The sequence below is a fragment of the Scardinius erythrophthalmus genome, assembly GCF_964197995.2.
Source record: "Scardinius erythrophthalmus genome assembly, chromosome: 7".
NCBI lineage: Eukaryota > Metazoa > Chordata > Actinopteri > Cypriniformes > Leuciscidae > Scardinius > Scardinius erythrophthalmus.
Genome location: NC_138227.1, coordinates 28,256,149 through 28,328,237, shown reverse-complemented (window position 1 = coordinate 28,328,237; position 72,089 = coordinate 28,256,149). Strand labels below are relative to the sequence as shown.

Below are 72,089 nucleotides of genomic sequence, written 5' to 3'. Positions count from 1 at the left end.
TGAAATGCTGGTCAAGATTTTAATGAATGGTTAAAACATTAACCATTCATTAAAAACACTTTAATGAATGGATAAAACAACTGATCTGTCCAACACTGAGCTCACAAGACGTATGGATCGGTGTATAAAAAAATCGGTAACACTTTACAGTAATGTTCCATTTATTAAACTCTAGTTAACTACATTAGTTATGTAGCCTACATTATTGAAATAAAAAGTCGTATTTGTTACACTGTAACATATGCACTGTGAAGTAACATGAACAAACAATGAACAGAAGAGTAAGAGCAGAAGAGAGAAGAGGAACATGAGAGGAAGAGCAGAGGAGAGGAAGAGAAAGGGAAACAACAACACATAGCTGTTCATACCACTCAAACAGGAAGTTTATTTTAAACTAGTGTACCCATACTTTGGACCTCGTACTGTCATATGGCTTAGATGTTGCCATTAGTGAAATATGTGATACTTGTATATCGGATCATCTGTCCGTTGTATTTACTATAGTTGTCCCCTGCTCGGACACTTCCACTGTTGCTCCCGCACGCAGTGTGCGTGCAAATAACCCTCTAACTGCCTCACAGTTTTCTGCTGCCTTTAAAGACTATCAGTAATCAGTAATCAGTAATCTTAATGTGGAGGAACTCACCAACCTCTTTGACTCTACTTGTACTGAGATACTCGACTCTGTTGCTAATAACACCCAGAGGCCTCAGGTTCATTTTAAAGTGTTTAACTCTCTTGTTAAAGGGATAGTTCGCCCAAAAATGATATGAAACCCATGATTTACTCACCCTCAAGCCGTTTGAGATGCATATGTCAATCATTTTTCAGACGAACACATTTTCAGTTATTTTAGAAAATGTGTTAGATCTTTCAGTGGTTATAATGTGAAGTTATGGGGTCCACTGCTTCAAGTTCAAAAAATGTCCATGTATCCTTCACAAAAGTAATCCATCCGGCTCCAGGGCGATAAATGAGGGCCTTCTGAGGGTAATCCGTGCGGTTTTGTCGTAAAAATATACATATTTAAAACTTTATAAACGAAAATAACTGGCTTCCGGTAGCGGTCGACGCGCGTTCACGGAGATGGATGGAGATAGGAAGCATCGTGACGTAGAGTGAACGTAGAGTTTTGTTTTGCTCTGCTCTCTGGCTGCGCTGTCACGTTCGTTCTACGTCACAACGGTTCCTATGCTACGTCCTACGTCATACGCCAGCATCCATCTCCGTGAACGCGCATCGACCGCTACCGGAAGCCAGTTATTTTCGTTTATAAAGTTTTAAATATGTATATTTTTACGACAAAACTGCACGGATTACCCTCAGAAGGCCTTCGTTTATCCCCCTGGAGCCGGATGGATTACTTTTGTGAAGGATGCATGCACATTTTTGGAACTTGAAGGAGTGGACCCCGTAACTTCACATTATAACCACTGAAAGATCTAAGACATTTTCTAAAATAACTGAAAATGTGTTCGTCTGAAAAATGATTGACATATGCATCTCGAACGGCTTGAGGGTGAGTAAATCATGGGTTTAATATCATTTTTGGGCGAACTATCCCTTTAACCCTTGTGAAACTGACTGTGCTGTGCCATCCACATTGTTGTGTGAAAACTTCTTGAAACACTTCATAAATAAAATTGCTGGCCTGAGCTTTTCATCCCCTGCTTTTACCAGTGACCCCTCTGTTCCTCCTTTATGCCCAGCTGTCTTCCAGCAGTTTGAGCCAGTTACATTGCACATTCTCTCTGACATAGTTAAGCAGCTTCGTCCTGCAAACTGCCTGCTGGACAGTATCCCTGCATGCCCGCTTACTCAAAGATGTCTTTAAAACGGTTGGGTCCAGTATTTTATCCTTGGTTAACGCATATCTCAGCTCAGGGTGTGTTCCAGCTGCTTTTAAACATGCTGTTGTGCAACCACTCTTAAAAAATAAAAAGCTGGATCCTTCAGTTTTTTCTAATTTTAGACCTATTTCTAAACTTCCTTTTCATCTAAAAAGTCTTGGATAAGGTAGTTTTGAATCAACTTCAATCATTTTTAGATGATTTTAGTATTTATGAGAAGTTCCAGTCTGGTTTTAAACCCCGCCACAGTACTGAAACTGGCCTTCTAAGAGTCTATAACGACCTTCTCTTAGCAGTTGACTCAGGAAAATCTGCTGTTTTAGTGCTCTTAGATTTGACTTCTGCCTTTGACACTGTCAACCACTCTATCCTCTTATCCAGACTCAAACAAAGTGTTGGTATTACAGGCGTTGCCCTAAAATGGTTTGAATCTTATTTGTCAGATAGGAGTTTTGCTGTCCACCTTGGGAATTGCTCTTCATCTGCTGCCCCTCTTTCTTGTGGGGTCCCACAAGGCTCCATTTTGGGACCCATGCTCTTTTCTCTGTACATGCTGCCCTTAGAGTCCATTTTTAAAAAACATAAGATTTCTTTCCACTGTTTTGCAGACGATGTACAAATCTATTTGCCTGTAAAAAACAATGAGAAGGACACTGTCCAGCCTTTGTTGAACTGCTTGAGTGATCTCAAAATTTGGTTGGATCAGAATTTTTTCTGTCTCAATGATAATAGGACTGAAATTGTTGTGTTTGGTTGTGCGGTACATTTTAGTGCCTGTGTAGATGCTCTTGGTACTTTAGGTTCCCATATTCGACCTTTTACCTAATTTGGGTGTGATTTTTGACAGTGCTTTTAAATCTGATAAACAGATTAGTTCTGTTGTTAAAACCAGTTTCTTCCAGCTGAGACTTGTGGCTAAGGTCAAGCCCTACCTGCTTCGCAAAGACTTTGAAAGAGTCATACATGCATTTATCATGTCCCATTTAGACTACTGTAACTCTTTGTATGTTGGATTGGATCAGTCATCCCTTTGTCGGTTACAGTTAGTCCAGAACACAGCAGCTCGACTTTTAACCGGGACCAAAAAGCGTGACCATAATACACTGGTTTTGGCCATGCTTCACTGGCTTCCTGTTTGTTTCAGGATTGAAATTAAAATTGTATTAATTGTTTTCAAAATCTTAAATGGGTTTGTCGCCTTCTTATTTATCGGAGCTATTACATGTCCACACATGTGTCAACGCACTGAGGTCTTCCAATCAGATGCTCCTCGATGTCCCCAGATCCAGGTTAAAAAACAAAGGTGACCGAGCCTTTGCAGTGGCTGCTCCAAAACTCTGGAATAGTCTACCTATTAATGTAAGAAAAGCTTGGACCATTGAAACATTCACGTTCTTGCTTAAGACCCATTACTATGCAGTGGCTTTCAATTCAAGTTGAGCTTTGATATCTTGACCTTTTTCTACTGTTGGTTATTTTGTTTTGTATATTGTGTATTGTGTATTGTTTGTGTATATTATCTCTTTGATTTTGGACCTTGTTAAGCACTTTGGTCAACTGTATGGTTGTTTTTAAACATGCTATTCACAACTTTCCCGAACTCTGACCTTTCCCATGATCGCTATGGCAACGTAGAACAAGCTGGTAACGAACTTCCGGTTAACGTTAGCCTGAAGATACTGCTATCAGAGAGCCCCAACAAGCCCAAACAACTTGCTTGGGTAATGACGAGTAGAGCTTAGATCGGGCTCAAAAAATCAAGCCCGACCCTACCTGAGCCCGTTGTGTCCGAGCTCGGCCCGGCCCGACACATTAACTGTAATTATGAGCCCGATTTAGACCCAACCATTTTTAATACGTGGGCCGTTATAACGAGGGGTGGCGCCAGATAATTTTTTAACATGTGCTGAGGGGGTGCTAGATATATTATATATAAATACTTTTAATAAATTAGCAAAAATTGTCCACTCAATATTTAATATTCAATTAATGATCACAATTAAAGTATTAATTGTATTAAATTGAACAAGCACAACATCCGGCATTCAATCAAATATTATTAAAGATTTATTATTATTATTAATAATGTTATTTCGACACAATATCTCGTTATTTCTACATAATATGTGTGCCGAGTGTGCGTGCAACAAGCAAGCTGTGCATTTGTAAATCCGGTGACACGCGTGCATTGATTTTTATTAATAAACTAGTGTTTTCTGTCAGTGTCTGCTGCAAAGATGAAGTTGACGATCGCCATCTCCGTAGTGAACGCGCCTATAGCCTAGAGAGAAATGCACATCTTGGATTACATAATCAGAGAGTAGCCTATTTCTTTTCATTTTGAATTGTTTGATTTAAAGACATTTAAAGCTTTCTTTAGATAGGCTATATTTCTCATGTCTTGAGTTTCGGTTAATTCGGCATCACGTGCAATGCAAGTGACCGTGGCGCCGGCGCCTCCATGTCATGATTTATATTGTTTGCTATATTTGCTTATTTATTAAATCCAGGCAATTGGTTGATAAAAAATGTATTAAAAATAAGACACAATTTATATAAAACGAAATTCACTTTAAATAAAGGCTTTCTGCAAAACAAAACTTACTGAAGAAAGTTAAGTTTAATCATGTCTGACCCATTAACAAAATCATGTCTGACATGATGCATCCTATCATGGTGTTCACTTTTCATAATCAACATAGATGGAAAAAATAACATTATAATATTTGAACAAATATGAAACTAAATGCTCTTATTTAATGGCTACAGCAAATATAATAGGCCTACATACTCTCTATTTGTACAAATTGCTGCACATTCAAGTTAATTCTCGAATTAATTTTCAAATTATTGAAAACAACAAACATAGGCTACCACTTAAAAAATATATATATAAAGTTGTACTGCAGTTTTTTCTAAGTACAAGAAACACTCTTTCTGCGTAGAGGGCCCGTTTATGTTGGAAACAGGTCCCATTCATAAAATCCTTCAGTTTTCGCGTGTTGTTTGTGCACCCGACAACGGTACACGATGAGCCACAAGGAGCCATTGCTTAATCTGTCAGCATTACTACTTGTCAGTAATCAGTTTCACCCGTTTGTACCGTGACGCGAGTATCCCTTGTGTGCTACCTTCATTAAGCTTTAGGCTAAACCGGAACTGAGATACCGTCAACAGGAAGTATTGAGTGTCATGGCGACGCCCATTAAGACTCGCAGGAAAGTTGTGAATATAAATAGACTGTGTAGTCAAGATGAATGATTTATGCATGTACAGGTTTTATAATTACTGTGAAGGAAAACATCTGTTTTGATACACCAAAAAAAAAAAAAGATGAATAATTTAAGTCAAAATTTAAGTAAAAAAAGCATAATAAGTAGTGGAAGCTTATAAATGGCGACTGTAAAGAGAAGAAGCTAGACTGCATGTCAAGTTTGAAGCCGAAAATGCTGCTAGATGAAAGGCATTGGAAAAGAATTGCAGAGAGCTAGAGGGCTTGGAGAAACTAAAGAAGTTAAATGCAGCAAAGGCACGGATGCAAGTCTATGAGAAGAAAGAAGACCCAAAAGATGAAACCCGAGAGTTACTTCATGACTGTGCACCTGTGCAGAAGAGGCACATGCCTATATTAAGCAGCTCTTTGTTCCAACACACACCTCCACAGAAAAATGTGACGAAATCACATCAAGAAGATAACACTTCAGACCTTGTTAGGATGTTAGCAAAATCCATCAGTTCAAAACAACTTCCTACACCAAAACCTGCAACATTCTATGGAGATCCACTCAGATTTAGTGACTGGAAAATCTCCTTTCCAACTGTGGTTGACAGGAAAAACATGATAGGTCCTAAGGATACGTTGTAGAGACCAGTGGACCACGCGTCTACAACATTCTCCATGGGATAAATTAGCGACGTCTTTTGAAGACGTGCCTACAACGTTCCTGTAACGTTAGCCAATATTCTAAAAAATGGAACTTTACCACAACGTCCTCACAGCGTTGTCATAAAGTAATGTCACGCTGACCAAATGACGACTAACTGACGACGTTGTCACAACGTTTTAGGTTAGCTGGGATCCTACTATCTAAGCTAACTAAAAAAACACTAACAACGAGAAATTTTCATTTTCACAAAATTTTCACAAATTTTGTTATAACGTAGTTCAAACGACTTCTATAATAAAGTGATTTTGTATGATTTGTAACCAGGCACTAAAGCGATTACCCATAAAACGTGCTTTGAACCAATCGGATTGCTTGGGTCCTAAGCTGGGACCCATCTCTTCAGTGGGACCAAGGGGGTAATCCATCAGCCGGAAACTGAAGCTTCCCCGGAGGCCGCCATTGATTAGCAGACCATCACCTGCTGTTAGCATTCCATTGACTCCCATTCATTTTGGCGCCACTTTGACAGCGAATAACTTTACATCTGAGGCGTTTAAAGACTCCATTTGTCCATTATTTATTTCTAAAGAAACACGAAAATGTATAAAAGGCTCCATTACCTTGTATCTTATGTTATGGCCCCGTAGAAGCAGTTTTTGTAAAAATAGGCTAACAATTGCGTCATAGAGAGACATTAGGAGACATTATTGCTCGCAGGCAATCGGGGGGATGTGGAGGCAAAATGACATGATAATTAATCAGAATACTTAGCAAAAGTTGCTCCTGCTCCTAGCTCATGGACACCTCCTACTCACACTCTCCGTCTCTGCAAGTTTCAGAAGAGAATGATTCAGATTTCTCTTGGCACAGCTACTAGAAGACAGACAGGTTGCTCACATCACATCTACGGCTCAGCCATCAGGAGGTGAGTGCTTCTAATTGACTTCACTTTTCTCCGTTGAAGTCTATGGGGTCGCTGTGTCCATTTCTTATACTGTCTATGAGAGGGACTCATTTGTTCACCACACCATAGAGTGTTAGTGGGTGAATGAGTGCGGAGTTGAGTAAAAGTCCGGCACGCTCATGACAGTATGTTTAACGAACACGCCCCCTCAATCAAAATGAATGGGTGCTCCCTAATGAAATGAATGTGTACAGCTTATGTGTGTGAAGCTGATTATTTAAGGATTTTTTGAGTATTACTCAAGGACATGCTGGGGAAGTTTTTGTGCTCTGGGAGCTCTCACTTCTAAACGGCCGCTCGGGACAATTAGTGTCTCCGGCAGTGAAGATAGTCAGTTAGTGGGGGGTAAAATTTCAGAGCTCCTTATTGGCACAAATAGAAGTGACAAGCAACTCTGAGACCCCAGGAACTGAGCAGAGAGATTATGCTGAACCTGATGGACTAACTCTTCCTACTGAGTGACTTAGTGGACAAATATTGTTACGTCACCCAGTTTCATTAGGTCACTCACTTCGTGTTGTTGCTGCTGCGTGGTTTGAGTTTGGAGCTCCAACAATTTGATTCTTAATCCTCGATTTCTTCTTTATACCAGTTTTATAAAGTAATATTTTTCTGCTTTTACAGCGGGTGAACATATCCCTGATAATATTCTATAATGAAAACAATCGGATTGCTTTTATATCGCTACTTGAATCCAACTCTCTGAACATCCGCTTCTAGCTTTAGCTCGCTAGTATCGGTTGGGTGTCTACCTTTGAGTGCAGGTGAGGAAACGGTCGAGCTGCACATGGTGCAGTTGGAGCTGGAGGCCATGGAGAAGCAGATCCACGACCTACTAGAGAAGCAGGCTGAGCTTCGGGAACGGTAATCAGAGCTTGAAACATCGCGGGCTGACGCTCACAAGTCCGTGTTAAGTTATGTTATCACACCTACTTCCTCTACTCCGTGTGTTTCTCTGTACAGAAACCACGCACCAAGAATGCGATTATCTCAGCCATCGTTCACACCGGCTCCGACACACCACAGGCCTTGGATGATCCAGCAGCGGAAGACTCGAGCCAGACCGCGGGCCAGAACCTCTCCGCCTCCGCCGGCCCCAGTCTTCGAGATCTCCACTCGGAACCGCTTCTCCCCTCTTCACAAGACGGAACGCGGCGCTGTGATCATCGGCGATTCCATCGTCCGGCACGTCCACACTACCTCAGCTAAAGGAAAGGTCACTGTTTTCCTGGTGCTTGTGTTCTCGATGTCGCTGCTCAGATGCCCGAGATTCTGAATGATGATGAGAGCATCGGAGCTGTCGTACTGCACGCGGGGGTGAACGACATCAGGCTGCTGCAGACAGAGGTTCTGAAGAGGGACTTCAGGAGCCTGATCGAGAGGGTATGCAGCACATCACCCGCGACGAGGATCATTGTGTCCTGGCTGCTCCCCTCGTGCAAACAAGGACATGAAAGGTTCAGTAGATTATTTGCTCTAAATGAATGGTTAATGTCATGGTGTAATGAACAGAAACTGCTCTTTGTAAATAATTGGAATCTTTTCTGGGAGTGACCTCTGTGCTGATGGCCTAAACCCCAGCAGAATCGGAGCGGATCTTCTGTCAGATAGCATCTCCAAGACGCTACGCACGGTATGACTAGAAAATCAAAACTCAAATCACAGTCTTTATTTTACCCATTTATTTGATAGAAGTGTGAGTATAGTACAGTATATAGAAACTGTGTATATTCCTCGATTAGTGAGGTCAAACAATAAATCTACTGTAGGATCTAGAAAAAATCTAATCGTGATTAAACCAGAAAATCTCAAAATTAGTGAACAAAAACAATTTCTAAAGCTAGGTCTCATTAACATTAGATCGCTCGCACCTAAGGCAGTTATTGTAAATGAAATGATCATAGATAATAGTTTTGATGTACTCTGCCTCACCGAAACCTGGCTTAAACCAAATGATTGTTTCGGTCACAACGAGTCTATTTTGCGGATTTTCTCTCAGATCAACGTCAACGTTGATAAAGCATTGATTGTTGGAGATTTTAACATTCACGTAGATAATTCAAATGATGCATTAGGGGCTGCGTTTACATATTTACTAAATTCATTTGGGGTCAAGCAAAATGTCACTGGACCCACCCATCGTTTTAATCATACATTAGATTTAATTATGTCGCATGGAACCAATCCTATTGATATAGATATTCAACCGCAAAGTGATGATAACACTGATCACTACCTTGTAACTTGGAGATTGCATACTGCTGAAATTTGCCATGTCGTGCCTGAGCGGCAACCTTCCAGTCTCTCTGTTGAAGCCAGTACTGAAGTGACTTACGCTACGCTAGAGACAGGCTCCAAAAATGGAGTCAATTCCATACATTCCCCATGTTAAAATTCCCATTTTTACAGCAGAAAAAAAAATATGTTTACAGCCTGGTACAAAAATTTGTTTTGGTCTATATAGCTAATTTTGCCCTTACAAATAAACGTGAATTGAATTGAATTGAACAAATGGAATTACAGTGTGTCTTACCTGCTGACGTGAGCCCGTCTATGTGTGATTCTACAAGCTGATAAAGGGGGGAAACTTGTTTTATGAGGTTGTGTTTTAGGGCCCTATTTTAGCGATCTAAGCGCTTTGTCTAAAGCAGCATGGCGCAAGCGCACTTAGAGCCCCTTTTGCTAGTTTAACGACGGGAAAATGGTAGGCGCACCCGGCGCATGGTCTAAAAGAGTTGTCCCTATTCTCTTAAGGTGTAATGGGTGTGTTTTGGGCGTAACGTGCAATAAACCAGAGTCTTATCTCCCATTCCCTTTAACCCTCCTATTACCTTTGGGGTCAATTTGACCCCATTCAGTGTTTAACGTCTCAAAATACATACTTTAATTTTTTTTTTTTGCTTCATATTTAAAGACTTTTCCTAATTTAATGGGGACAACTGGGTAAACATAAAATTAACATGATGATAGGTTTTCAATTGTCTGTACGTACTTTTGTAGCATCGGTGTTCTTTGGGGTCAATTTGACCCCAGGCTCATTTTGCTGTATAAAACATATAAGAAATATCTTTTTTTTTTTTGTTCACACATTGGTGATTAGGCACAAATCCCACATTTATTCTGGATGATATTGAGGTCATTATAAGTTGAGATTTTATGATCTTCAAAAACCTTCCCTCTGCTTTAGGGCCCTAACCTTACATTACCATATAGGCCTACTTGAAGTATTGAGAGAACCACTGATAGTTCACACGATATAGTGGAGGGGGGAATCATAATTCTCACAGGAAATTAGATATTTCCAGTGCCAATTATATATTTCCAGGGAAGGGAAAATATAATTCTTGCAAGAACTTTGATATTTTGTGCCGTGTGGGAGGGGAAAACATAATATAGGGGAGGAGCAAATGTATGAAAGCTTCCACAGAAGCCTTATAAACCATTTCTCTTTGTGCTTTGTGAGCTCTCTCTTTATGCTCTTTCTCAATTGAAAATTACCTCTTAGCAAAGTTTTTGGGGGGGTTTTTTGGGTTCTATACGGACCTGTTCGCCAGCAAGACACCAGTCGACCCGCCCGAAATGCAGGACGACGCCATACCAGCCATCCCGTCAGTGTTGACCAGTGAGGTCAGGCATGCGATCCAGAACATCCAGAAAGACCGGCGCCAGGGCTGGACGGAATCGAGGCCGAGCTGCTCAAAGAGGGTGGACCGATGCTCTGGGCAGCATTGGCCAGCCGTTTCAGCCACTACATGGCGCAGAGAAGAGCACCAGATCAATGGAAGATGGCCAAGACAGTGCTGTTGTACAAGAAGGGTGACCGCGAACAGCTGAGGAATTATCGGCCAATCTGGCTCCTGCCGACCGTGTACAAGGTCTTCACCAAGGTGCTGTACAACCGACTAGCCAGGCAGTTGGACGAACAACAGCCACCCGAACAGGCCGGCTTCCGGTCTAGCTAAAGCACAATGGACCACATCCACGTGCTGAACCAACTGCTCGAACGCTGCCGGAAGTACAAGATGCCCTTGGTACTGGTCTTCATAGACTACGAGAAAGCCTACGACAGCATAGAGATCAATGCCGTACTGCTCGCCCTACAACAACTGGGCATCTCCTACGAGTACGTGGACCTTGTGCGGGAGCTGAACAGCGGATGCGCCACCAACATCACCTTGTTAGACCGGACACTTGCCACTTGAATAACAGGGTGCAGCTGTGGCCAAATTTGAAATTTTTGCTGCTTCAGTTGCTATAATGTTGATTCACATTTTTCTAGATTATTGTGCAGAGTGATCAGTGGCATTTTACATAATTTCAAAAAGCTTTTTCACAAAACCCCAAATTTCAGTGTTTTTGTCCTTGGCACCAAATTACCAGCTAACATCATTTTACTAATCGTATCATCAGCACATGATTGCTATAAGGAAGGAAGAAGTGCTTCCAATCATTGTGTTCTTCTGTTAGCAATGGTTTCCTCCAAAGAAAGATGGAGGATCATCTTTGCATCAAAATGGCCTCCATTTACCAGATCATCGAGAGCTTCAAGAATAGAGGTTCGGCTGCTGTGAAGAAGGCTTTATGATGTCCCAGAGTGTCCAGCAAGTACCAGGAACTTCTCATCCTGAGGAATCAGCTAGGGAATCGTGTCACCACCAGTGCAGAACTGCTCAATATTGGCAGCAGGTGGGTGTGAGAGCATCTGCACACACAGCGAGGCCAAGACTTTTGGACAACGACCTGGTGTCAAGAAGGGCAGCAAAGAAGCCACTTCTCTCCAATAAAAACATCAAATATTGGCTGAAATTCTGCAGGAAGTACAAGAATTGGACAGCAGAAGACTGGTGCAAAGTTAATGTATCTGATTAGAACATCTGGAAAATCGATTTTCCAGAGAAGAAAAGGTGAACGCTACCATGAGTCCTGTGTCGTGCCAACAGTGAGGCATCCTGAGACTATCAATGGGAGTGTCATATTGACCCCAAACCTATCCTTGATAAAATATATTGTATAATATAATAAATAAATAGCTATTAAAACAACAAAAATATATATAATTTTTAAATTTTAGATAAATCAGTGACATTTTATAATGATTTGCTAATTTGTCCATAGTCGTGCAATAGGTATTCTGGATGTATAAGGGGTGGGGCTGGGGCTGGGGCTGGGGGTGGGGGGTTGGTGGTTTTTTATTTAAAGGGCTATTTAAGTAGTCAACAAAGAAACATAAAGTACCTGACTTAAACCTTTGGGGAAAAAATCAAATTGTGGGGGTTTAAATTGGTGGGGTCAAATTGACCCCAGTGGGTAAAAGATGTTGGTAGATTTGAGGGTAACAGGAGGGTTAAAAGCCAGTTGCGCTCGCGCCATTTGCGGATTTGCTATTTACATGGCGGAATTTGCAAGCGGAAAAACTGAATGCTTCTCTAGCGAGGAAATGGATCTGCTCGTGCGCGAGGTTAAAGCAGACCATCTACGGGACAAGTGAATGGGCTTTGTGGACCCGCATATAGGCGCATATTACTAATCCGCACTTTAAATAACAAAAAAAAAATATTGCACTATTGACTTTAGACCAGGTTTAAATTGGTCAATGGCGTAGTCTATTTCAGTTTGTCGCAAAATAGCAACGCGCCAACAATGCACCTGAACACACCTCTTTTTCAGACCAGCAAGCCCATGGGCGGACAAATGGGCGCAAATGCATTTGCTATTTTAACAAAGTGCCGCAGGACGTGAAAATGATAACTGTGTCGGGCTGAAGCTAGCAAAAGACACTTGCGTCGGGTGTATTATAGGGCCCTTAATCATTCATAAAGAATTGTGTGTTAACTGTCATTCTGGTGTACTGTTCTCTGCCCCCTCATTCCGTGTGGTTGTTACGTTTGTATTTTGTGTTTATTTTATGTCTTTTCTTCTCACGGCATGTTGAGTTGGATCGTTATCCTGATGGTGAACTTTTCAATAAATTGCCATCAGATAATCTTTGTGCTTGTGAAATTACTGGGGGGAGCTACAGTACCACCAATGCCTGATTGGAGTGGTTTGTTATTGTGGACTTCAGAAGATCTGGAAGGACAGTACATGATCCACTGCTTATACAGAAGGTGGAAGTGGAGAGTGTGGATAATATCAAGTTTCTGGGTATCCACAGCAGACCTGACCTGGGCTCTTAACACCTTCCACCTGGTGAGGAAAGCTAAACGAAGACTTTTCTTCCTCAGGAATTTAAGCAGGTCAGACTCTCCTCTCGGCTGTTGATACATTTCTACAGGAGTACCATAGAGACTATCCTTTGTCATTGTGTGACTGTGTGGTATGCCAGCTGCACAGCACATGACAGAAAGGACTTGGCCCTGTGTGGTTAAAACAGCGCAGAGGATTGTGGGGAATCCAGATCTGGACTCTGTGTATGCAGAACCTCTCCAGAAGAAGGCCAGAAACATTGGCATAGATCCCACCCATCCGGGTCATACACTGTTTGTCCCACTGCCCTCAGGGTGGAGATACAGGACTATAAGAACACACACAAACAGAATAAATAGACTGAGAAACAGCTTCTTTTTAGCTTCGAGAGCTGTGATCTCTATTAGGCTACACCCCCTACACATATACCTTCCAGCTAGGGACATAATTGCACTTTAGATAATGGCACTTTATTTTAAAGTAATTGCTGCTGTTTGATGCTGCCTATTGTTGTTGTTTGTTGTGTCAAACAAGTGTTTTTTTTATTTGTATTTATTTATTTAACTGAGATTCATTCACCAGACAGAATTTCATTGTACTATGTATAATGGCAAAGTTCAAGTTTGGTTTTGTCAACTCCACTTATCCTGTAACCCTGTGAGTTTGGGCCCCTGGAGTCTTCCGTGTTTTCTGTTCTGACAACAAGCATTTGAATGCGACAAGCTCGTATAATCACAACCTCAGAAGTAGGAAATGTATGTATCACATGAAGGCAGCATAATAATAGTCATTTTCAAAATTCAGCAAGTTATTTTCCACTAAAAATCTTTAAATCATTACTGAGTAGGCTAGTTCCTTTTTGTCCATACAATTTAACTTCCCCTTTTTCATCGTCAGTGTTGTAAGCCATGAATTTTGATGAACTGCATTTCTGCAAACCATGTCTGTCACAAGGCCAAAGCAACATTTTATGCATCTGTTGTATCTGAAGAATAAATCCATTGCGTTGAACAATCCCCTGTTTTGAATAAAATATGATCTTAAAATGATGCAGTAACCATCTTTAAAAAAAAAATTACTTGTTTGAGACCAAAATTCTGACATTTTCAGTGTTACCAATACTTTTTTGTGGCAAAATTTAATAAGTAAATGTTAAATGTACAGCAAAAAATAAATATTGAAAGATTTTGTAAACTAATGGAGATTGTGATAAATACAACTGAACCTTACAAAGTTCATATTCACGATGTAAGGCTAAAAGTAGCTCCTAAGTCAAGACAAAATTACAAACAATCTTAACGGTTGTTCCGCCCAAAGACACTGTAGCGTATAGAGGCAATAGCTATAGAGCCTTGGACCTTTTCATCATAAATGCAATATTTTGATTTATAGATTTTAATCTTTGATAAAAAGTAAAAAATAAAACTTTATTAAATAAACAAATAAAGAAATAAATAATGTAAAGACTGCCTGTGTCAGTTGTTTTCACGAATTCACACTTACAAATGATCCAATAAAGTAAAAAAAAATAATAAGCATATTTGGCGTGCTGTCCAAGGGGATCGAGGGCTACGAGCTTGGAATTTAGCCCAAACCAGTTGCATAGGCCTGCTCCCCCGTAGCCTATCCCCAGCTGAGTAGTGATGCAGAAAACTGTTGACAAACAGGTGAGTCGGCTGTGTATATACCTGCTCTCTCGACCTGATTAGATAGAAAGTTTGAACGTGCTCCTCCCGAACTTTGTTTATTAAACATCATTTGTCATTTGAATTCTGCAATCTCTTGAGATGCAGACATGTTAGAGGCTGACAATTAGCTGAACATATACTAGTTTAATTAGTGACACTTACCTACATTTGAATATGGCAACATTTGTATTTTAAAATCTTTATTTGAATATGGCAACATTTTTATTTTAAAATATTTATTTGAATTTGGAAACATGATACCTCATTCTACAATACTTATATCACTGACAGAGACCGAGAAGACAGAGTAACTTCTCTCTCTTAGTAAAAGTTGGTATCAGCAGCTTTGTAAATAGGTTTAAGAGAAAACTCTTAACTAAGACCTTTTACTGCCATTTAAGAGACCTCTTAGTGTAGTGGTAAGATAAAATGTGTTGTGAATACAGCCCCAGATGTTTAGTAATTAACCGACAATGATAGTGAAGTGTCACTTTGTCCAAGTGAGAGGTCTCACATCACTGCAGCGAGTTTTCCGCAGGAAAACCCCATCTCACATCTCTTGTACTAGTATCTTTTACCCAATGAATGTCAAAGGTTAACAGCACTATTATAGACATCAGCTTAATGAAACTTAATCTGTTTGAAAAGTTGCTGTTCTGTGTCCGCCACATTTCTGAATGCATCTGATAATGTGTATAATGCAAAGAAAGAAAGAAAGAAAGAAAGAAGTTATATGGTTGGTGTTATGGTGGTGGTGATAGTGTATCATGCACAAATTTGTTCTCTTTCACAAAGCATTGGGCAATAGCAGAAACCTTTCTTAGTACATAAACAAACTTTTCTTAGTGCTTGAGCCCCTAAGATCACGAAAGCGAAAGTGCCCTTTTCTGTTGAATCGCAGTGCTCGGTGGAACGAGATTTCCCCCGCCCCCCGAAACTTCCTGTGTGATGTCTAAACACAGGATATTGTTGTGGCTGTGCAAATTATATTTAAATGATTAGTTAAAAATATGCTTTCATTCAAATTCTTTAAAGAAATTACACACACAATTGACATACTGCATTGCAAGATGCACGCCAGTAATTATTTTTTTTTTTCTAAGGCACATTTATGAAAGCTACTTAGATATCCTAATTAAACTAAAGTCTAATCCTGGCTCAATCTAAACCCTGTCTGTGAAACCAGGCCATTATCTATCATAATTATCTATCTATTAACTTGGGAGTTGGCTCCTTTGATTTGGGCCTGGCTAAAAAAGCAAAACATTTTAGCAACCACCCAAAACACCCATACCACATGCAGCCTAACAACCCCATAGCAATGCAGTAAAGAAAACATTAAGAACAGGCAAAACCCTGGCAATCACCTACAATGCCCCGCATCATCATGGTGACAATTTATACGGACAGGTCCACATTTTCTTATTAAAAAAATAAATAAATAAAGATATTAAATTGAGGACAGAATGTGAGGATAGAGAGCATTTTTTTGCACTATCCAGCCGAACGGCTACAGCTGCTAAATTGTGCTGTTCTTCTCCTTTATCCTTCAAGTCTTTCCATTGCGGTGCTGCAAATCAGCATCGGTTCATTTGATTGCGGAAAGCTGCATGAAGTTTGATTTTTTTTTAAAAAGACTAGGCCATTTGTTTGTAAATGTAATTCATTCATGTATGTCTATTTTTTTGTTTGTTCAAGCAGACCTATTCATCTACATTTAGCAAATGAAGCAAACTGTAGCAATAAAAGTTTATTGTATTAAGCATTATTCTTATGTGGAGCCTTGTACGTGTATTCACCTACACTGTAAAAACTAAAGGAGCCTCAAGTATCCTGTTGGATACTCAAGGAACTTCAAAATGTAATTTTGGTGCCTCAAAGCTCTTTTTCCTATAGTAGGGTTACTGGAGGAGCATTGACAATCTTTGAGGTTCTTGCTGGAACTTATGGGATCCTTTAAGCACTTTGTATTTACTTCAGAGGTTCTGGAGTCACCTTTTCATTACCATGAGACCTCGAAGTGCTTTGGGGGAAAATAGAGGAACTTAAATGCGATAAAAGGGTTATTGGAAGATCTTTTAACATTTAAGTGGTTCCTGGAAGATCTCTTATGTTAAAGCCAGCATCTGGAGGAACCCAATGGTTCAGTGAGGCCCGAATTAGATTATTATTCTATTATTATTATTATCCTATTATTATTATTATTATTATAGGCTACTTAATTTTGATTCAGTATACATACCCAGGTGAAAAAGACGTACTATTAAATGTATTAAAAATGTACTTGAGTGTGTTTTTAGTAGACCTACAATACAAATATACTTTAATGCATTTTTAATACATTTAACAGTAACTATAGTCTTTTTCACTTGGGTAGCTTACATATATTTAGTATAGGCCTATTTTATTAAGTCATTTAAACCTTAAACAACAACACTAAATAATAATAATATTATATGAAGAAGAAGAACCAGGAGGATAAAGAGTTTATTCTGTCACGAAACTGCTGCTATTCCTCCGCTGTCGTCGCTTCAGTGATCCTCGCGCTGCTCGCGCGCAACAAAGCTCAGCTGATCGTCATCAGGAAAGTAACGGCTCCTCTCATCAAAGCTTCCGCCGTTTATTCGGCTCTCCATTACAAGGTTTGTAAACTCGCCAAATAAATATAAATACAGAGTCTACTCACTATATATTTAAACACACATATATATAAACTAAATTTATTATACATTACTACGTTTTTACAGTGTTTACCACTCGTTTATTGCACAGTATCTGGTATGAAGGTTTTAGCCGCGATGCTAACTACGTTGATCTAATGAACAAATGGAAATGATTGACTTATTGTCTTAGATTGATTTAGTCATTCAATTCAACATATTTTGTACAACTGTGTATTCAAATTGCTGATATTGCCTAACTAATTTAGAAAATTCTCTGATTCTTGGCGTTTGTTATGAATAACAAAAACAGGTTATAGTTTGGTCTGTTTTTGTTTAGCCTAACTTTACTACAGGTGCCCTCATTCTCTCAAATACCATTTTAAAGCCATTTACTGGTCAATAAATATTATGTTGTGAATAATCAGCTTTGTTCTTTTGTTTCCCCAGAACAACCATTACATTTCTAAAATAATCTGAACATTTCAGTGGCAACATTGAATTACAGTAAGTTACCTGCACCACATGCAAGTACTTTATTACTATGAACTTTCTCTGTGTGAAATTGTATTGTTTGACTGTGTACTTGTGTTTTTTAATCAGATACTCTCTGAAAATCTTTTCTCATGATCTCAAATCTCATTCATGTTACTCAGAAAAATAATATCACAGGTTTGATTCACAAAAAATGCTATAGACATTTTAACTGAATTATAACTTCAAGTTTAGTCTTTTTCGACAAAAAAAATAAATAAATAGGAAAAAGCAATTAGGCTTCAGAAGACTTGCAACACAACCCATAACACATGAGTTGTGAACTCATTGATTATTTTTAGGATCTTTTCTGGGAAATTTTTGGAGCTTAACCATTTTTACATAAATTGTTGCATTGAATTGAACTAGACAAGTGTGCATAAGAATGGTTTCATGAATGATTTACACAATTGTTTTCTGCTTGTGTTTCATGCAGTGAAAGTGAATGGTGACTGGGGTTGCATTATGCCTGAGATCTGCTTTTGGGTTCCACAGATAGACAGTCAAACAGGTTTGGAACGTCACAAGGCTGAGGAAATTATTTAAATTTCACAACTATCAGTTTAATAACCTTACTAACAGTAAATTTTGTACTTTGCAGGGATCTCGGTAAGCTGAAATACAAGTTTGATCAAGAATAAAAATCCTCCTGTAGACCTGAAAATCATCGAAGTGCCTGGACCATCCACCAGAAAAGAGGAAAAACAAACGTAAAACGATGCTGTACCTTTTCACTTTTCTAACTCTTTAAGTACCTCACACCAACTTGGTCCCATAGTGACATTTTTGACCACAAACGAAATTGCTGATGTGAATTCATATTGAAATGACTGAATTCACCAGTGAACATTCACAGAACAACAGATAATTTTACTGCACCTTAACTCTGTTTCGGGTCGAAGCCTCTACTTCTACTTCCTCTATCTTGTTTCATGAGAATACTCAACAACCATTTATGAACACTGTTGATTCAAGTCACACATTTAAGCTTTTCAAAAGCCATAGTGTACATTACAGTCTCCAGTCTAACGGCATCCCAGACTTAAACATTTTATGATTCAAAATAGCTGAATAACTAACCATCAGAGATTTCAGTATAGAGATAAAGGTTACAGCACAATTAGTGTATATAAGCACTGTTGTTTGTTTTTGGCATCTGATAGAGCTTTTGGACTTGGAAACAGTGATGTCAGACTAACCATCGGACTGAAACACAAATGTTTTAAAGTTAAGTATGTGGACATTTTTAATTAGTTCAAATGTAATTTTTTTACATTGATTTATTTAGTGGAACATATGTGTTTCCATGCATTTTGTTGAGATGTCTTTTCTTGTTTATCTATTGTATATACATGGTTGATTATTCATGTTGCTTATTATACTATTTTTTTGTGTAGTCATTGATATTAATCTGTAGTTAGCTTTTTTCCCCATGTGCATGGAAGTGTATGTATAAAAATGAATATCAAATATGTAATAAACAATTATTATTTTGTATTTGGTTCAATTTGTTTATTATAATAGAAGTCAAAGGTAACCATAGTAACAACATGAAATTAAATATAAAAAAAAAAAAATGAAATTTGGTTCCTGGAGGCACCCAAAGTGGTTCCACACAGTGCCTAATATAAGAGTTCCTCAGGAAACCTGTGTGGTTCCTCAGAGAACTGCCCCTTTTTAAAGGGTGCCTAGAGGATCTACAGACGGTTCCGCCGGTGTGGCGAAGTGAAGAACCCCAAAAGGTTCCTCCAGGCACCTTTTATTTTTACAGTGTAGAGCAGGGGTTCTCAGTAGCCTGGATATCAGCTGAACTTAGCCTCGCCCACAACATTTTTACATAAATATTCATGAGTTTCCCGGGCATGTGCGCGGATCTGATTATTTTAGTTCACGCTCCTCCTTTCTCAGCAGGTTTAATGGATTATTTCAAAAAAGGTAAATATAGTTTCAGCGCGAACTTAAACTACAATTGTGTATCGTTTCTTAAAGTTTATAATGTTTTTATTAATTTGCATGTTTTGTGCATTCATCAATGACTGAATGATTGCAGGCATTCACTTCGTGTAGGCCTATAGCACAGCAAACTTCAACTCGTCGTATAAATTGCACCTTGCGAAGCTTAAAAACTGTGTATTTTACTAATTGTTATAATTTGCTGATTGCAATAAATTAAATAAAACCCCATAAATGTATCTGTGGGCTAACACCTGACAGTTTAACAGTCCTTAACAGTTGATTTGCACCAAAAATACATTCATAGTGAACCGCGATCAAGGCATTTGTCGATTGGAAAGATGAATGAAGATCGGAAAAGTTGAATGAAGGACATATGTCCCTTACTTTGTTGCTCTGATTAGTTGTCGGTATATCCAATTGAGTGCAGAGGCATTTTCCTTCCTGGTTCGGTTAAAACACGCCCCATAATCACAGCCCAATGGAGAAGTATCAGACTCATATTCTGACTAGAATCTGAGTATGACGACGTCAGGCTAGGTTCTCAGCCCTCGAGGTCCACTTTCCTCCAAACCTTATCAAACACACCAGTACATGCCAATCAAAGGTCTTCTGGAGTACTAGACAGTTCTGATCAGGGCTGGAGGTGAACTCTGTAAAGTGGACCTGGAAGGCTAGAGTTAAGAGCCCCTGGCCTCTTCATTGTTCATTGTTCTAATAGGCCAAATGCCCCTTATTTCCACATCCACTGATATGCAGTAGTTTTGCTTAGTTTATTGGACTTTGGACGTTTACTTAAGGAATTATTTTCCAACTAAATTCCTAAGTGGTGTAAGGTCGCCACCGTTACAAGCATAAGTGGACAGAGTTAAAATGTTTTCAGTCAAAGCAAGAACCACTGAACCAACAGTTTTATATATATATTAGGCTGTGTAGGTATACCCCTATCTGGGTTTTTTGTTTTTTACTATACAATATTTGTGAAGCTAAGGTTGATAGGATGTTGAACTTCATATATAGAATTCATTTGTTTAGTTATATATACACTACCAGTAAAAAGCTTTTGGACACTGTGAAACATTCATGTTTTATTTTTAAGAAACAACAATACAATTAATACGATCACTGGATATGCATTTATACCAACAATAATATACAGGAAAAAATAAATAAATAAAGAACAAAAATACATATTTTGTCTAATGAAAAACCTAGATCTTAGACTCTTCAAAATTGCCACCTTTTGTAGCTCTAACTGCCGAACAAAATCTAGACATTCTATCAAGTAAGGATTCTAAATATTGTTCTGAAAGTTTACTCCAGAAGTGTTGAAGAAGTGTCCACAGATGCTCAGCACTGGTTGGTTGTCTGGCCTTAACCTTTCTGTCAAGTTCGTCCCATACTAACTCGGGTTTAAGGTTTAAGGTCGGGTGACTGGGGGCCGCCATGTCATCATTTTCAGCTTTCCTTCATTTTTCATCAAATAGTTCTGGCAAAGCTTATACGCATTACGCATGTTTCGGATCATTGTCCTCATGTAGTATGTAGGACTGTCCAATTAGTCTCAAGCCAGATGGTATGGCATGTCTTTGGAGAATACTAGGTAACCCTCTTTGTTAAGAATTCCGGTCACCCTAATAGGTCACCACCTCTCGAGCTCGCAAAACACCCCCAATACCATAATACTTCTGCCTCCATTTATTCTATTTAAAGAAAAAAGATCAAGGAGGAAAGCTGAAAATGATTACATGGCCCCCATAGTCACCTGAACTCAACCCTATCGGGTTAATATGGGATTAATTTGACAGAAAGGTTAAGGCCAGACAACATGGTTTATGCTACAGTACTCACTGGTATTTTGAGTTTCTGGGCAATTTTTCTGGAGGAAATGCCTTCATTATTTAATGTAACTTGCATAGCTTGCCTATTCTCTCTTGTTAGTTCACGTTTGCCTAACCATGTTTGCCACTGGATGTTATAAAAACATGCAAATATGACCCTATGACAAACCGTTAAGCCCTAATTCAATTCAGCTGGACAGCACAGTCAGTCAACTGTGACTGAGACACTTCACTTTTATAGCATTATACCTGTATCCACCTTATTTTGAAACACGGAAGTAAATACGATGATGTGCGTATGAGTTTGCATGAGTTTGATGTTCACATGTTATTGTTCAAGAAATCACAGTGGCTGTCAAATTTCTATCGTAAAGAAGTGAACAAATATTAAAGAGATGATCTTCTGTGGGTCTGCCATTAAAAAAGTGGAAAGAGCAAAGGTACGAAAATTTTGGCAGTTTCTCACAAATGTGTTGCTCAAATACACATAAGAGAAATACATAAACTACTGCTGCATTTTTTAGAACCTTAATAACGTCATTTAACAAACCATACTGCATTTGTGTCACATTAAGCATGTGCAGAGGTGGGCACAAATACATCAAAAACTATTTTGTTACAAACTACAAATACTGGCTCATGAAATGTAACAAAATAAAACACAAAATACTGATGTGAAAAATGTATTTAAATAAAATACAAGTAATTAGTATTTTGAAAATACAAAAATACTCCCACAATAATCTTGTCTTTTTTTTTTATTACTGAAAGGTCAATAACACAAATAGTAGCAATAGCACAAATATGAGAAATGTGTAAATTCAAAATGGCGAAGTAGCAAAATAAAAAAGGGGGGAAAAAACAGACAGAGAATTTGTCACAAAATCAAAATTCCATTTTAATCATAATATATATGATTAATCATATTAATCATAATATGTGTGGGTTTGTTTTACACACAAGACTCTAACTGCCCTGATCGCGTATGCCTTTTCCATAGTAGAATCGCGCTGCGTGCGCAATTATTGAAAAACAATAGAATTGATGTAGCCTGACTCCGTCATACTCATATTCTAGGCAGAATGTGAGTCTGATACTGCTCCATAGGGCTTTGATTATGAGGCGTGTCTTAACCGAACCAGGAAAAAAAAAAACTCTGCACTCAGTTGGATAGACCTACAACCAATCAGAGCAACGCAGGAGCGACGCATAGTTGTCAACAGAGCTCAACTGCACACACGCGGTAAGAAGTAGTAAAGTAATGAGTAAAGTAATAATAAAGCACTCTATGAGTGCGACCAAAGGAGAAACCACAATGACCACAGGGTTTTCATCGCGTCCCATCTTCTTAGCGACCATCGGAGTCAGCTGATAAATTAAACTTTTGCCAAATCCCGTAGGAAGGACGGCAAACACATCTTTCCGATCGACAAATGCCTTGATTGCGGTTCTCTGTTCGTCTTTTAAAATTAATGCGCTGTCGATTTCTTTTATAACAGACGCGATAGCGGAATCTAAACATCTCAATTCTCCTGCTGCAGTCGTCTTTGTTGAAAACCAATTCAACCCAAGCGCTCTTTGGTGACGTGGGTGATTACGTAACCGCAGATCATCTGTCCATCATCGATTAAAGCCCGCCCTGGCAATTTGATTGGCTCGGCCTTCTGGGAGCCGAGCATAATTACTCCTCAACGGATCGAGTCCAGACCGAACTTCCCGACCAAAAAATGTTGTGGGCGGGGTTCGGGCTGGCACCCAGGCTAGGATTGGTGATTATTTTATACAAAATCCGACGGAATATCAATATTTCTCATATGTAATACGTTTAAAAACGTGTAAAACCTGCAGATGGTTGTTATATTGTGAACGCTTGCTTGGAGATTTCAGTGGAGTTACGACAGACGCGCTGTTTCATAATAGGTTTGATGTCCTTTTATGAATGACAACACAGTGCATTGATCTCATAAGGCACAATTATTTTCTCTATAATGCCGTTCAGTGTGCAATATGTGTGTGTGTGTAGACTGTATATTTTTTTACAAAACACTTCTGATCTGTGTTTCATGGGCTGGTCTGTCAGAAAAAAATTTGTCTTTTTTTGACCAATGCATTACACCAGCACAAACCCAGCGCCGCCAATTAAGCAAAACAAAACAAAACGAATGGGCCACCGATGTACACATTTTATGGGCCGTAAAAAATAAATAAAAAAAATAATAATAATAAAAATTATGTATGAGTATGAGATGTATCGGCCCAAAAAGCACGTCGGCCCACCGGAAAAGTGCCCGGTATGCCCGATGGCCAGTCCAGCCCTGGTGTGGGACAATAAAAGGGTGACAAAAGTTTTATTTTTGGGTGAACTATCCCTTTAATGCCGTTTTTAAGAGGAGCAGCACCACTTCTTCTCCTGTGTTCAAAACATAGACTGTAAAAAAATATGGACGTAGTGTTCGTGACGTCACCCGTAGGAGTTCAAAAACTCATTCACTTCTTGGAGGGAGCCCGGTCTACAGGGTGTCACGTGATTTTCGTGCATCTAACCTGGACATTGCCATTGCCAACATCAGACCGAAAATATGGCAAAATCATTTACTATGGTGATAAGCATATGGTGATTTTTTTCTTAAGTATTTAAGTATTTGAAATACTCTAAATACACTCCCTCAAAATATTTTGTTACAAACTACATTTTATTTTTTCCACACCTGCAAAATACAAATTACAAAATACACTAAAGTAATTAAATACGTATTTAAAATACATTTAATTGAAATACTGCCCATGTCTGAGCATGTGTATGCCAATAACTCAAAATGGTGATTGAATGGTTAATGCAACAGATACACTGGGTGCCTCTCAATTCTTATCTGTGCATCCTCGTTTCCTTTCCTTGCTTCCTTTCCTCGCGTCTCAGCTCCAGCCCCTGTAGGATGCGAGGGAAGGCTGCAAGGAAAGAAAATGAGGACAGGAATCGAATGAAAGCTTTTTTATACATTGGAATACTCGATCATTTGAACATACCTATAGCGTAAATCAGCTGCGCTCAAAGGATCTGCCCTTAGGTTGGTTTAGTTTGGTTAGTTAAAGGGTTAGTTCACCCAAAAAGTGAATATCCAGAAAGGTAATAAAGAAATCAAAGTAGTCCATGTGACATCAGTGGGTTAGTTAGAATTTTTTGAAGCATCGAAAATACATTTTGGTCCAAAAATAACAAAAACTACGACTATATTCAGCATTGTATTCTCTTCTGGGTCTGTTGTCAATCCGCGGTCATGACGTAAGACGCTGCTGACGTGTCACCAGATAACATGTCAGCAGCGCCACTGCGGAGTCGTGAACGTGGATTAAATCTTTGCTTATGTGATAAAAAGGTGGCGAATTCGTATGACCTCACTCGTACGTATTTGTACGATTTGTGTAAACCCACGTGATGGGTAGGTTTAGGGGCGGGGTCAGGGGAAGGTCATTCGTATGAATTCATACGAATTGGGCAATTCGTAAAATATGTACGATTTAGCAAAAATCGTACTAATTCGTACGAGTGAGGTCGTATAAATTCGTACGAATTAGCCAGCTCGTTGAATTGTTACGAATTGCCGTGAGATCAGGTTGAAACTGCAAAGGTAAAGTATAAATTTAAATTATTGAGACCGATGTGAAGGGGGAGGAGAATTTTAACACCTGTGTATCCTCGTATATGACTCCTCAGGAATCCTCCTCACTCCTCGCCTCCTCGTGGAGCAATTCGAGAATTAAGATGTCTTTCAAGATTGCTGAGCTCGATCGGTTTCCGGGTCATAGGATGGAGGACGGAGGAGCCAGGAGATGAGGAGGGATATTGAGAAGCAGCCACAGTTAACTATTTGACTAAAACATAAAAATAACAAGCAACTCGCATTGCTAGTGTATTCACACATTACAATTGCTTTTAACCAAAGCCGACGAGCTTAGCAGTGTCATGCTGATAGAACGAGGAAGCAATAGCAGGTGCAATAAACTCTTTATTGGATACAATGATGAAACATATAAGGCAAACAAACACTGGCGGGTGGCGCAGGGACCTCGATGGTCGAACACGGGTGAGTCTGAGCTGGTGCAGAGTGACGTGAAGGTGATGGTGATCTCCGGCGTGAACAACGAACTGAACAATGAACAGGAAACCAGGAACGAACACCACACGATCACAGGACGAGGAACAGGAACACCAGACAGCAAGACATCAAACAACGATCTGACAATGGAGAGGAGAAAACGGTGAGTATTTAAGGAAGTGATGATGAGTCGCAGCTGGCGCCGATAATGATTGCAGATTGATGAATGAGCATGATTGCTCTGGCCACACCCAATCCACGTGACACACACACATACACAAATAACAAACGCACGAGACAAAAAGGAAGCAATGCATTCGTAAACCGTGACAGTACCCCCCCTCCTAGGAACGCCTCCTGGCGTCCCCAGACTCCCTTACCTGTCGATTGTAATCATCGATAAGGGAGTGATCCAGAATGTCTCTCGTAGGTACCCAACTCCTCTCCTCCGAACCGTAACCTTCCCAGTCCACCAAGTACTGGACTCCGCGTCCCCTCCGCCTAGAGTCCAGAATACGATTTACCGAATAAGTAGGTTCCCCATCTACGAGACGCGGCGGGGGAGGAACCGGAACTGGCGGGTTAATCGCTGATCGAAACACAGGCTTAATCTTGGATACATGGAAAACGGGGTGAATTCTCCTGTACGCTGGAGGAAGGTTGAGGCGGACTGCCACCGGACTAATGATCTTGGTTACAGTGAACGGGCCAATAAATTTGGGTGCGAGCTTATTAGAGACGGAACGGAGAGGAATATTCTTAGTAGAAAGCCACACTTTTTGACCAACGACGTATACGTGAGGCTTCGACCGGTGGCGATCGGCCTTAGCCTTGGTGCGCGACCTCACCTGGAGTAGAGTCTCACGGGCTCTAGTCCAGGTGCGGTGACACCTCTGGACAAAGGTGTGTGCGGAGGGGACCGTGACTTCGGACTCCAGACTGGGAAAGATAGGTGGCTGGTAACCTACACTACACTCAAACGGAGACAGACCCATGGATGACACTGGTAATGTATTGTGGACGTACTCCACCATAGACAGTTGCTGACTCCAGGAAGAAGGATTCTTGGACACCAAACACTGCAACATTCTTTCCAGATCCTGGTTGGCTCTCTCGGTCTGACCATTGCTCTGGGGATGAAACCCTGAGGATAGACTGACAGTCGCGCCCAGTAGTTTACAAAACTACACAAATTGGGGTCCTCTGTCGGAAACCACGTCAATCGGGAGGCCATGTAAACGAAAGACGTGATCTACGACGGTCACCGCTGTCTCCTTGGCTGAGGGTAATTTGGGCAAGGGAATAAAGTGAGTCGCCTTCGAGAACCGGTCCACCACGGTTAAAACTACCGTGTTGCCCTGGGAGGCGGGAGGGCGGTAATAAAATTTAGTGCGATATGGGACCAGGGTCTCGAAGGGACAGGCAGCGGTTGGAGTAACCCATCTACGGGGTCGATTGGAAGACTTACCAATGGCACAAACCGAGCAAGCCAAAACAAAACTGTAAATGTCCCGGGCCATAAGTGGCCACCAGAATCGTTGCTTAACCAGAAAACTAGTACGGGTCACTCCTGGATGACAGGCTACGTTGGAACAATGTCCCCACTGAATAACGTCTGACCGTAATCCCTCCGGCACAAATAAACAGTTCAGTGGGCAACCAACCGGGGGCGTTACCCCTTCTAAGGCCTTCTTGACCTTCGATTCGACCTCCCATGTGAGTGTGGAGACAAATAGGGTCTCGGGTAAAATGCACTCGGGAGTAACCAGGCGTTCGGAACGATCAAAAATGCGCGATAAAGAATCGGGTTTGATGTTTTTGGAACCCAGGCGGTACGAGAGAGTAAAATCAAAACGACCGAAAAAAAGTGCCCACCGAGCCTGCCTGGAGTTCAATCTTTTAGCGGACCTGATATATTCCAAATTCTTGTGATCGGTCCAGACGATAAAAGGTACCCCCGACCCTTCTAACCAGTGACGCCATTCTTCCAACGCTAACTTGACTGCCAACAACTCTCTGTTACCAATGTCATAGTTACGTTCGGCTGGGGACAAGCGAAGGGATAAAAACGCGCAGGGATGCATCTTCTCGTCCGTGGTAGAACGTTGGGACAACACTGCACCTACCCCCACCTCTGACGCGTCGACCTCCACCACGAACTGACGTGAGGAATCAGGGGCTATCAGAATTGGGGCCGAAACAAAGCGGTCCTTCAGTTTGGCAAACGCGGCTTCAGCCAAAAAGCCCATTCTCTAGCAACCTCTGAAGCACTCGTCGGACGTGCTGCACATGTTCCTGGAGAGAAGAAGAAAAAATCAATATGTCATCCAGGTAGACATATATGAACTGATCGACCATATCTCGCAGCACGTCATTGACGAGGGCCTGGAAGACTGCTGGGGAGTTGGACAACCCGAAGGGCATGACCAAGTATTCAAAGTGACCCCTGGGAGTGTTAAAATCAGTCTTCCATTCATCCCCCTCCCTGATGCGGACCAAATGATAAGCATTACACAAGTCCAATTTCGTGAAGAGTGACGCTCCCTGCAACCTCTCGAACGCTGAAGACATCAACGGCAAAGGATAAGTATTCTTTACCGTGATGTTGTTCAGCCCCCGGTAATCAATACAAGGTCGCAGAGACCCGTCCTTCTTCCCCACAAAAAAGAACCCCGCCCCCGCTGGAGAAGAGGAAGGGCGAATGAATTTCGTTGCTAGAGAATCAGAAATATATTTCTCCATGGCCTCCCTTTCTGGAGCAGAAAGTGAATATAACTTGCCCTTAGGCGGAGATTTACCTGGCAATAAATCTATGGCACAGTCGTAGGGACGATGCGGAGGCATATAAGCAGCTCGAGACTCACTGAACACCTCCTTCAGGTCGTGGTACTCCGCGGGCACGTTAGACAAATCCACTGCTTCCTCCTGTAACACAGACATAGGAACAGACGAACAGGCAGACAAAAGACAGGACTCATGACATTTAGTGCTCCACTCCGTAATGGACCTCCGGAGCCAGTCCACTTTAGGGTTGTGTTGAGTCAGCCAAGGATGTCCGAGTACTATGGGTGCAAGAGGTGAATCCATGATGTAGAATGACAGAGTCTCTGAGTAGTTACCAGATGTGATGAGGGTGATGGGACCAGTAGATAGTGAAATCATAGGAAGCTCTTGACCATTGAGTGCGTGAACTGAAATGTCATGTGGGGAGTGACTGAAGGGGAATCTGAAGGTTGTGTGCGAGAGTGCAGTCCATAAAATTACCTTCCGCCCCGGAGTCCAACAGTGCTTGACAGTCGTGTTGGCGTGTTGACCATCTTAGTCTTACCGGGAGGAGGGTAGATGTCGATGAGGTCTTCTCGGCGGAGATCCCACCCGATAGTAGCCTCACTGTTACTATCGGGTGTGGCCTTTTACCGGACACGTGTTCGAAAAATGTCCAGCTCCGCCGCAGTAAAGGCAAAGGCCTTGGGACCTCCGCCTCTCCTTCTCCTCCCGGGAAAGCCGAGCTCGCCCTACCTGCATGGGCTCAGGATCGTTGGTAGGACTGACCGCGTCCGTGCCGCTCCTCCAAGAGCTCGACTGGAAAGGACGCGTCGCTCGACTCTTGACAGTCTAGCATCAACTCGTAGTGCTAACTCAATCAGTCCATCCAAGGTAGTGGGCAGGTCCAGGGCGTAGATCTCCCTCTGGACGCGGTCAGCCAGCCCATGCAGGAACATGTCCCACTGCGCCTCGTCGTTCCATTGGCACTCTGCCGCGAGAGTCCGGAATTCGATCGAATAGTCCGAAACTGACCTCTCTCCCTGGCGAAGTTCGGCGAGCACCCTCGCCGCCTCTCTTCCGGCGACCGCACGGTCGAAGACTCGCTTCATGGCGGCGGAGAGTGCCTGGAACGACTCGCAGCATGGGTCTTGGTTTTCCCACACCGCCGTTCCCCAAAGTGCCGCTCTCCCAGTCAGCAGTGAAAGGACAAATGCGACCTTGGATCGCTCATTGTTGAAGGTTCTCGGTTGCAGTGCAAAGTGCATTGAGCATCCAGTCAGGAACGCTCGACAGAAACTGGGTTCTCTGGCATACCTCTCAGGTACAGGTAAGCGAGGTTCCGACTGGGAGAGAGGATCCGATGGTGTGGGAGGAACGGCCGGTGTGGGCGGCGCAGTGGGAGCTCGCAGTTGTTGGATTTGCTGGGTGAGCTCGGACACCTGCGCCATCAGAGCCTGAACCGCACGGCCAGTGTTGTTAAGCCCCTCCTCCTGGGCGTCCATGCGTTGAATGCTGCGGTTGATGAACGTCTCCATAGAAATCTGAGCTCCGCCCGCTGCTTCCATGCCTTGGTCAGATCGTTCTGTCATGCTGATAGAACGAGGAAGCAATAGCAGGTGCAATAAACTCTTTATTGGATACAATGATGAAACATATAAGGCAAACAAACACTGGCGGGTGGCGCAGGGACCTCGATGGTCGAACACGGGTGAGTCTGAGCTGGTGCAGAGTGACGTGAAGGTGATGGTGATCTCCGGCGTGAACAACGAACTGAACAATGAACAGGAAACCAGGAACGAACACCACACGATCACAGGACGAGGAACAGAAACACCAGACAGCAAGACATCAAACAACGATCTGACAATGGAGAGGAGAAAACGGTGAGTATTTAAGGAAGTGATGATGAGTCGCAGCTGGCGCCGATAATGATTGCAGATTGATGAATGAGCATGATTGCTCTGGCCACACCCAATCCACGCGACACACACACATACACAAATAACAAACGCACGAGACAAAAAGGAAGCAATGCATTCGGAAACCGTGACAAGCAGCGTGCAGATCATAGGGTGCCCCACATCCACATTCAGCTCTGGTGCGTGGGTTATGGTCAAAACAAATTTCTTGCAGGTATTTTTATGTTTGAACCAGCTATTATGGTACACCCTAACTGCGCAAAGGACGCCAGTCTTTTTGTAGTCCAAATTAAAAGTGATCTAGACAGTCAAAACTACACAGTCGACGCAAAACTATGGGTTCACAATAAAACTGATTAGCGGAAGTGGCTTACTGGAAATCTAACACATTATATTTCAAAAACGGCAACGCCTGCTCTTGCGTGAAAAATAAGGTGGATACAGGTACGAAAGTGCTTATTAACAAACTAAATTTAGGCCATAATTGGAAAAGTTCAAGAATTATGCTGTTCATGTTATTTAATTTCAAATAGCAGATCAAAAATGTTTTGTTGTGCTGTAGTAAAATATTACTTATTTGCAGTACAATATTTGCATAATTTTGTAATATGAAAAACATTTGGTGTCCAAAAACTTATACAGTTTAAAGGTCCCATGACATGCTACTTTTTGTAGGCTTTAATATAGGCCTTAGTGGTCCCTAGTACTGTATCTGAAATCTCTTTTCAAAAATTCAGCCTCGGTGCAGAATTATAGCCACTACAAGCCAGAATGAGCTTCCTTCAGACAGGCCGTTTCGGTGTCTGTAGCTTTAAATGCTAATGAGGAGGAGAAAGGCGGCGCAAGGTGGAGGGTGGGTGTGGCCTTGACCATCTTGCGCAGCGGTACCATGGCGTGCATGTTTACGTTGGATATAGCAATGGCACGAAGACACGCAGTCGTTCAAGCATTTCAGTTTGACCCAGAATCTGATCCGGATGGAGAAGCAACAACTCAGCGGCTCCAGCAGGACGTTTCCGAATGGTTAGTTTAAAATATTATGTCTGGAATCTGGATACGGTACTTTATTCGGATGGTTTACAGTTATTATCATGTAGCTAACGCTAACCTGCTGTTGCCTTTTCATGAGAGATCTGTAACATCTGTAATTTATCTTATTACAATTACATCAATCTCTGCGATCTTGAAATGCGGATATCGCGCGCGCCGTATAACCAACAGGAAAACGGTTATCCAAATAACAAAGAAGTGTACAACACTCGCGTTACAGTGTGTGTATTCACACACATAAACTGCATAGCTGCATAGCTAATGTGACAGCCACATTCTACGTGTAACAGTCTAGGCAACCATAAACAGTAAAGCAACACACTTATATATCATTAGTTGACTTACTTGTCCGAGGTGTGTAGCTGAGCCAAAGAGAGTGATCCAGAGACGTTCAGCAAGCCCAGCTCTGTATTAACCCTTCGGTGTTCACTTGTACATCCAATTATTGAGCAATTGTTATGCTTCGCTCGCTCAAAAGCCATGATATCTCTCGTGGACAAACTAAAATCGCGCGCGCGTGTTCCTACTTCCTTCCTAGCTCATTTTCTCATGGGCGGAAATATTCTCTGGGCGGGCAAAGCAGAGACAGGGGAGGTAACATTTCCTCCTTATAACGTCACAAGGAGGAGATTCAAGATCAGCGCGATTGAGCTTCCATTTTCTCAAAGGCAGAGAAAGATAGCAAAAGCTCGATTTACACCGATTGAAATTTCTAGAAACTTGGGGACCATATACAGGCTAGGGGAACTCATATTAATGTTAAAAAACCTCAGAAAGTGAAAATTTCATGTCATGGGACCTTTAACACTTTAAGAAACTTTTATGCTGATGGGTACAGCCCATCTTTCAGAAGTCTTTAAAATAGGAAGTGAACAGGATTACAGGCGTTACACTCAGCCAAATATAGCGGCAAGGAAGCTCTCAAATATTTAGCGCACCGGTTGACTTCTGATGAATTTAGGCAATGTTTGAGGACACAACATTAAGTAAGTGAAAATATTACATTTTATATCTACATATGAACTATTTAAATGTCTTAATAAATAAGGCAAATGTTGCACTGTGCTCCATAAACAGTGAAATTAAACAAGGTTCATGTTTCAAAAAATGAAAACAATGTGATTCCAAAACAATTCTGATTATTAGTATTAGCACTAGCTGTAAATTATGACAAAATGTATTCCCAGGTGCTGAACTTTGATGCAGAAATGGTTTTCTGTTGCTGTTTATTGTCACTCTTTCTCTGGCTCAGAGGTTAGTAGAATGAAATTGGTTATCATGTATGACAGCTGTTTTCATGTTGTAAATAATCAATGTTTTGTCCTGTTTTACTGAATTTTACACAATAAATGACTTTTATTCTCAGTTAATTTTCTCAGATCTTAGGCCATGCAGTATTAAAAATAAAGTAAAATGAGTCATTCCTCAGACATAGGAATTACAGTCTACTTACAGACATATATATGGGAAAAAAACTATTAGGTGTACCAATATGAGTGTCTAGGGGAGGAAATTAATTTAGACTCAAACTAAGATGAAACAATCATTGCATAAATAAACAAATAAATAAATAAATAAAACAAATAAATAAACAAATAAATAAATGAAACCTGTGCGAATGTTACATGATGTGCTGTCACTGATATACAATTAAAATAAACAGAAAATATTATAAAATATTTTAATTGGTCACTAAATTGTCATATGAAAAAAGATAAAATATAATACCTTTTACTGAATTATTCTTCTTTCAGTGTCACCTGCTAATGCTAACGGATGGAACAATGATGTGCCTGCATCAGTGGTGGGTTTGTCTGGCTCATGTGTGGAGATTCCCTGTACGTTCAACTACCCAGCGGCAAAAGGAAAGACATACACAGGATTTACAGGAGTCTGGTACACGGAGAATGCGGAGTCAAACATATTCCATACAGATACCTCAAAAATCAGTGAGGCATTCAAAGGACGCACTAACCTCATTGGTGATCTGCACCAAAACGATTGTTCTTTGAAAATCAGCTCTCTGGGTAAGAGCGACACTGGGCCATTCATGTTCCGGATTGAGATTGAAAATTTGGACAAGTATAGCTATGGGGCGAAAAAAGTTTCTATAACAGTGAAAGGTAAGAGAAATTTGTTCAATAAAATGATTCTGTTCAATCACGGTATGAATTAAGTTACACAATTTAAGAGTTGTCCTGAGATTAAACAGATTAAGAGCAAAAGAACTATAAAGAATCAACATTTTCAGTCAATAACACGTTTTATTCCAGATTTTAAAAAGTGTAAACAAATGTTTGAAAATAAATAGCCTGTTAAGTCTTTACATATTAAGTATTTGATGATGTGATGTGATGAACACCTAAATACAAAAATCTAAATTATTGTTTAAAACATATTCAGAAACAGAAAATAGCACAGCCTGTTTTGTTTACTTGTTTACCGGTGTAATGGCTGCGTTACTGCGGTTCCGTTGTCACACTGTGGTTATCTCAGGAACAGACTGAAGACTCTTATTAAAGTTGCAAACTCAAACTTTACAAATAGCCTACTCTAGAACAAGCTGACATGCAGGGTAAACACACATTAATGCAACAGAGACCAGATCAAGACTGAAAGCAAGGGTGCATCTTAAATAGCAAACAGAAACGAGATAATTAATCAGACACAGCTAGAACAAATGAACAGGTCAAAATACAAACAGAAAGTCCACACACATACTGAAACGTGACATTTGTAAGCACTATCTGCTGTCAGAGAGTCAATGTGCATTTTTATGCAGCCGTGTCCTTCACTTGTCATGCATCTGTGTTGTTTGCATTGTTTAGCCTGCACCAGAGTGTGCATGCCTCTGACGTAGCATACATGCAGTTTTTGTAAATTTTTGATGGAAAATTATTTTAAAAATCCATTCTAAAGATCTAAATAGTTCGTAACTTTCCGCTGTATTTTAAAGTGCCTATGACATAAATTTTGTGCATGCTCATTATTGTGATATATCGTATTACAGTAACGGCACATGTCCTTCTGTGTGTCTTTACCAGAGTCACCAGAACAACCTACCGTCTCTGTGAAAGATGAAGTGACATCAGGGAATCCGGTGACTGCTACCTGCACTGTGTTACATTCCTGTCCATCAGACCTTCCTCGTATCACCTGGAGCCATGATGGTGATCACTCGAGTCCATCACAGCCGCAAAGTCACGGTCAATGGAAGGTTACATCTTACAACCTTACCTTCACTCCTTCTAGAGAAGACCACAATAAAAAGCTCAGCTGTTCTGCAGAGTTTAAAGGGAAGACAGTGACAGGCTACAAAATGCTCAAAGTTAAATGTAAGTTTGCTTTAAGTAAGTTTAGGACAAATAAATGATCAGACGCTAATACAAATTTGTTTTTGTTTGCTGTTAATAGTAGTGCTGTCAGATCGATTAATCGCATCTAACATATGTTTTATTAACAAAGTTCGGGAGGAACACGTTCAAATTGCCTGTATACATTGCCTATATACATAGCCGACTCACCTATATGTTCCTCAACAGTTTTTCACATCTCTCCAACACCCAGATTCCACACACTTTCCTGGTTACTATCCTAACAGTGATATGGGGGAGTACACTGGGTTCAGAGCCCTCCCCTCATACAGCACACCAAATAAGCATACTTTTTACTCTTTCTGATTATTTGTAAGAGTGAACTTGTGTAATACACATATGTATACATAGGCCTACATACACACATTTATGTTAGATGTGATAAATCATGTTTGATCGATTTGACAGCACTAGTTAATAGTTTTAGGACAATGGTTCTCAAACTTTTTGACTATAAAGCCCCCCATCCAACACAATAGTCGAAGGCCACTCAAATTAGATATTTTGTAGGATGACAGTGATGTTTGTTTTCAAACTTTTAAGGTGTTAAAAAAAGCTTCAATATGCCAAACAATTAACCAATATTCATTTTGTGATGAATGTTTCAAGAACTGCATTTTCCTCTAAATATTTTTTTTTTTTTAATATGAGGCCCCCTAGTGAACCCTAGACCTGTGGTTCAGAACCACTGTCTTAAAAATGCATGCTAACTTAACCCTAAACCGCCTAATTGTATCATATTTAATAGTCAAATTTCTAAAGCCTCTAAATTATCAACACGATCAAAACTTGGCTGATTTTATTTATTTTTTTTTAACAATCTTCTACTCACATTTAAATATAATCTCAATAAGACAATATTGGGAGACGGGAGTTACAATGACAAATTATATTTGTATGCATTTTATCTAATTAGTCTGCTGTTATAAAGTTCTCTTTAATTAATATACCTTACATTTTCAGAATTGTATCTTACTTTTTTGACCATATAAATATAAGCAAATTGTATATGCACCAAATTGCATATTTTGGTCAGTTTGTGCCTCTGAGTAAAATTAAAAGAAATGAAGGAACAGACAGTCGTTGACATAACATTTGTTCAACATTTTATCTCAATCAGATCCTCCATATGATGTAACCGTGGTGACTAAACCCTCAGTGAAGGAGAATGACTCTGCAGAACTGACGTGCTCCAGTAACAGCAACCCTCCTGCTAACAGCTACCAGTGGTTCAGCTTAAATGTGACGTTGCTAGGAAATGGACCCACTTATAAACTGGAGAAAGTGTCTCGTCATACTGAGGCTATTTCCTGTACAGCCATTAACACAGAGGGAATAAACAGTTCTAGTCCAAGGAAACTTAATATATTGTGTAAGTATGTGTGAAGGTTCAACAATCAATGTTGGTTTTGATTTAAGATATATATATCATCTATCTAATTTAGATCCTCCTGAAATTAAAAACGAATCGACTTGGGGATAAAAGGGGATAAAAGTGTCCAAATAAATGGGGAATCTGGTGTCCTCGCTGTGCTGGGGCACGTGAAGGAAAATATTACTTTATATTAAATTAGACTATTAAATTATTAATATTAAATTAGACTAAATAACATTTTGTGCTTGCAAAGATAACATTTAACAGTTTATTTTTTACATTTAGTCATTTTGCTTCTGCATTGTTTGAAATGTAAGATATATCATAAATGTTTTTTTTTATTGAAATAAATTATAGCATAGAAAATATCCTGTTGCAAAATTAAACATCTGAACCCAGATGAACGATGTGTGAAATGATATATATATATCATTTCACACATCGTTCATCTGCGTTCAGATGTTTAATTTTGCAACAGGATGATGAACGATGTGTGAAATTATATTATATATATAATAATATAGTTGAAAACGGTGTGGTGTAAATAACCCCTAAACGTCCATGAAAACTGACAGTAACTGAACACAACTGACATCTTGTGACACGATAGAGCTTAATTTGCACTGAACCTAGTCCTTTTGTGTTCATTGACAGCAATTTAATTGCTGGAAGTCCCTATATGATTACGATTACACTTACATTTACATTATCCAACTGTATCAGAAGGCGGCATAAACTTCTACGTACATACCAACTTTAATTGCTTTGAAAAAAGTGTTTTAAATAAAATGAATGTTTGATAAAGACAGGCCTTTGTTGACAAAAAAATTTGTTAAAAACATTTTATTTAAATCAGATCCTCCATATGAAGTAACCGTGGTGACTAAACCCTCAGTGAAGGAGAATGACTCTGCAGAACTGACGTGCTCCAGTAACAGCAACCCTCCTGCTAACAGCTACCAGTGGTTCAGCTTAAATGTGACGTTGCTAGGAAATGGACCCACTTATAAACTGGAGAAAGTGTCTCGTCATACTGAGGCTATTTCCTGTACAGCCATTAACACAGAGGGAAGAAACAGTTCTAGTCCAAGGAAACTTAATATATTGTGTAAGTATGTGTGAAGGTTCAACAATCAATGTTTAAATTGGTATTGTTAGTGAAAGAAGATTGCTGGTTTTGATTTAAGATATATCTATCATCTATCTAATTTAGATCCTCCTGAAATTAAAAACGAATCGACTTGCCAGGGAGCGATGTTGACAGTCTGTGTCTGTATTGTGGACTCCAACCCTCCCAGCGAAGTCAAGTGGTTTGGTCCAGATTTCTCGAAAACCTTCCCCAGCTCCAGCATCAAACAAAACGAGTCTCTGACCACATACACAGTACAAAGTTGGCAGGGTTTACCCGAGACTGTCCAGTGCTTTGCCAATAACAGTTTGGGAAGCTCTTCTATCACTTTGGAAGCTCCTCAAAATGGTGAGAATTTACATCCAGCCTTTTTAAATAACTCTATCATTGTTTTAATGCAGAGGGGAAAAATCATTCAAATATTTGTTTGTTTCTTTTCACAGGCATAATAATATACATTGCTGTTGCATCAGCTATTTTAGTTGTTTTAGTTGGCGTTTTGGTGTATGCTGTGAGAAGACACTGGTAAGGGTACTCTCTCTCTCTCTCTCTCTCTCTCTCTCTCTCTCTCTCTCTCTCTCTCTCTCTCTCTCTCTCTCTCGCGCATGTGCGTGTTTGGCGTGGTGAGGAGTGTGAGGTGTTTGATTGATCTTTACACTTTTCTCCTTTTTTCCATACTTTATGGGTTTTTCTTTTCTTTTTCTCACCGTAGTTTAAAATTAATTGTGAAGTAGTAAGAATTTGTTTTTTATTTTGGTTGCATCCATTCGTGGACGATAAACATGGCCTCGCCTTCTAATGAGGGAACGCCGGTTTTCTCCATTGGAAATGGTTGCAAATGTTTTCCCGATCAAATTTGTACGGTGGAGGATGTACTTACTGTATGGCAATGGGAAAGATTGTTGGCCATGATAAGATTGTTTCGGCGTCTAGGATGAACAAGGCTGTCGTAGTGTTTTTAGAAGAAGAGAAATTTGTGAATGTGCTTGTAGAGAGTGGTATTGAAATGTCGGACACGTTTGTGCAGGTGACACCTCTGCGTTCCCCTGCGACGCGTGTCATAATTTCGAATGCGCCCCCGTTCATAAAAAACGAAGTGATATTAAAAGAACTAAGTCGTTTTGGAAAATTTGCGAGTGCAATTAGAGCTGTTCCGCTCGGCTGTAAGAATGATGCTCTGAAGCACGTAACGTCTTTTCGGAGACAGGTTTTCATGTTTTTGCAAGCACAGACAAAGTTTTTGGAAGTGTCTTTCCGTATACAACACGGTGAAAGCTCTTACATGATTTTCGCAACAACAGAAAGTATGCGATGTTTTGAATGTGGGGGCTTAGGCCACAAGAAATTGTTTTGTCCTCACAGAAAACAAAATGAGGAGAAAAGTGCAGAGACTGAAAACATTGAAATGAGTAATCAGTCGGATCGCGGTAAAACTGACAAAACTGAAAAAAGACGTTTTGAAAAGAGACGTCGGCACGCTTTTAAAAGAGACGTCGGCACAATCGAAAAAATAAAAAAACAAAAAGTACAAAGTGAAAAACAAAATGAGGAGACTCAGGATAAAAGCTCAACTAACAGTGGACGTAGGCCTTCTCCCTCCCTTGAGAACATACAGCTTTCAGAAGGACAGGTTGAGTCAGATAAGGAGCCAATGTCAAGTTCAGAGGTGAGTGACTCTTCTTCTCCTAAAGTGCTTGATGTTTCAGGAGTTGTTGATCAGAGTAATATAGGCTATGTGGTAAGGATATGGAAATTGAAAAGGCTTGTGGAAGTGGTTTACAATTTGTTGAGAATGAAGATGATGATGTGTGTGTAGATGAATCAAGATGTGATAGTGACAGTTGTTCAGAAGTTTCTGAGTTTGAGTTGAGTCAATCATCTGAGGATTTGTATAGCCTACTGTGGAAGAAGTTAAAGGGTACATAACATGCACAGTTTCACCTAATCTCATGTTAATCTTGAGTACCTATAGAGTAGTAGTGCATCTTTAATATCTCCAAAAAATGTTTAGTTTTATTATTTTTATAAAAGAAAAATACAGCTTTCCGATTCTCTCCGGAAAAAGCCGAGGTCCTGGAGGTGGAGCTATAGAATCAAGCGGTAGTGCTTGATTTCCAGCAAAAGACAGAAATCTGATCCAGTTGTACTTACATGAATGGGGTCTTTTATCACTGGGACCGCTCCACGTTTTAATAGCAAACGATTTGCAAATCCAGCGTCGACCTGGGCCTTGTTAATAAAACATTCGTCACTGAAATGACCAGAACACACAACCGCACTTGGTACACTCCGTTGCTGCCCCGGAAAAACAAACTGCATCCACTGTTCCTGTAACACTGGGTTCTTTGGAAAGCTGAACACGGTAAGCTTTCCCTCACATCGAAAAACACACTTTTTTGGAGACATTCTTGAACAAATCCTATGCAGCGCTGGCTGCCGATGATTTCCTGTTTAAGCGCTGTGATGTGCGCGGTCTCGCTCTCCTCTGGTCGACGTGTGCGCGGGCGCGCTTTTCAGAGAGAAATGCTCATATAAGGAGTTCCACTCTCATCTACGTCATTAGATCCACGATCGAAAAAAAACAGCCGAAACTTGTACCAACCCGGAAGTAAGATTTTCGGCACAGAAATTCTCCGTTATTCTTACAAAATATTTTTTTTAAACTTTGCCCATGTTTAGCATGAGAATCCATCTCTTTAACACTGTAAACAACTCTGAATACATGAAACACCATTGTACCCCCCCTTTAATGATTTTCTGGATCAAACAAAAGGACAGAAAGTTGATGTCCTGAAGTTTTTTCCTGATGCTGCCAAATTCTTGAGGTCAGTTATGAGTGTTCAGAAGAGTGTAGGTAGTGACATCATATCAAAACAAAAAAGATTTCGTCTGAAGAAACTGGCTACAGTAGTTCGTAAAAGTTTAAAAGGAAAGAAAAGGAATAAATAGGTTCACATGGTGATGGGTGCTGCTCTTATCTATTTCCTTCTGTCTTTTTTCTTTCTTGTTTCTCTTCCCCTTCTTTAGCATGCAAATCTTAAGAGTTAGTTCTTTAAATGTTAATGGAGCGAGGAGTAGAGGAAAACGAGGTTTATTAACTGAGTTTCTTAAGCTTTAAGAATCGCATGTAACTTTTTTACAAGAAACTCATAGTGATGAGAGTAATGAGGCAGATTGGGGATTGTGTTGGGAGGGCAGTTACTCTTTAAGCCATGGAACAAATTTAAGTGCTGGGGTATAGCCATACTTTTTTCACCTTACCTCAATGTTGATGTATTGTCAAGCGTAGAATTAGAAAAAGGTCGCCGCCTTGTTGTAAAAACAAAAATTGATGAATACAACTTTATATTTGTTAATATTTATGCTCCAGACAGAAGTGTAGATAGAATAATTCTATTTAAAAGATTGAGTGAATATTTGAGAAATGTAAATGCTGATGATTTCCTAATAATAGGAGGTGACTGGAATTGTACAGTTGATTTTACATTAGATAGGAATAATACTGAACCAGATTTTGAATCGCCTGCTTTGTTAAAAAATTTTATCTTTCAAAACAATTTGTTGGATGTGTGGAGAGAGAGGAATTTAAAAGTAAAAAAATAAACTTAGGTGAAAATTTCACAAGGGAGAATAAGTGCAGCTAGATTAGATAGATTCTACACTGTAAAATGTAATTAGTTGACCTTACTTAAAAAAAGTATGCAAACTCGTTGCCTCAAAAAAATTAAGCAAAGTAAGCTTAAGATTAGTGAGTTAGAAAAGCTTGTTTATTTTAAGTGTGCAGTACTAAATCAAGTAGTACCACTAGCACGTTTTTTTTATGTTCATGTAACTTAATAGTCATGATTAGTGTTAACTTAGTTTTTTCATTTTGTGTGGATTGCTTGATATAAATTTAACCCCACTTAGAATTACTAAATTCCTACAACTTAACACTTTTAGTTCTGCTCACTCATTTTTCAAGTTCACTTAAATTAAAGAAACCAATTTCTGAGTTAGGTTTACTTTATTAATTATAGCACTGTTATTGTACAGCATAATATTTAGAATTTCTTAAAAGTTTCCATTATAAAAAAAATATATATATTTTTTTGTTTAATTTAGTTTTTAGACACATTGACATCAAGAATCAGCCTGTGAATCTCAACAATGGTGACAATTATAAAGCATGTTGCAGTGCATTCTGGGTGCAACCAATCAAAACTCATTCATGGCTCCCATCATGCATTGCTGCATGAATAAATAATGAGCTTATGATCAGGGGGTGATCTGTTTGTCACCATTGTTGAGATTCATACGCTAATTCTTGATGTCTGTGTCACTGTGTGTGCCTACATTAAAAAAAAAAAAATTGACGTTTTTTTATTATTTATTTGATTATTTGGATTTCATTGAAATGGCTAAAAATATTATCCTGTACCAGGACAGTGCTGTTATAATTAATAAAGTAAATCTAACTCAGAAATTAACTCTGAACTATATGAGTTCAGTGAATCAGGTCAAATGATTGTGAAATAACGATTATGTTAAAACACAACCATCACCATCAGATCACCTTTTCTGTTTGTTCATCTGGCTGTTATAACTCAGGTACAGCAGCCAAACAAAAGGTTAAAATAATGATAAGGGTCAAGAGCCCAACTAAAACAAACACTAATCGCCACAATGGTGGCTTAAAATTACGGTTTTCACCTTCAGCCAATAGTGGCTATTGAAGGGCGAGTCTTGGCGTGGCCATATATTGCCGTCTAGCGTAGAGAGGACTGATCTGCGCATGCCCACAGGTCATAAACTTACTTTTTCTAAATGAATCCAGCTCAAGTAGACTGAGCTGGTACGATTTTTCAACCTCAAAGTACAAGTAACTTACTAAAAGTGAGTGTTAATAGCAGGTTGAAAAAAAATGATTAAGGTCAATTTACTATTTTTAATTAAATACAATGTTTGCATTTACAGTGTATGTTTGTAAGAGAACTAATAACAGGATTGTGGCTGTGAACATTGTACCATGTAGTTTTTCAGATCACCATTTTGTTTCTTGTAATTTTACTTTGTCACAAACTCAGTGCAAAAGTCCTTACTGGAAATTGAATGTACGTTTATTTCAGGAGAAAGACTTTATTGAGAGATTTAAATGTTTTTGGGGGTTTTGGGTTTCTCAGAAATGTGAATATGAAAACTTAATTCAGTGGTGGGAATTGGGAAAAACACAAATTAGAATTTTTTGTCAACACTTTTCTTCTTTCTCTACTACACAAATTAAGAGAAAAATCAACGAATTAGAAAAGGAAATTGTACAGATTACTTCGAATGTGGTGCTGCAACCAGATACTGTAATGACTGAGAGCTTATGTGAGAGAAAGAATACTCTTACATCTCTTTTACAAGTGCAAGCTAAGGGGGAACTTATAAGGTCACGTTTTTTGTCTGTACGTGATATGGATGCACCAACTACATATTTTTTTTGAATATGCAGAGTGTAATGCATTGTCTGACATACCCAGATGGGTCTAAAACATCTGACCCAAAGAAGATGAGGAAAATTGCTGTGGACTTTTATTCAGATCGCTTTAGAGCTGAAAACTGTGATTCACAGAGTACATCGGACTTGATTGAACAACTTCCTACTCTTAATGAAAAACAGCGAGAAAGCTTGGACAGTGTTTTTTCTTTTCAAGAACTTACTGAAGCAGTACAACAGTTGAAGCCTGGTCGTGCACCAGGTATTGACGGTCTGCCGGGGGAATTTTATAAAGTCATGTGGGGTATCATAGGTAAAGACTTTTTTGAGGTGGTACAGAAATGTTATGAGGAACAATGTCTTCCCAGGAGTTGTCAGAGGGCTGTTCTTGTCCTTATTCCCAAAAAAGGAGACATAAGTCTCATGAAGAACTGGAGACCCGTTTCCATCCTCACCACTGATTATAAAATTCTGGCAAATGTTTTGGTCAATAGATTGAAATGTGTTTTGGGTAATATCATTCATAAGGATCAATCATATTGTATTCCGGATAGAACTATTTATGATAATATTTTTCTAGTGAGAGATTTACTGGATTATTGTAAATTAAATGGTATTAATTTAGGTATTCTATCGTTAGACCAAGAGAAAGCATTTGATCGTGTAGATCATGAGTATTTATTCAGAACACTAAAAGCTTTTGGTTGCGGTGATGGTTTTTTATCCTGGATTAAGACTTTGTATACAAATGCTTCATGTTTAGTGAAAATTGGAGGAGATTTAAGTCCACCAATTCAAATGCAAAGGGGAATCAGACAGGGGTGCCCTTTGTCTGGTCAGTTGCATTAGCAGTTGGACCTTTGTTGTGTTTATTTAGGAGAAGTGTGTCTGGTATATGTATAGGAAACAGTATTCATAATGAAATCAAGCTAACTGCATATGCAGATGATATTACTGTTTTGTCAAGAATCAAAAAGATGTAAACACAATTAGTAAGTGTCTATGTTTATATGAAAAGGCATCATCTGCTAAGTTAAATTGGAGTAAAACGGAAGCTTTGTGGTGTCTTGAACATTCAACAGAAGTTTTACCAGTTATTCCTGAAAATGTAAAATGGGGAAAAATAGGTTTCAAATTTTTAGGGATTTTTTTAGGAAGTGAAGAGTTAAAAAAAAGAATTGGGAGAATGTAAAGGATAAAGTATGTGCTAAGTTGTCTAAATGGAACTGGTTGCTGCCTCAGCTATCTTATAGGGGAAGGGTGCTGGTTATCAACAATTTAGTGGCATCCACCCTGTGGCACAGGCTAAATGTTCTGGACCCACCAATGGACTTTTTTGTGGATATCCAGAGAGTTCTTGTTAATTTTTTCTGGACTGGAAAGCACTGGGTGAAAGAGGCAGTCTTGTATCTACCAGTTCATGAAGGAGGACAAGGCCTAATTGAATTAAAATCCAGGTATGCGGCTTTTCGTCTTAAGACTGTCCAACAATTTCTTTACCATCAAGATCAGAACTGGATGGAAGTGGCATGTGCCCTCTTGAGGAGGGTGGGTCGCCTGGGTCTCAACAGACATCTGTTCTTAACCCTCTATGGTACGGTGTTGCCTCCAGGCAACATAGTCTATTTTAGCTTTTTATAATAAAAACTTAATAAAATTTATTTGGTCAATGCTCTCTAAGGGGAGGGGAACTCAAATACTAACCGTTGAAAATGCAAAAGAGTGGTCACATGACCCACAGGGGTCCATTTTGATCCCTCTTTCAGCACACGTGCACATGTCACATGGCTCCATATTTTCTCCACTGAAAAGGGCATTTTTCACTAATTTCTGTCCAGATAATCAGTTACAAAAAATCTGAGTCACCTTCATTGGTAAGTAAAGAAGTATTTTCAAAAACTTTACATTATATATCATCAAATATTTCATAGGAAATTACATAAAACTGCATGTTGCCTCGAGGCAACATTGTACCATAATGGAATCACATAAGGCCATACCAGGCATACTAGGTTTGAATACTTGAAAGTATATTTTATTTGTAAGGAAAGAAGTTTGAATTATCTAAATGTATTTGCATTTTTGCAAACTGAAAACTCAGCATGGTTCGACGGGACATTTGGCCACTATAGTGGGAAATCGGACAAATAGTGGGTTCGTGGGACGAGGGCGTGGCTTGTGAGTGGTCAGCGGGGGCCGACTGGTTATTTGGCCACTATAGTGTGTAATCGGACAAATAGCGGGTTCGTGTTATGGGGGCATGGCTTGGGACCGGTCAGGGGGGTCAACATGACATTTGGCCACTATAGTGGGCAATTGGACAAATAGTTGGTTCGTGGGACGGGGGCGTGGCTTGGAACTGGTCAGGGGGGTCAACGGGACATTTGGCCACTATAGTGGCAATCGGACAAATAGTGGGTTCATGGGACGGTGGCGTGGCTTGGGACCGGTCAGGGGGGTCAACATGACATTTGGCCACTATAGTGGGCAATCGGACAAATAGTTGGTTCGTGGGACGGGGGCGTGGCTTGGGACCGGTCAGGGGGGTCAACGGGACATTTGGCCACTATAGTGGGTAATCGGACAAATAGTTGGTTCGTAGGATGGGGCGTGGCTTGTAAGTGGTCAGCAGGGGTCGAGGGGATATTTGGCCACTATTGTGGGTAATCGGACAAATAGTGGGTCCGTGAGACGGGGCGTGGCTTGTGATTGGTCAGCGGGGGTCGACGGGACATTTGGCCACTATAGTGGGCAATCGGACAAATAGTGGGTTAGTGGGACAGGGGCGAGTGGCGCCAAACTGAGGATGAAGGTGGCGCTACTTCTGGGGGTCTCAGATAATCGGGGGGCTCCTGTCAGGCCCCTGGGGGGGGGTCAGGCCCCCTCTGACCCCACACTGGTCATTAGGTCGGCCAGGGAGGTCTTCCACATGTTTGATCTTGATGTTGTTGAGGCCTGGCTCCTCTACCGGAGAGACAGCAGAGTTAGGATGAGGTTCATATTAGGATAAGGTTATGGTGATTGTTAATGTTTTAACCTTGAAACAACACCGATTGTAATGTTTTGATATGATAACTTGATGATATGATGGTTTGTAGTTATTGCGTTCCACGATGGTACAATGTTGCCTGAGGGCAACAGTCGGATAATAAATGTTACTTTTTATTAAATATGAAATGTGTAATTCATTAAAAACTTGATAAATATGTTTGTTCAAGTGTTTAGTTAAAGAAATTAATGTTTTCAATAAATATATAAATTTTTTCTTCATGAAAATGTCAAATGTTTAAATTTGTCCATTGTGGTAGAATGTTGCCTTGAGGCAACAAACTTTTAATTAATAAATAAATTAAAAAAATTATGATAATGTTTATTGATATTGTTATTGTGTCCATTTTTAAGCAGGAAAAACATAACAAACAATTTTTTCCTCACTGATATCATATTGCGTACCATAGAGGGTTAATGAACTTAATGAATATTGACCTTAACGGACTCACATCTTTTTGCTTCAGCTTTACAAGTGTGGCAGATTTTTTCTGTGGAAAGAGTTAATGTCTGGACTTTGTAAGAACCTTTGTTTTTTAATGGACTTTTGTCTACTGAACTGCTGAATTCAGGCACTCTACGTAATAATCTGATAAAAGCTGGCATTTGTAAAATTGGACATTTAAAGATTAACAACCAGTGGATTACAGCGGAAGAATTGCATCTTAAAACAGACATTAGGTCTCTTCGAGTTCTTCAAAGATTGCTAGAGGAAATAAAGAATCTGTTGTGTCTTCGGATATTACATTTGGAGAACTTTGATGGATTATTTCCTGAAATACGTGTGTCTGCGGAAGTGGGAGATTGGGAAGAGACTGAAGGGAGTCTATTGACTTTTAGAACACCTGAACTTGGAAACTTTGAACTTCTTTCCAAAAAAGCCCTGTATATGATTTGTGTTAAAACTCTTAATCTAAGAGTTCTTGACAAAGTGATCGAGTCTAAGTGGATCGGAGTGGCTGAGCAAGGATCTTCCCCGAAAGGTAGTTGGAGGTCCCTGTACAAGAAGCCCACTGAGAAAAGATTAGGTGATTTTCAGTGGCGGATTGTACATTGGGCAATAGCCACAAACAGATACAAAGCACATCTGGATCCTTTGCATAGTGTAGAGTGTTGTTTTTGTGGGGAATCTGAAACAGTTAATCATCTTTTTGTTGAATGTTCAAGATTAAGTGGACTTTTTTGGTTGTTAAAAGAAGTTTGCCAAAGGTTAGGTTTTTTGTTCACTAATGGGTTATTTATATTTGGACCAAAATATAGTGCTGCAAATAAACAAAAAGTTGTATTACTGAATTTTATTTTTGGTAAAGCAAAGATGGCAATTTGGTTAACCAGGAAAAACAAGTCTCTTAATTTAAGTGGAGTAGATCCAGTGCATATGTTAAAAGTTTTTATAAAAGGACGCTTGATGCTGGAGTTTGCTTATTATGAAATGACCAATGATATTGAGGCCTTTTTTTTGATGTGGGGAACCGAAGGTGTGTTGTGTAAGCCCAGTGAAGGGCAAGGTTATCAGATAAGTTTTGGAGTGTTATAATAAGAGAATTTGTGTTGTATTTGCTCTGTTTTTTGTTTGTTTGTTTTTTTCTATTATTATTTGACCTTTTTAAAGTGTTGGATTATATAATATTTCTTTTTTGATTATGTTTTGAAAAATTTATTGTAAAATAAATCAGATTTTAAAGGTCTCTCTCTCTCTCTCTCTCTCTCTCTCTCGCTCTCTCTCTCTCTCTCTCTCTCTCTCTCTCTCTCTCTCTCTCTCTCTCTCTCTCTCTCTCTCTCTCTCTCTCTCTCTCTCTCTCAAGCTACACATTAAATTACTCACTCAATCGGTCATGCTTATTCCATATGTTTTGTTCCTCATTTGTTCTCTGGCGACTTTAAAATACCTATTTTTTTCTTGCAGTGGGAACAGAGCTACACAACAGCCTGCAATGAAGAATGAAATGAAGACAAGCCCAAAGAGGTCTGATTCTCTCTCTCTCTCTCTCTCTCTCTCTCTCTCTCTCTCTCTCTCTATATATATATATATATATATATATATATATATATATATATATATATATATATATATATAAATGCAGCCTTGGTGAGCAGAATAGACTCATATATGATAAAATGGAACATAAAAAAATCTTAATGATTCCAAACCTTTGGAATCATTCTATATAGTTTGTTCCCTATAACTATTTCAGAACTCTTACCATTTTTTATCTAACATTTTATGCAAAGCATTAAAGAAGAGAAAGGCTATGATGAAGATATTTACACAAACTGCCCGGGCGGTCATGATTATGACAACTTGGGGGTAAGTACGAATTTACATCAGTAAGAAAACACTGTTTTACAACTAAGAAGTCTGTTTGACTGCAACAATTCATTAGACATTTATAAGAGTGTTGATTTTGTTGTGATCTGAATGTGTTTGTGTGAAAATCTACTCGACTGAACTGTTTGCACATCAGCTAGCTGTTAGAACTGACAACAACACATTTAAGAATCCTGCAAGCAGACACTAATATGCAAAAGCTATGACTTTAAAACAACACTGCATGGGCCTTTACATTTATAATTAAAAGGTATTATTTAGTGAACCTAATCTTTTTTGTTTAAATGTCTGTAACATATTTTGCTTCTTTTAACTAGGATTATGTGGGACCATTGTCATCTGAAAGCTCCTTGAAAGATGAATCCATCTATGCAAACGTTTGATGAAATTGACACACGCTTCCCAACCAGAAATGACAGAGACTGAGAAAGACCAAAAAAGGCAAACAAATCTGCTGACTCATAATGTGCTGGAAATGTTCAATGCTAAAAAGGTCTTGTAACAAAAAAAAAAAAAAAACTTGCTATGTGTTAATATCATTTGAAAGCTTTTAATATATAAAGAATGAACTGCTATACGCCAAAATAACATTGTTTATATGCATAATAGGCTATTATAGTATCAATTAAGTTTAGATGTCATCAAACTGAAACAAATACAAGAATTCCAGTAGTACAATATTTGAAATGCCTGTAAACTGAAATAATACAGTAAGAAACGTTAATACTGCTTTGATATATTCATATTCCGTAGTATTGGATGGCTTGGATGTTAAACCAATTCCGCATACTGTGCAATCTGCAATAAGCTGACTATGTTAGAGATTTGCTTTTATGTTCAACTCTATGCATTGTGATGCTTTCATTAATTTTTTTTCCAAGTAAAATAAGGTATTTTCAAGTGTAGACTATACTGGACACTAGTGTGCTTGTGAAATTGGTTTAACAGCAGTTGGCACAGATCACGTTCCTCAATTCTACACCACCTGGCACGGACTATGTAGTTCCCAATGAATATTTCTGTTTTCAAAAAACAAAAAAAAAAAAAAAAAAAAAACGAGGTTTCATTTCCTTTTTTTTTTTATAACAAAACAAAACTGAACACTTATTAAAACTTTTCTCATGAAATGAAAGTGAAAGACTAAAAGTTAAAAAGGGAATTTGAGAGGCTGTGGGGAGAGGCAGGAAAAGTGTAGTTCGTTTCATATTGAAAGGGTGTTTGATGTGAATATTTAGTTCTGGTGACTTTGTTCTTACATTCATTGTTTAGCTCACAGAACACATTTAAATACAACATGACCCCCTGTATTGGGACATCTACTCACCTTCCAATAAAATTGATATATTTCACATATTTGGAGGGGACTTGCGTGTTTAAAAAGTTGTTGTTCAACATCAGCGTATTCTCTGTGTCTGTGTCCACAGACTTTTATTTTTATATTCTTTTGTCTTACTTTGCCTGTGTTCACTGGTGTGTTTAGTTCTTGTTTCCTTGTTTGCCACTGTCATTCATCATTGCCCAATTGAGTCTCACCTGTCCCTCATTACCACTGTGTATTTATACCCTCAGTTAGCTTCTGTACTTTGTCTTAAGTTAATGTTGCTACCTGAAAGTGATCTTTGTTTGTTTGCTGGATTGTTTCTGTTTGTTTCTTTTCAAATGAATACTATTTAACTGATCAGCCAGCAGCAGGTGTGACAATTACACTTATGTCAAAATTTTATGAATTTAATTTTTTACTTTTTTCATAATCTGCCTGTAAATGTTTGTATCCCCCGGGATACATCGCCATTTGGTGATATAAAAATAGACTCTGTGGTTCTGTAAACTGTATACTTTGAGGCCCATTTTAGAAAATCAGTTAAATACTTTAATACATGAATATTTACATTCCATCATTTAGCCATTAATATTAATTTAGTTAGCACTATTTAATTTGGTTTTAGGTCAACTATACATGTTCGATATAGGAACTGAAAAGGTTGGACTGTAATAGGTGATGGTTTATTTCTAGCTTTCCTCAATAGGGTGTCGATCAGAACAAACTGGATTCGATCAGTTCCATGCAAAGGAGGTTTAAGTCAAGTCAAGTCAACTTTATTTATATAGCGCTTTTCACAATACAGATTGTATCAAAGCAGCTTCACAGTATTAAATAAAATAGTACATCAATGTATGTTTCTGGTGTAAAACATCCACGTTTGGTAATGCAGATCAATAGCACTGTTGAATCGATTAATCAAATTAAGTATCCCCAACTGAGCAAGCCAAAGGCAACAGTGGCAAGGAACCGAAAAACTCCATTAGGTGACCTAATGGAGAAAAAAAAAACCTTGGGAGAACCCAGGCTCAGTCGGGGGCCAGTTCTCCTCTGGCGTTTATGAAGTAGAGACCGGATTTAACTGTAAGATTAAAATATTATATGAATGCCTGGCTGAAGAGATGCGTCTTTAATCTAGTTTTAAACTGGGAGAGCGAATCTGAGCAACGAACAGTATCAGGAAGGCTATTCCAGAGTTTTGGTGCTAAATGTGAAAATGCTCTCCCTCCTTTGGTGGATCTGGATATCCTAGGTATGACCAGAAGCCTCGAATTTAGTGATCTTAAAGAGCGCGATGGATTATAGGGCGATAGAAGATCCGTTAAATAAACTGGAGCTAAGCCGTTTAGGGCTTTATAAGTCAGTAGCAATACCTTGTAATTAATACGGAACTTTATAGGTAACCAATGTAGTGATGATAAAATTGGTGTTATATGGTCAAACTTTCTTGATCTAGTAAGAACTCTAGCGGCGGCATTTTGGACTAACTGTAGCTTGTTTATTGAGGATGCAGGACAACCGGCTAATAAAGCATTACAGTAATCTAGTCTCGAGGTCATGAATGCATGAACTAACTTTTCTGCATCAGAAACAGATAGCATGTTACGTAATTTAGCAATATTTCTAAGGTGAAAAAAGGCTGTTTTTGTAACATATGAAATATGATTTTCAAAAGACAAGTTACAATCTAATATAACACCCAGGTCTTTTACTGTAGAGGATAAAGTAACAGGACACCCTACTATGTTAAAGTTGTATTGAAGGAGGTTTTGTGGGCGGTTTTTTGAACCGATAAGTATTACCTCTGTCTTATCTGGATTTAATAAAAGAAAATTGTGCGTCATCCAATCTTAGCGTTTTCATCCGGCCGTGATGAAATATATAGTTGAGTGTCATCAGCATAACAATGGAAACTAATTCCATGTTTCCTTATAATATTTCCAAGTGGCAGCATATATATTGAGAATAATAGAGGGCCTAACACAGATCCTTGCGGCACTCCATAGTTTACTGGAGTTATGATCGATTTTTCTCCGTTTAAATAGACAAAATGGTAGCGGTCAGATAGGTATGATCTGAACCAGCTTAATGCTTGTCCTTGAACACCGGTATAGTTTTGTAGCCGATCTAAGAGTATTGTGTGATCTATAGTATCGAACGCAGCACTAAGATCAAGTAAAACTAGTATTGAGATACAGCCTTGGTCAGAAGCTAAGAGTAAATCATTTGTGATTTTAACGAGCGCAGTTTCAGTGCTATGATGCGGCCTGAACCCAGACTGAAACTTTTCATAGGTGTCATTTTCTTGCAAGAAAGAGCCCAGTTGGGCAGACACAACTTTTTCTAATATTTTGGACATAAAAGGAAGATTTGAAATGGGTCTATAATTTGCTAGGTTATTTGGGTCTAATTGTGGTTTCTTAATTAGTGGTTTTATAACTGCCAATTTAAATGTTCTTGGAACATGACCTAAAGATAAAGACGAGTTAATAATATTGAGGAGAGGCTCTTCCACTATAGGTAACACTTCTTTCAATAGTTTAGTTGGTATGGGATCTAATAAACATGTTGTTGTTTTAGAGGAAATGATAAATTTATTTAACTCTTTTTGTTCTATAGTTGTAAAGCACTGTAATTGTTCTTGCGGGGTGATAATCGAGGCTGAATTATAAGGCGCGATTGAAGATTGAACGTTTACAATTGTGGATCTGATGTTTTCTATTTTCTCAGTGAAAAAATTCATGAAATCATTACTACTAAACTGTAACGGAATATTTTGTTCAGGTGACGCTTGTTTATTTGTTAGTCTAGCCACGGTGTTAAATAAGAACCTAGGATTGTTTTGGTTATTTTCTATTAGTTTGCGGAGATGCTCAGCCCTGGCCGCTTTTAGGGCCTTTTTATAGCGTGACGTACTGTCTTTCCAAGCAATTCTAAAAACCTCTAAATTAGTTTGTTTCCATTTACGCTCTAAATTACGGGTTTCTCTCTTTAGAACACGAGTAGTATTGTTGTACCATGGTGCTTTAATTTTCTCTCTGACCTTTTTTAGTCTCATAGGTGCAACAATATCCCATTTTCCAGAGAGAACGGTGCTCATAGTGCTGGTTAGTTCGTCTAGTTCATCTGTTTGTTTAGGTTCAGGCAGCAGCTGAGACAGATCCGATAAGCAATTTGAAAAATTATCTATGGTGGATGGAAGGATTGTTCTGCCTAATCGATAACGCGGCGCAGCATGATATATTACCGGGGTACGTAATATGCAAGTTACCATGTAATGGTCAGTAACATCATCACTTTGCGGAATGATATCTATATCGGTTGGATCGGTTCCATGTGATATAATTAAATCGAGTGTATGATTAAAACGATGAGTCGGTCCGGTAACGTTTTGCTTAACCCCAAAGGAGTTTAATAAGTCTATAAACGCAGCCCCTAACGTATCATTTTGATTATCTACGTGTATGTTAAAATCTCCAACAATTAATATTTTATCGACATTGACCAATAGATCTGAGAGAAAATTTGCAAATTCTTTTAGGAAATCAGTGTAAGGCCCTGGTGGTCTATATACGGTAGCCAAGGCTAGAGATAATAGGGATGTTTTTCTATCATCTAAGAGCGTAACATTTAGTACAAGTACTTCAAATGAAATAAACTTATAACCCGTTTTCTGAGTAACATTGAGAATATCTCTATAGATTGTTGCAATACCGCCGCCACGACCAATCAGACGGGGCTCGTGCTTATAGGAGTATCCTGATGGAGTAGACTCATTTAGACCGAAATAATCATTTGGTTTAAGCCAGGTTTCAGTAAGGCAAAGTACATCTATGCTATTATCTGTGACTATTTCATTTACAATAACTGCCTTAGGTGTGAGTGATCTAATGTTTAAAAGACCTAGCTTTAGAAATTGTTTTTGTTTACTAATAGCAACATTTTCTGTTTTAATAACAATTAGATTTTTCCTAGATCCTGCAGTAGATTTATTATTTGATCGCACTAAACGAGGAATAGACACAGTTTCTATGCAATGTTCTACACTAGTATTTATATCAGTTAATTTGGTGCAGCAGAGACTATGATTTGGACTTTTGGTTACTAGTCAAAAGGTATTTAACGTTTTGGAGATGTTATCTGACAGAAGATCCGATCCGAATCTGTTTGGGTGTAAGCCATCAGCACGGTATAGCCTAGGACGCTCCCAAAACAGATTCCAATTATTTACAAAGAGCAGTTTCTGCTCATTGCACCATGACGTTAACCATTCATTTAGCGCGAATAATCTACTAAACTTGTCATGTCCTAGACGGTACGTGGGAAGCGGTCCTGACACAATAATCGATATATCAGGCGATGTGCTGCGTACCGTATCGATCAGATTCCTGAAGTCTTTCTTCAGAACTTCCGTCTGGCGCAGCCTGATGTCGTTCACTCCCGCGTGCAATACCAAAGTTCCGACGCGCTCGTTATCGTTCAGAATCTCGGGAACGCGAGCAGCGATTTCAGAAACACGAGCACCAGGAAAGCAGTGACTGTGCACCTTATTTTTACCTGATGTAGCATGGACGTGCCGAACAATGGAATCACCGATGATCACAGCATCGCGTTCTGTTTCGCGAAGAGCGGAGAAGCGGTTTTGTGTGGATAACTCGAAAACCGGGAGGGTCGGAGAGGGTCTTGGTCTAGACCTGACTCGCGTCTTCCGCTGCGGAAATATCCAGGCTTCGTGGTGGCGTGTTGGAGCCGGAGTGAACGAGACCATGGCTGATAGCGACCTTGGCGCTCGGGACCGATGCAGAGTAACGCACGGAGTAGACGAGGTCGGAGTCAGCCGGTTAGTAATATTAATCTCTGATTTGTGAGCATCAGCGCGTGATGTTTCAAGAGCTAAACGCCGGTCTCTCAGCTCGGCCTGTCTCACTAAAAGGTCGTGGATCTGGTTCTCAACAGCTTCCAGCTCAGACTGTACCGCGTGCAGCTCAAATGTGTCCTCACCTGCACCAAAAGGTAGACTACTTGCATCTGATATGTTCGCCATTTTAACAGATGGACAGTAAGTTAGCAACGACACTACCAGTGATGCTATCAATTAATACTAATTTCTGACAAGCGTCTTAGATATAATCCGTCTTTTAAGTGGTACGGGTGTAGAGTAGACGCACGATAGGTGAAAAATGTTTGTAAGTGAGTGTTGAGAAGACGCGTTCAGCCGTGATCCCCGGGAGTAACCTATAAGAGTATCCAGCGTAGAATCACTAACAGGCTTGAGACACGTCTGCTCAACAGTCCGCGTTGTAACTATGAGGTTTGAGCAGTAGTGCTTCTCAGTGAGGAAAAGTAGAAAATGTTTGTTGTAAGTAAGTTTAAAGAGTAAAATCAAGAATTATAAATCAAATCGATAGAGCTCCAAAGACAACAACGCGTTCAGACGCGACGCATGCGCATTCTTTTACTGTTGACAGTCTTTGGCTGTACACAACACAGCTGTATGTACAGGCTTTACAGCTCAATAGTGTGTTTAGATGTGTGTGGTCTACAAAGGGAAATATATTAACAAATGTCTTGAGTATTATTACACAAAAAATATTTCCATAAAGCAACCATTTTCTCAAATAAAGAAATTATGAAGTTCAATTCTAGAATAAATAAATTAATATACATGCAACAAAATTCGTATGCAACACCGCCACCCAGTGTTCAGAAATAGTAAAACATTCAAAACCGAAACTAATTATGAAGTGATTTAAATGAACGGCACATAATTAGAAACATCGCGTTGATAAACTTAAAATAGCAAGCGTTTCAGCTGTTAATGTGATGATCACACATACATACATACAAACAAATCAAACACTGGGTGCAATATAAATACTACGAATTGCAAGTAATAGGCTATTGAACATAACTTGCACATTCACGTGCACTTGACAGCACGCGATAAACTCCATAATCACTGACGAATATTCATCACTTAGTGAAAGGATGACATTGTATCAAGGCTTTACAAACTCCTTAACCAACAATGATCATTAACTTGGTAAACAGTCAACTTACATTTGTTTATTGACGCACACTTTGCACACGCAGACCCTTGCACCTTGGTTGAGTCACTGGCCCTGTCCCAAATGGCACCCTAAGCACTCGTGCTCTTCCTACGAGTCCGCACTTTCGTGCAGTAGAATTCCGAAAGTGCATGCCATTTGGGACAGGGCCACTCTTCCTGCTGATGATGACCGATGATGACTGGCAGAATCGCGCATGCGCACTTGACTCGGCCTTTCCAACAATAGCCTACATTGATTTTTCAGACAATTTCTGTCAACACTTTCCACGGCAGAAGAAAGGGACAGTGTCAGGCAGTAGTTTTTCCACCTGGGGCGTTGGGACACCTCCAAATGGGCCCTAACACTTCAAAACAAATATGTTTCTATATATATTTTTTTCTGTGTTTCATACAGTTTCATATACAGCCACCCTAAATATGATCAAAGATGGCTGTAAAAAATGCATTGTTTATCCACTGCGCAAAAATCCAACCTTCATTGAAGGAAAATAATTGAAAATTTACTCATACAAATTCTAGGGGTGCCAATAATTGTGGCCAACGTGTTTTGGAGAAAAACATTTATTTCATAATGTGATTTTCTGTTCAATTTCAATTATTTTCCTTCAATGAAAGGTTTGATTTTTTTGCAAATTTGTACAGCCATCTTTGATCATATTTACCACGGGTGCCAATAATTCAAACCTCACTGTACATCAGGCTTTTATGGCTCATTTATGCAATTCATTGCGATTCAATGATAATTGAGAGATGGACAAATAAATGTTCCCCAAAAGCCTGTTGTGTCACATTTGACATTTACATTAACTTGAAACTCTACATTAACTCAAAATATAACAATAATTTTTAAAATATGGTAAGTATCATATGAATAATCAAGAAAACTCAATTTGCAATCTTATATTTACTTTATAAAAATTGATTAAAGATTTCACAGAAAAAAAAAAATCTGCTGTCTCTTTATGGTCTTGTCCTTTTCGGGGTTAAACATTGTGAATTGAGGTCAGTTTCACTGTGAAACTCAGTGGCTAAAACATCACTGAAATTTCAAAATTGTGTTAGCAACACATAAAGGAACAAACACACAAAATATTAATTATTTTCTAATTGTTTGGTGTCAATATCCACTCAAGAGAGAGAGAGAGAGAAAAAAAGAAAAAATTCCAAATGGAGCATATACTGTATACACCCAGATTATTTTCTTTCAAAATATGAACATATTCAGTCATAAAAATATAATAATTAATCAAACAAGGATAAATGCAGAATTAAGAGAAAATATATTTCAGTAAAAAAGCTATTGTATTTTGCTATGTATTTGATCCACAAAATCCTTTAAGAACATAAAGTAATCGTTTTGGCAATTACTTTGGATTTAACTTATATAACCATCGTCATTTTTTTCTCACAGGACATCAAAAGCAGAAGGTACTACAAGAAAACACTCTTATAAATCACTGATTCTTGGGAATTTGGATAAAACATGTCCCACGAAGAAAAGTGCTAATTCTGTTGGAAATTAATAACATTTTCATGAATAAAAAGAATCAAGGTTATAATCAGGGGGTCCTTTGCACATATGTAAGGTTATTTTATAGGTTTATTTTTAATTTGTATTAATTTAATGACTATATGCTGGCCCATTGCCTACAAAATCGGTTGTCCTCGAATAGGAGATAATCATTTCAACTTGATTAAAAAAACAAAACGTAATAATTAAATTGAAAAATATCTTTACCACATGAAAGAGTACATAGTAAATATTGTTCAAACCTCACTGTTTGTAGTTTTTAATACATATTACAATTATTTTGTGGTTGCTCAAAATGTGTCCCACATATTAGTCACCACCGTCAGATATTTATAAAAAGCAATAAAATCAGGCAACTACAAGGTCAACTTAATTCCTGGGGACCCCATTTTCAAACCTTCAGCTCTTCTGCATGCTTCAAGATCACTCAAGCTGCTGTAAGTTTGCTAATTTCTCTTAGACTTGTTCATATTTTTGGACACTGCTACTGTCACAACCATAACATGTCAACACCGTCTCTTTTGTATAAAAAAATATTAGATTAGATTATGACATAAATGTATACTTTTTAAGAAGAGGTCTGAAGTAGATAGCAACAGAGGGAGAAAAAGATGGCTAATGTGAACAACTCATGCATATCATGTGAAAGAGTAGATTTTGTCACCACCGTCATACGTCACCACCGTCAGGTTTTCTGTCTGACGGTGGTGACGTACAGTCTGACGGTGGTGACAAAAACCTCCAAATGGTCCTCAACGAAGGCTAGAATATAATTGTTGATCACAATAAATACCAATATGGCCTGTAATGTTTCATTAACCTGTTTTATATTTGTATTTATGTAATTCTCCCTATATTTCTTCCATACAGGCCTACACCGCATGCTACTATTAAGCAATATAGCATGAGTGAGAGTGAGGATGTTCGTGGATATCCATGAACATCCTCACGAACACAAGTTTCTCTAAAACGCCTTGGGAGATTGCTTATGGTAGAGAAATGAACATTAAATTCACGGGAAACAGCTCTGCTGGACATTCCTGCAGTCAGCATGCCAATTGCAGGTTCCCTCAAAACTTGCAACATCTGTTGGAATGTGCTGTGTGATGAAACTGCACATTTTAGAGTGGCCTTTTATTGTGGCCAGCCTAAGGCACACCTGTGCAATAATCATGCTGTCTAATCAGTATCTTGATATGCCACACCTGTGAGGTGGATGGATTATCTCGGCAAAGGAGAAGTGCTCACTAACACAGATTTAGACAGATTTGTGAGCAATGTTTGAGAGAAATAGGCCTTTTGTGTACATAGAAAAAGTTTGAGATCTTTGAGTTCAGCTCATGAAAAACGGGGGCAAAAACAAAAGTGTTGCGTTTATAATTTTGTTCAGTGTAATTAGACCGGACCTAACTGCGGTATAACCATTGGTAACCTTCCCTCTCTCTCAATTCACTATTATGCCATGTACATTTGGCTTACGTCATTTGGGATGCACATAGTGCACCTACTACCTACCTATATAGCACATACAATATCCCTTGTAGGCTATGCATCTCCCATGACTAAAGCCAAATGAAAATGGCATGACAACATTTAACCAAATCTAACATTCACTGTAATTCCCCCCCAATTTCATAGTCATTACTCTAGGTCAACTTTGACTTTATGTATTTTAGGAAGTTATGGCTAGGTAGCAGCTATCTGTGGAGGAGAAGAAACAGGGAATATCAAAAGAAGCGGAGAGAGATAATACATGAGGCAGAGTTAAAGCAGAACTCGGCAACTCTAGTAATTTCTTCGCTGATCTTCACTTTTGTTGTCGCGTGTTTTCTCAAAGAGCTCCCCCTACAGCTGTGGGCCGTATATTTCACAACACAGTCGTAAAAAAAACTCACTTGAGGCACCCCCCCTTTCTACCACTGCTCACGTTCATATGTTATTATCGTAGCCGGCCAACTTTGTCGTGTGGAGCTATGTCTACCGAGGTGGGTAATACATCATACACAGTATCATATGGCATGTGTTTATGTCGAATTGCCGTAAAGCAGTTCGTGTTTCTCGCTTCTCGTTCTCGCTTCTCTCGAGACTTCCAATTTCTATATTGCCGGGACGGTAGTCCCCAAGTTGCAAGGTTGGTTTTCCGCATGGGAACGCTGGGGGGAGCGGGGAAAGTCACCAATATCACCAGAACAGGTTGTTTAACCATCCAAATTATTTCTAGACAGTTTTATTAAGTTAAAAAAGTTGCCAAGTTCTCCTTTAACCCTCAGAGGTCGGAGATCACGCCGGCGTGATCTGCTCGATTTTTTTCCTTATGAGTTGATTGAGACCCGAAATTCTCTTTTGACTTTGATTTTACAAAACAAGTTTCATACATCAATCGATTCTGTTAAATGTGTATTATTTTTGTGTATACTCACAATAAAAACAAAGTGTTGTGCTTTTTGCCAAATGAAGAAAAATAAACACGAAGCGAGTTCTGCCTTCTCTGTGTCCGTGTAGTCCATTCTGAAACGCGTCCGAAAATGAGCTGTAGCTCAGTGAATACTCAGTCAAACAGGCATTCAGACACACAGGAATGAACCTTGAATTCTCTTCTTTTTAATGAAGTAATTTATATAAAAAACAAATATTCTCATCTTGTAAAATATGTATTAAAAGAGAGCGATTCCAGTCGACCTCATTAGAGCTACTTCAAATGTAATGTGACTCCGCCCACGGAGAGCGCGTGCTATTCAAACGCAAATGGCTGAGGTAATCCGCGCAATCCTGTGAACGCCCCCTGTATTAGCTCGAGACAACCAAAACACAAGTTTATTCAGAACATTACTTGTTTACAACACAGCGCTGTGGGGAATAATGAGGAATACGAGGAATACGAGCTGAGGAATACTAGTAAGTTTTTCCTTCTCGGGTTTCATTCTGTTTATGAATGAATGAACGGCATAGATGCGCGCTGTTTACCACAGCTGGCAAAAAACAACATTACGTTCTCCATTATGGACGCGAGCGCTCTAAAACTTTCACAGAGACCTCAAAACAGAAAGTACAAATCCTTTCTTTAAAACGAATTTCGTTTTGTATCAATTGTATCTTAATTTTAATATTTTTTTCATTAACAAATTTCCTGGATTTAAAGTAAATAGGCCTATAGGCTAGCAATCACAACATAAGGTGCTTGAACTGGAGATCATCATGAATCATGAGCCTACTCGCCTCACATGTCTAAAAAATGTGAAATATATTTACAGAAAGCTGTTTCTAAACAAAACCATCCAAAACAAAAAAAACTATAGCCTAATAAATGTGCATTTATCCGGTGCGTTCACTAGCCTACTGCAAAGATCGCGAGTCAAAAGCCTATCGTCAACGAATGATGATTTTTTTAGCAAACCGTATTGCTATACTGAGATAGGTAAAAATCGACTGCAGGGCTTGAATTTCGGTGCGGGATTGCGGGTATTGCGCATATTTTTTATCATTCCCGCAGGTCTCCCATTTATAATGCGGGAAATTCCCGCAAACATTGATTCACTTTAGCATGTAGGTTCAGGTTGTATTAGTAAATTAATCCACGCAGATGGAAAATCAAATCAGTCATTTTAAAACTGTCTGCGAGACGCAATTTCACAAACAGCGTGAGTGATTCAGCGGCGCTGCGTCTTCTATCTCGCGTCTCTCAAAATGGGTTGCACAATGCAATCGTTAAGCGCGCAGCAGGCGGCGGAAATACACTCTCGCGTTTCGGGAGTCGATCGGGCCAGCATTGCATCACGAGTAACTAAAGTTTACCATTTGCACGTCTTTTCAAGTCTCACCAGTTTAAACAGTCACGCGATTTTAAACTCTTCGGTACTTGCGCGCTGTCTGAGAGATGCTTTTTTCTCTGCACACATACATAGAGTAAAGCAGCCTCACAAACAGCTCGCGGGTAACAAAAGTTATTTTTCGTGGATTATAAATCGCTTTAACAGTCAAAAACATAAGAAAATGATGTCAATTTCGGTCTTGGAGAGTATCCTCTAATCTAAACACAGTCGGTTATGTCTTAAATAAGCATAAATCGATATATTATGACCGTATAATGAAAACAGGATCCGTGCACTAGCTCTTAAAGGGACAGCAGCCATATGTGTCTGTCATTAATTTGTTTGTCAAAACAACAAAACATAGCTTTCATTTTAAGGAAACAGGATTAATAGCCTATGAATTTAATTTAGTCAGGACTAAAATACTACCCAGTGTTATTTTACATTTGATTAGGCTACTTTATTCAGTCTCTGTAGTATTTCTGAATAGCCTACTAGTTTTAGACCTAAGCAAAAACTTTTCTCTTTATTTCTCTTTATTGATATCTTTATTCTATTGTATTTATTTGTGCTACTTTTTTCAATTTAATTCAAAGATTGAAATCAAGCTTCCTTGAGTTGTGTAAATTCTTAAGAACAAAATGACCCCATTGTAAAAATGCAATGAGTAGGCTAAGCATACATTTAGGCGAGATAAATGTAATTAAAAAAAAAGTCTAAACTCCCCCCTCAAATTACAAATTCCCCCCCATAAGAATCACCTAAGGGGGGATTTCCCCCCCATTTTCCAAAATGAAATTCAGGCCCTGGACTGAAATATGTTGAAATAAAATGTAGGCTATTTATATAAGCAACGTAAACTGCAAATTAACATTTATATGCCCTAATATTTCATGAAAACAATGTTACAGTCAGGCGAAATATGAAAGACAACATTTTGTTTAGTATTGGGTACAGTTTTTACTGTAGAATATACTGCCTCGTCAAATAAGCTTTTGTTTAGCAATTTCTATATATAAAATAGCCTACTATTTTTGTCAAAAATAAAGTCATCAACTAAGATGTTAGCTGTAATGAATACATAGATAAAATGTAGGCCTATAATCTTTTTTTTTTTTTTTTTTACAAAGAAAGAGTACACTTGAAATATTGTTGAAATTGTAGGCTAATTATTGTTGTAATTGTAACCTTTTTAATAAAATAGCTAAACATATTTACAAGATAGATGTAAGCAAAATTTTAAATGGTCAATATAAGTCTTCTTCTAAATATCCTTTGTCCTTGCATTGTGGCTCAGCCAGTTTCACACCTGTGTGAATGGCTCATTATGCAGAGTGGGTGGTAATTCAGGTGTAAACCACTCCTCGTTCACGCCCCCTCGCATATTGGCTTTCCAAGCAAAACCTGTTTTACATCAATTTAAATCAATGTATGGTTTTATGTGAACAATAAAGCAAGACTATTTTCAAATAATTTTGAAGAAAAAATTCTAGGCGAGGACATCCATTGGTCAAAAGTCTTATTGACACATATTTACTATGTGTTTTGAGGCCTTATTTCAGAAATTTTAGTTTTTAGTTTTTTCAATATCCATGCATAAACATTATTCTCTCAAAAATGAAAACATGTACATTCACGTGGCTCACATATTATTGTAGCCCTGTTTGTGCTTTATAGAGTGAATTTACACCTTTTCCATTAATATGTTTATAAGCAACTGAAAAAAGCACAAATGTCAGGGCATGTCAGAACATCTCAAGGGCCCCAAAAACAGCCCAGACTCCAGAGGGTTAAAGGAGGAATACCTCAGAACGGAAAGGCAAAGATGGAAGAAGAGGGTGGAGGAAGGGAAGCTAAAACAATAGCAATGACTTGAATGAAAGGGAAAAGAGAAGTCAGAGAAAGGCTTGGAAACATAGACAAAAAGTATCAAGAGAACGTAAGAGAAAGGGCTCAGATCACCTAGAAACTCCCCCAAACAGTCCGTTGGATCAGGCCATACTCGATCCAGCTCGGAGTAGGCAGGCTAAATGTTTATCACAGTGCTCAGGATTGTTATTTTTTGGACCAAATAGTGAAATAAAGTTGTTAAGCAAGAAGCCATTGACTTGAGTTGTATAAATTTTGGAATTGTATGTTGTAATGAGGCCACTGTCACCACCGTCAGATTAGTGTCACCACCCTCAGTTCTAAAGTCACCACCGTCAGAGGGAGTTTTATTTGTTTTAAATGAATATGCTTACAATATGTTTCTTCAGTGCTGTTGAGTTATTAAAGTAATGGTATCTTTTAATACAAAAAATATGTTTGTTAAATAAAAAAACATAACTTTTTCTATTTAGGCTTAAAATAAACGTTGTATGATGTTAGATCTTTTAAAGGAGTACACGTGAAACAGTATAAAACATGAAAAAAGTGAAAATTTAACACTTAACAGCAAATATGTGTACTAAGAATGCCAGATAATAATTTAAAAACTCTAAATACATATTAGACCAAATAAATAAAAAATGATTTGCTTTTTATTGTGTCTGACGGTGTTGACAAAAACAAAGTAATAACTGGAAAAACGCCTATTTTATGAAAAAAATACAAAATGAGGAGGTTGCACCGATATATTGCTGAACAGCCAAGACCTTGGTCAATAATAATATATCTTCAGATTTTGTAATTTTACTAACTTTTTATTTTCAAAATTAAAACCTGTTTTATCCAAATTCCCAAGAATCAGTGAAATCACATTTCAGGGATCGTGACTGATCTGCAATAGCCATCTTCATTCATGACACGTGCTATAAAAATATAGGTCATATTTCCACTTCAAATTTACAAGGAAGAGGGGGGATATCTAGTGACTGACTGTACAAATTACTCTTTATTTAACCCAAACCTTGAAAACAAACTAACTGACTACTGTAAATAGGTTAAATGTGGTTTAAACCCATTGTCAATTAAAGACGTGTCATGAATTGAGAATGAACTTCTCAGTTCATTACTTTCAAACAATTTACGTTCAGTAGTTTGCAGCTATTTATGACTACCGATTAAAATAATGTTCTTGATTTGATAAATACCTGTCAAGAAAGATGAAAAGATAGACACATCTTCATATTTCCAAATAAACAGTAACACGTATATGTAAATTTAAAATGTTATTGAACAAATAACTTCTACTCTATGACTATATACACTTAAAGGGAAAGTTTATACAAAATTGAAAATCATCTTTGTGTTATTTCAAAGCTATATGACTTTCTTCTGTGGAAGACAAAATAAGATGTTCTGAAGGTATCTTTATTTTATATTTTTAAACAATGTCTGCATTCAGCAAAACACAAAACAGCATTCTAATCTGCATCCAGGTAAATTGGTAGAATTGCAAATATATCATAATTGTTTGATCTCATTCACATGCAGTTATGATTTCTAAACATCCTAGACATAAATGATGAACAATTGTCTACAGTCGACACTTAATCTTTATAATCTAGCGCTGCGTCTACCGTTGACAACTGGCTTTAAGTCGGATAACATCTCATCCCATAACACTATGTTGTGTCTAGTACGTGTCTAGTAAGCTTCACTAACTAACTTGCAGCAATAACCAGACTTCAGCAAATGCCCTTTAAATGCTTTAATCACGGCCGGGAGAGTTCTCGAGCATTTCTCAGAGAATCTCTATCAGAAAGAAGAATACATCAGGTGTTTATAGGATAGAGACATATACAACAGTAATATTAATTTTGACATTTTACTCATGGTCACCTTCCTTCATTATGATTGGTTTAATCTGTGCAAAACAAGCCCCTAATTCACCCTCTGTTACTGGCAGAGCAAATTTAGATCTAGAGATTTAGAGGTTAAAAGTTCATTTGATTACTCAATATGTCATAAGACTATTATGGACTATTATATTTTTGATATTGTCTAGCCAGCATCTCAAAATTTCCACTGGTTTCGACACACCAACAATCTTCTGAGTACATTTTGTTCAACTGTTAGAATGTTTGGCCTAAAGGAGAAGTGAGGTTAGATACGGAAGCCCTGAGCCGCAAGGTGAGAAAAAAAAAATAAAGAAAACTTATCTCGTTATTTCGACTTAATAAGTTGTTATTTCGACATAATATCTCGTTATTTCGACTTAATAAGTCGTTATTTCGACATAAGTCGTTATTTTGACATAATAAGTCGTTATTTCGACATAATATCTCGTTATTTCGACATAATATCTCGTTATTACGACATAATAAGTCGTTATTTCGACATAATATCTCGTTATTTCGACATAATATCTCGTTATTTCGACATAAATATCTCGTTATTTCGACATATCTCGTTATTACGACATAAGTCGTTATTTCGACATAATATCTCGTTATTTCGACATAATATCTCGTTATTTCGACATAAATATCTTGTTATTTCGACATAATATCTCGTTATTACGACATAATATCTCGTTATTTCGACTTAAGTCGTTATTTCGACATAATATCTCGTTATTTCGACATAATATCTCGTTATTTCAACATAAATATCTCGTTATTTCGACTTAAGTCGTTATTTCGACATAATATCTCGTTATTTCGACTTAAGTCGTTATTTCGACATAAGTCGTTATTTCGACATAATAAGTCATTATTTCGACATAAATATCTCGTTATTACGACATAATAAGTCGTTATTTCGACATAATATCTCGTTATTTCGACATAATATCTCGTTATTACGACATAATATCTCGTTATTTCGACATAAATATCTCGTTATTTCGACATAATGGGACATTCTAATATGCATTAAGCTACATTTAGCGTTCTTATAATGAGTTTCTATGGGAGGAAAATGCTTAACGTCAAATTAAACGCTTTGCCTTCATATTCTGGACTTATCTGATTTTTGTAGTAGCCTATACTTTATTATGATTTTAGTATCATATTGATTAATAAATGCACGCACAATTATCCGTGAACTTGATAAATGTTGCAGATATGTTTTAGGCTACTATCCACAAACAAATTGCTTTCAATTATGTGTGCAAAATTCAGAATTCAACGAATGCAGTGCAACAACAACAATAATAGTTAAATTAATATTAGTATTATTAATAATAATAATAATAATAATAGTCGCAGTAGTGCTAGGCTAAGGCAGTGCAAGCCAAGTCAAGTAAAACAGAGTTTCTTTGCGTTCATAGTCTGGACTTATATGATTTTTTTTGTAGTATACTTTATTATGATTTTAGTATCATATTGATTAAGAAATGCACGCACAATTATCCTTGAACTTGATAAATGTTGCAGATATTTTAGGCTACCCATAAACAAATTGCTTTCAAATGTGCAAAATTCAGAATTCAACGAATGTGCAGCAATTTGTACAAATAGAGACATTTTTGTGTATAAAAGACATTTTTGTTTTATTTTGTATTAGTGATTATAATTTGCGCGTCCATTTATTGACGTTTGAGTCGATCTCATTTGAGTGTATTCGGCAATTTGCTTAACGTGGAATTAAACGCGTATATTCTGAGCTCATCAGATTTTGTTGTACATATACTTTATTAGTATGATTATTTACTGTGTTTGGTCTGTTAGTAAATATGTTAAGGTTTGTATTCATTTCGATATGCCACTAGAGGGCAGAATAAGACCGGGAATTATAAAATGCATTGTAGTTATGTTGACCTACTGTTTTCATAACACTGGATATTCTACTAATTTATACTTTTCTAAAACGTTGCATATTAATGTCAATTAACTTTGGCAATTACACTAATAATAATAAAAATGATAACAGCCGCAGTAGTGGTATAAGGCAGTGCAAGCCAAGTCAAGTAAAACATAGTTTCTGATCTGGCCAATAATGACCAAGCATGAAGCAAAATAGGCTATTTGCGATTGAGTTGTGTAAAGTTAACAAATAAACCAAATCTAGATAACCTATAAAGCTGGCTGAAAGAGCAATACTGACAACAAAACTAGCACAAAACTATGTGTAATTGCCAAATGTTAAACAGTTTGAGAATTCATGAGTAGGCCTACGGTTTATAAACTGAGCGGACGGGATGGGTACTTTCAATCAACATCTCTACTACATTCATAATCTGGACACCTGTTGGGTACGCACTGCGCAGTGTAACGAAATATTGTCTCTGCTAGTGTCTCAAGGACACTTCTCTTCACTTCAAAATCTTTTGTTTATTTGTGATAATCTTAGCACTTTATTATTATTGTCTAACCTGTATTATGACTGATATTTGACGAATTGCCTTGTTCCTTTTTTTGTAAGTTTTGCACAAAAGCGTCATCTAAATATGTAGCCTAAAATGTTATTATTAATATTTGAGTTTATAACTATAAATGAGTTAACTTAAGACAGTAATATGTTTATCATAAAATAGTTTATGAATGCTATATTTGTAAGCAAAAATTATGAAAAAAATGTAGGCCTATTTTATCCAAAAATGTAAAAGCGTTTATAAAAATAAAGCATTGATAAATCATATTATTAAATTATATTAAGACAAACATATTACTCTATTACTAAGTGAACTCATTTATAGTTATAAACTCTAATAATAATAATAATAATTATTATTATTATTATTACATTTTAGTCTACATAGAAGACGCTTTTGTCCAAAACGTACAAAAAAGGAACAAAGCAATTCGTCAAATATCATAATACAGGTTAGACAATAATAATAAAGTCCTAAGATTATAACAAATAACCACAAGATTTTGACGCCCATCATTCATATTAAATCGTCTATTCCAACATATTCCACCATTATTGTGGAGCGCACACTGCATGATAAGTCCAGAATTCCACTGTTGATAGGAAGATGCAAGTGATCTCGCCGGCATGGAGGCGCCGGCGAGATCACTTGCATCTTCCTATCAATAGTGGAATTCTGGACTTATCTGATTTTTATAGTAGGCCTAGGCCTATTCTATATTACGATTTTAGTATCATATTGATTAATAAATGCACGCACAATTATCCGTGAACTTGATAAATGTGGCAGATATGTTTTAGGCTACTATCCACAAAGAAATTGCTTTCAATTATGTGTGCAAAATTCAGAATTCAACGAATGTGCAGCAATTTGTACAAATAGAGACATTTTTGTGAATAAAATATGTTACGGACCCTGGTCTAGGTCAGGGAAGTAACATAAACAACAACACAATGCTTCTCAGTTAGTCTTTTTATTTGACTTCTCTTGCTCTCTTGATTGTTTTCAGAATATGGTATCTCAGAGTTTACAAAGTGTTTTGAGTAAATCAAGTAAATCAAACAAAGCAATATATGAAGCAAAATCTTCAGGGGTGAGCTAATGCCAAAATAACAAACAAACAGAAACTAACTTTCCCACAAGAAAGCTAACTTCCCTAATGATCACAAATAAAAGAAACAAAAGATACAGAAAAAGTACCCTATCTCCTTAACTATCCAGTAAACAGGAGAAAAGTGAAGGCCTTTTGGCCTACAAAAAAAACGAGGCACTCACCCCCTACAGCTTCTCAAAGTCATGTAGCTGGTATATAACAGATGTAATCACAAGCATTGAGGTTTCTAAAAACATATCACCCAGAATTAGGTGGCTAACAGCACTCTGTTAACTCTACACAGGAAGAGCACAGCAGACATTGTGTTACACTTTCACAGGTCAAACACACAGTACAACAAAGTGCAAGCAAAAAAAACAGAGAGCTCCCTCCAGAGGAATTCCAGGGGATTTTATAGTCCAGGCCTCTTTCTCTGGTCCAACCACCAACGGCTTCTCATAAAGTCCAGGACCAATCCTAAAGAAGGAGACAGCAGGAACAACAACAAAAGCATCACAACCGTAACAAATACATTTTTGTTTTATTTTGTATTTATACACACACACACACACACACACACACACACACAAAAAAAAAAAAAAAAACTGCGATTGAGTTGTGTAAAGTTAACAAATAAACCAAATCTAATAGATAAACTATCAAGCTGGCTGAAAGAGCAATACTGACAACAAAACTAGCACAAAACTATGTGTAATTGCCAAATAAGTTATTTGCCATTAATATGCAACGTTTTAGAAAAGTATAAATTAGTAGAATATCCAGTGTTATGAAAACAGTAGGTCAACATAACTACAATGCATTCTATAATTCCCGGTCTTATTCTGCCCTCTAGTGGCATATCGAAATGAATACAAACCTTAACATATTTACTAACAGACCAAAAACAGTAAATAATCATACTAATAAAGTATATGTACAACAAAATCTGATGAGCTCAGAATATACGCGTTTAATTCCACGTTAAGCAAATTGCCGAATACACTCAAATGAGATCGACTCAGACGTCAATAAATGGACGCGCAAATTATAATCACTAATACAAAATAAAACAAAAATGTCTTTTATACACAAAAATGTCTCTATTTGTACAAATTGCTGCACATTCGTTGAATTCTGAATTTTGCACATTTGAAAGCAATTTGTTTATGGGTAGCCTAAAATATCTGCAACATTTATCAAGTTCAAGGATAATTGTGCGTGCATTTCTTAATCAATATGATACTAAAATCATAATAAAGTATACTACAAAAAAATCAGATAAGTCCAGACTATGAACGCAAAGAAACTCTGTTTTACTTGACTTGGCTTGCACTGCCTTAGCCTAGCACTACTGCGACTATTATTATTATTATTATTAATAATACTAATATTAATTTAACTATTATTGTTGTTGTTGCACTGCATTCGTTGAATTCTGAATTTTGCACACATAATTGAAAGCAATTTGTTTGTGGATAGTAGCCTAAAACATATCTGCAACATTTATCAAGTTCACGGATAATTGTGCGTGCATTTATTAATCAATATGATACTAAAATCATAATAAAGTATAGGCTACTACAAAAATCAGATAAGTCCAGAATATGAAGGCAAAGCGTTTAATTTGACGTTAAGCATTTTCCTCCCATAGAAACTCATTATAAGAACGCTAAATGTAGCTTAATGCATATTAGAATGTCCCCTTATTATGTCGAAATAACGAGATATTTATGTCGAAATAACGAGATATTATGTCGAAATAACGAGATATTTATGTCGAAATAACGAGATATTATGTTGTAATAACGAGATATTATGTCGAAATAACGAGATATTATGTCGAAATAACGACTTATGTCGTAATAACGAGATATTTATGTCGAAATAACGACTTATTATGTCGAAATAACGACTTATGTCGAAATAACGACTTATTAAGTCGAAATAACGAGATATTATGTCGAAATAACGAGATAAGTTTTCTTTATTTTTTTTTCTCACCTTGCGGTTCAGGGCTTCCGTAGTTAGATGTTAGAATTATGATTAGTTTAAATTACAGTTTACTATTTTATTTAATAAAAAATCCATCACATTTGTATTCCTCAATCAATTCATTATTAACAACATAACAAGAATTTTTTTTTTGTAAAAAAATTGTATAGGGTCGCTAACGACCCAAGGTGTGGAACAGTGTAAGTACAGTATACTTTTTCTGCACAACAGTAATTGAATATTTTATGACCTTTATTATATGTTTGGTACACAATGATGAAGTGACGTTTCACTCATAGTTACAGCAGGCAGAAAACAAAAGAATAGGAAGTATCATCAGCAAAACTTGAAATGGCTCAGCGATTTACTGCAGAGCAAGTACTGAACACAATCAAATAGTGTCACTGTCACTTGATGATGGATCAGGTGAAGAAGCTGTCAGTGATCAAATATTGATTTTGAAGATGTTGAAAATGATAGTTTTCAAACTGTGTTTTATTAAAAATATCAATATAGCTTTTTTTAAAAGCAACACAAAAATTGCGTTTGTTAGTATAAGAACGCTGGCAATTCTGATGACGTCACACTAGAATGGTAGGACCTGCAAAGGTATTGAGAGTGAGGAGTTGTCATCATGGTATGGAGCCCCTCCCCTCGATCTGCCATGTTGACAGGATTCCAGCGGCAAAACATGATTGTTTACGTGTGTTGTTAACTCGGTAGTAGAGGAGGTTTTCGCAATTCCACACTGTTTTACCATGCCTGGAAGTAAAAACTGCTCCAGTGTTTGCAACGCATATTTATTATATTCACTACATGTAACGTTAGAATATTTATAACAAAACATTTTTTTTTTAATTGTTAAATTTAAATTGTTCTTTTCGTTTAAATGTTAAAAATATTAAACTTATTAATATGGTTCAGGCAATATGTGCATTTGTACTCTAATCATCTTCACTGTAATAAAATAAAAAAATACAAAACTAAACCCTGTCTCTTTTTGTTAAATTTCAGTTTTATCAATAATAGCCATTATAAAAGTAGCCTATAAGTAAAAAGTACAAGAAGCTATACAATAAGAAATAAAGCAAACAATTCAGTCAAACATACAAAGTCAGCGCTCTAGTCTAACATTACAACAACGGTAAAGTTAAATAGCCTAAATGTAAAGTTATGAAATTTCACTTAGCCCTCAGTTTGGCCAGGGAACAAGATTCACAAGACCAAAGATCGCCCGTTAGGTCTACACAAGACGAATTATATCTCATGTTATATCTTCTCCAAATAGCCTACCGCTGTTTTGCGCTTGGTGTGAGCTTGTTTCTGTAAGGTCCCTTTTCTTTCGCATTATCTTTTTGCATTGCTTTACTTTCTTCCTTTTCTTTTTCGTATTCGTAGATCAGTCTCTGTCCCGCCGAAATAATAAATAATAAATGCGCAAAAATTAAAGAGCTCTGGAATGTTTAGTCGCGCTTCTGTGAAGTTCTGAAGGCGTTGCCCCTGGCAACCGATAGCGTCTCCTACCATCATGGCCGACCGGCTCAGACCCCGCCCAAATCAACCCAAGTCGGCACGTGACTCCTCACTCTCGATATAGGCAGCTGCAACTGCATTTCCTATACACACGAAAATTAGTCATTTTGGTTACGCGTTTGAGCCTGTGAGGGACAGGCCAGTAGTACTTGACTACCACCACAAGGAGGACGATCAGTTTCAGGCTCCACCTACAGTACAGGATCGTTTGGGGGGAAGTGACTGGTGTGGGTGCGGGTGCGGGTGCGGGCACGGGCGCTCCCGGAGCATGGACAGTGCACCGGAATCAATCTGTTGCAGAGAGGACAACCTGGAACATTTATTTTTGAAATGCGATATGGAATTAGACCATATTGCATATCGATATAGTTTAAATTTGTGATCCTTGCTC

General features: G+C 38.3%; 1 protein-coding gene across 2 annotated transcripts; it reads left to right on the top strand.

Annotated features, from left to right (window-relative positions):
* The first annotated feature begins 32,010 nt into the window (after window positions 1–32,010).
* On the top strand, window positions 32,011–50,278 carry LOC308694249 (myelin-associated glycoprotein-like). 2 transcript variants are annotated; one of them, XM_081371690.1, is made up of 11 exons: window positions 32,011–32,378; window positions 32,580–32,646; window positions 33,147–33,515; window positions 34,437–34,727; window positions 35,887–36,138; window positions 36,998–37,249; window positions 37,355–37,618; window positions 37,714–37,795; window positions 47,686–47,745; window positions 48,012–48,087; window positions 48,426–50,278. In XM_081371690.1, exons 2-11 carry the CDS (start codon window positions 32,601–32,603, stop codon window positions 48,489–48,491), a joined length of 1,758 nt encoding a protein of 585 aa, XP_081227816.1. In that variant the 5' UTR covers window positions 32,011–32,378; window positions 32,580–32,600; the 3' UTR covers window positions 48,492–50,278. The 2 variants fall into 2 exon arrangements, with proteins under 2 accessions (XP_081227816.1, XP_081227817.1); XM_081371691.1 differs by having other exon boundaries at window positions 32,279–32,378; window positions 37,037–37,249.
* Window positions 50,279–72,089: the final 21,811 nt, after the last annotated feature.

Bases quoted from the DNA above. Each gene is read 5' to 3' on its own strand.
- LOC308694249 (XM_081371690.1), top strand. From the start codon at position 32,601: ATGGTTTTCTGTTGCTGTTTATTGTCACTCTTTCTCTGGCTCAGAG. The intron at 47,746-48,011 runs GTCTGATTCTCT...TTTTATGCAAAG, and splicing joins ATGAAGACAAGCCCAAAGAG to CATTAAAGAAGAGAAAGGCT. The intron at 48,088-48,425 runs GTAAGTACGAAT...TCTTTTAACTAG, and splicing joins ATGATTATGACAACTTGGGG to GATTATGTGGGACCATTGTC.